This window comes from Prunus mume, linkage group LG4 (assembly GCF_029339155.1).
Source record: "Prunus mume cultivar Tortuosa linkage group LG4, ASM2933915v1, whole genome shotgun sequence".
Classification (NCBI taxonomy): Eukaryota; Viridiplantae; Streptophyta; class Magnoliopsida; order Rosales; family Rosaceae; genus Prunus; species Prunus mume.
The window spans coordinates 19,290,937-19,348,444 of record NC_142701.1 but is presented as its reverse complement, the minus strand read 5'-3'; the positions used below and the strand labels follow the sequence as shown (position 1 = coordinate 19,348,444).

The window sequence follows — 57,508 nt, the reverse complement described above, 5'->3', positions numbered from 1 at the left end:
GGTTAAATATCTTTTTAGTCCCTGAGTTTTAACGCAAAATTTCAAATGACAGAGCCCGAAAATAATACGTATGGTTGACAAATGCCAGGTTCATTCTTGGAAAGAAGATAAAGAATGGGTTTGAATTAGGGTTTCAACAAAGGGTCAACATATTGAAATGGATATGGAATGGTTCCAAGAATGCTGTAGAAGAAGTGTTTTAAGTTGACAAATGGAACACCAGTGCCACCATGTTTGGGCTTTGGCAACCAAAAGTTAGCTGTAGAAGAAGTGTTTTAAGTTGACAAATGGAACACCAGTGCCACCATGTTTGGGCTTTGGCAACCAAAAGTTAGTTAGAAGAAGTGTTTTAAGTTGACAAATGGAACCACCAATGTTTGGGCTAAAAGAGTATAAAAGAGTATTTTATACATTCTTCAAGCATAATATCAATAGTCCACAACATAGCAGTCAGAATGACCAAAACAAACCTAACTAAAAGATCATATACTTTACATTTTACATGAATACAGAATATGACTTCACAGACACAATCTTATCTTAAGTTTTGGCCGAAACTTTGTCCCACAATCTTATCTTAGGTATTAGCGGCACAAGCTTTCTTTCTTCCCACAAGCATTTCAAATTATTGACAGACAGGTAAATTTTTTAGTGTAAGAAGACAAATTGTTGGGCTTCAGACTCCAGCTTGAAGAAGGGGTGAGTTATGGTCATCAGTGCTTCTTGGATGGCGTATTGGCACCAGAGCTGGATCCTTATATGCAGTGCTTAATTTATCATAAAACACAGCTATTGTAGGATCATTTTGGTCTTCTCTATCTTTCTTTATCAAACACTGTATATAAAAACACAGTAATTAGACCCTTACATACATGCCAAATTGTCGGCTGAGGCATTGTTTAGCTTTTAGAAAAGACAAACAAGGGACGGGAAAGTGTCCGGAAAAGAAGCAATATTAGCCAATAAGATGCAACAAAAGATCATAACCGCTGGGTTTCACTATCAGATTGACATAACAATATACAGTGAATGCTATAGATCAAAGTTGGAATATTAACTAAATACAAAATCAAAACTAAATAGATGGTTTGGTGCCAACTTACCTCAACAGGATAGTCTTTGAATATTGGTAGAAATCGTTTACGGCAGTACTCATTAAAAAGAAGCGTGACAATTGGAAGAGGGACAGTCAAACTAGAAGCCAAGGAAAGCTTCTTAAGCCCAAATATCCCAATTGCAATAACGTGCATCAGTACCAAGGAAAAAATTGTTGAGTTGTGCACGGTTGGCCAAAATCTTCCGCCAGTGTCATACTTGGGTGCATATACATTTAGCAGCTGTTGCATATAGGTAAATACAATGAATAATACAAATAAAATTTCCACCAATGACCAAAAACATAACTTAGGTGGTACAAACTAGGAAGTACTATCAAAGTGTCAGCAAGTATTGGAGTAGTAAGTGATTCAACTCAACAAGGATCCTATATGAGCTTCTGATATAACTAGAACAAATTGCCACAAATCAAAAGACATTTCAATGAAGAGAAAATTTTACCATTCAGAAAGTTTCTTTGCCTGAGGTTTCAAGTTGCTCAGTTTGGGGTTGTATCAATTTTTCTTTGTGGTATCATGGAGCCACAGAGTGATTTTACCCTATAATTTTTCGTGATACAACCTATATTTCGGAGTTTCAGTCTGCTCCTTGAAACACTAATTGTTAGTCAGAAGGACCCAATATGTTGCATTGACAGTTTTTGAAAAATAAAGTTATATCATGTCCTAACTCCCAACTTCCCTCCCATGCGACCTTTTCTCTAAATTAAATTATGATCAGTCTATGCCTTAGAGGTCTACTATAGTTAAATGAAAAAGGCATACTATGAACCACGGAGTAAATAACAATCCAATTTGACAGGTAGCTACAATTCAAATCAGGACGATGCTTAGTCATGCGGATCAATCCATAATAAATATTGACATAATAGCATTAGATTTACAACGAGATTATGTAAATTTGTGCAATTAGTTCAGAAAATATGTGTGCCCAATGTCAAGGGTCGCACATGAGCGAGTGCTACCGTGACTCCTTTGGGACATCTATGCGCTTATGAGGTAGTCCAAGTGTGGAAGGGCGAGAGCTTAAGAGCTAGAATGGTTGGTGTTGGTCGGGTTGCACTTGTGAAGGGTATTTTGGGTATTTCTGAAGGTTACGGGAGGAACCTGAAGAAGCTAAGAATACTGGGACATTCGTGATGTTGAGACGCAGACAACGCAACTGACGGTTTGCCATTCGGAGTTCGTATGAAGGAGTTATGCCCAATTATGACTCCTCGTGCATAGGTAATGTTCCCTCCTAACAAAAGGCTAAATGCATAAAATACTATATAAAGGGTAACATGGTGTCATGCTCTCTACCACCCTTGGTGCTTACACCCTTGTGGCACTAAGCGAGCATCCTTATGACATTGGAGGTAGTCATAAGGGCGGGCATAAGATTGTTGAAGGATAATTTGTCTCCGAGGGAAAGGAATGCCCGAGGACAGTACGAACAAGCGAGGTCGTTCGTATTGCGCATCGTTGTAAAGAGTGAGGTCAACGTATGACATTCGCTATGCCATCAGCTAGCGAGGCATTTGACAATACTCGACAAACTTGGCTTGGGTTCGGCCTTGTCTAATATTGAAGGAAGATATTCAGATGTACGCATGGGTTACGACCCCATGCAATGCATAGAGGATTATGTGGGACATTCGGAATACATATGTCGCCAAGGCTTGGGCGACATGCAAGTATGATAGCTTGCGTGTATAGCTTGAGGATGTGGGTTATCGTGGACGCTAAAGGAATGACCGACATAAGTGTGAGTAAACCGATGATGTGTTGGATAGCTATGTCTTGACTTGGACATGAGCAAGCCACGAGTTAAGCATGCGACGTGGTCAATGCAGTTGGCGTGTCTTATGCAACGCTTGATGTATGGGAGTCGAGGGTTCTTTGCCGGATGCGGGGTGATAGTATTGTCACAAGGTAGTGTGACTCGTTATCTAGTGGGAGACGACACTTGATGGTGAACCTCTCGCGGAGTTGTGAGATTCATGAATATCATGAAGTGGGAGAAGGCTGACTAGGATCCGAAGGGATCCTGGGCCGCACGAGTGTGCTTTGAGTGGAGAAATGTGTGCTTTGCTTCCGCCGGGCCACGCCGCTTGCTCATCCCGTGACACCAAGCTGTCACTTGATTATACTAATTGTAATATTATACTATGCTATTCACCTTTAATGAGCATTAATGTTCGAAGTAGGTTGTCTCATGTTGAAAGGTAGAATTTTAATCATTTTTATGCAATAGTTTTGCATAAAAAGAAAGCATTCAACTAACCTGGTTACGGTAGATTATGTATCCCAGACAACAGTAAACCAAAAGGAAGGGGAGAATCAGCGGAGCCAGGAAGAAATATGTTATTCCAAGGAGTCCGAAAAACAAAACTTTAGGAATGTCACTGTGGTATGGAATTGAAGGAACCTCAAATTCATCATCATCTTTTCCTGAAAATGGTCTTTTTATAATACTGGAAATCAGGGGAAGCAGGCGGAAGAGTTCTGAGGATAGAAGACTAGTCCATCCAGATGTCACAACATATGCAATGAAGAATGATGCCTGCATCGAAGATAAAGAATCTATATAATATCCTTCATCATCAATTCCTGATGCAAATACATGGTTTCAAAAGTTCAACTTTTAACATTTAAGCCAAATCTCAAGTTCGGCAGACAAAGATACAATACAAGAACCACCAATTTTGTATTGATAACAAATTATCCTCACATTATCACCAAGATTACAACTTAATGATGATCAAGAAAAAGTATTTGAAAATTTTATAGGTCGGGAAAAAATTACCAGGAAGTAGTTAAGTAAAAATTTCACATCTCAACTTACTACGAACCCTTAAACAGTTCAAATAGCTTTTGTAATTAAGATTTAAGAAAAACGAGAAAGGGCAAGGCCATAGTAATGAATTTTCAAAAAGCTTCTTAAAACTTCGTATGATTATTCCAGAGAGGAATACATGCTAAAATTGCGTATGTATTTTCACCTGTGCTGGAACAGCATCAGCAAGGATTCTCGGAATCTGTTTGGGCTCAAGAAAGATATTGACCCGATAGAGAACTGACCCTGATAGTGTATTTGCCAAGAAAATGTTCCATATTGTAAACCACAACATCTTGGTGCATGCACTTTTTTCTATCTGACTGAAAGAGATACAACCTTCCATGGATGACAACATTATCATGATGGGTGGCACAAAAGAAAGGAACAACTGAAGAATAAGACTTGGAAGATAGCCTGTTATGACTTCACTGACAACTGTTCTGTAAGTCAAGAAATTGTACGATTCAGTGTCACGTCTTAAATAAAAGAGAGTTAATTAATGAAAATGCTATATTTTCCACTTACAGGTTCAGTATGCTTTTCAGAAAAGGAAACCACGTTTCCAACTGTTCAAGATTAGTAAGGCCTTGCACTATTACAACTGGAATGAGGAATAAAATTGTAAGAGCAGCGCATGCAACCACCACCACCAGCTTGGAGATCCATCTTTTTATAAAAGATGAAGAAAATAAGGTAAAAGATGAAGAAAAGAAGGGCCAGTGAACGTCTTGAGGCTCCGGAGCCCTCTCGGTGACCCATTCTGTGGGATTTGTTCCTTGTTGAATGTGTAAAGCTATTGCAGCACCAAGCCGGGACTTAAATGACACAAAGGCAGCTGGAACTTCCTATTATTAATATTTTTTGGGCATTGTGGAACAATCAACTACATCAAATTTCATGCTCATATAAATCAAACAATATTGGAATAATCTATTCCAATTATAATTTTTTTTCACTACATATTCTGATGCCTTTTAGAAGTCAAAAATATGTGCCTATTCGTGTTTGTTCATGCATTTCTTAAAGCCACCATATACAAATCAGCATAACAAAATAATAATAATAATAATGAAGAAGTGTGTTACTGATTTCTATTACTTTCATGGATACTTTTGTTTCACCTCTTACATTCAGATTAATGGTAAAGGAATTCTTAACTAGAGGAGATCTTCTTTTATACCATTTGAAACAATTATTATCAAACTCTATTGAAAAAAAAATTCCATCAATACCTTTCCTGCCACTGACAATTGCTCCATTCTCACATTATCTTCTAAATTTTCCAATTTCTTTCCATATTGATCTAAAACATCAACTTTGCGTCCAAAAAGCCCACAAAAGCCATCACGTCTGGATCTTTGCTGGGGCTTAGTTTCCGATTTCAGATGCACAAGCCTTCTGTATAGCTTTTCTGCATCATTCTACGAAAAGAAAAAATATATATGAATCATTGTCAATTTCTCATTTGATAAAGAAATGTTATAACTGTTACAATTTTAGTGTCTGAAAACAACCCTATTTTGAAATTATGCATTACAAATTTGTTCAGATGTTCTTAGGTATGATGTTTTCAGAAACCCAAAATATATAAATAAATATATATATACACACACACACACACACACACACACAGGTGTGAGCAACTAAATAAATATAGGCTACAACTGATGACCGGGAAGGGTAGGATGAAGCAAGCAGAAAGGGACTCTGAGGCATGATATGTAAGAACCTAAAAAAAATCCACATAGCAATTACAGAAGCACCAAGCAGGGCCTTAGAAAACAACCAAAAAAACCTAACTTGTCGAGGATTAGTCTGACACTCCTTGAAAATTAATGAATTAATTAAAGTTACAAGGTAATAACCTCGTAAAATTAAATGTATGGCATGGTGGTGAAATAGTCAAGTCAATGCAGATCACAGAGCTCAAAAACAAATTAATTCGTAAAAATGTTGTTCTTCAGTCAATAATTATGAGGTGCAGAGGCTACATAAACAGGATAAACTACTTTCTGCTTGATTACTTGCACACATTGTCGGGACTATCCAAAAAAAATGCATTCAAACATAGGCACATGACATGATTATAAAAGAAAAATAAATGAGGTCCCATACTTATTTTCCAAAATAAACTCCCACAATAAATATGACCCCTGTGGGCAGTGGGGAGTGGGGACAAAAGATTGAATCAATTATCCACACGGAATTCTTACAGTGAGACGTTGGAGTTCGTTGGTTCGGCGAACCACTGCATGTGAAAGATAAGTAGAAGGATAATACTCTGTAAAAAATCTCTCAACAGTTTCACTGCAGCTGCTCCCAGATGAGACAGGAATACCACGAACTAATATTGTAAATTGATGAGGCTGAGGTTTGGATGAATAGTAGTGCCCATATCTCTTTGATGAGATATAGCCATACTTCCTGCAGTTATAGTCATCAAGTTGAAATCAGTGTTGATTCTTTCTTCTAAATGAACCAGAAAACGATGGAATAAGCCATTAAAAAAACAAAATCTGACTTACATAATGAAGAAGATAGCAGACGACTCCACTGAAAATGTATACTGCACAAAAGTGAACCCATAACCTTGGGAGACCAAAACTAATAATCAGGTGATCTTCAGAATAATTTTACTATGCCTACTATAAATATAATAAATCCAAATGTACTTGAACATTATCTAGCAACATCAAAGAGAACTACTCCACATAGAGGTCGAAATTAGTTTGAATAATATGTGAGAAGGATATTCAACAGACCTAAGTCCATATCTTGGCATGAGCTTGAACAACTTCATTCTCACCTCCTAGTCTATGAACGTGCAAGCACAAAAAGTAAGAGAAAACTCCAACTCAGTTGCTGGTATCTAGGAGCAATATTTCCCATCTAAGTTAGCTTATTTAATCTGCCAGAGTCTGACAAAAACGAAATACAACAAAGCTGCCACACAGGAATTAGAAGATAACCAGAGACCTATACCAAATCTCAACCTAAGCTCATACGGCTTCACCTGCTGTCTAAGGCTATGAATTTGCGAGCACAAGGAGGGAATCCTAAGTCTTTAACGTTTCATTGATTGATGCACTAACTTATAAAGGGCATATAGTGCATAGAATTGAAAGCCACTGAAATGGATTACTGTATTGGGGAACAATGTGTGGAAATATGATGCAGGGCTATACAAGGCACTCAACACATTGTAGCAAATGCTACAATGAGTCAAAGAATAATAACGGCAGTGTTTAAGACTGCAATTTCATGTCAAGTTAATTCTTTTGTCAACAATATTTCCACAAGTTTCAATAAAGAGCAGCTACAGATGACACTCCGAACGAGACAATTACCACTTTGAGCCATCATTGACATTTGAAATACTGAAGGAGTCCAAAGACTTGTTGGGCAAATCAGAAAAATCAAAATCCACATCGAGCTGGTTCCCCAGATAATTTATTGGAAGAAGAATGAGAACCCCAACAATCCCAGCAAAGCCAAAGACTCTCAAACTGCATAAAAACAAACAAAACAAACTCAAATATGCACTCGAAAAAGCAAAATCAATCTCAACATACCCTGCAATTCTGGCTTATTAAGTAACCTGAAGATAAAAATGCGCATGAAGACCACAGCATCTAAGCTGGTGACTGAGAGGAGCTCATCTTCAGAGGGCTGCCATGCCCTTTTCACCCAACCTGCAGTTGGTAACAGCCTCTCGAAATTGAAACCATTTTTTTGCTCAGATCCTTCTTTAGCAGCAACCAAGCGCGGTGCATAGACTTCAAGATTACTGGGTTGCTTCCTCAATACAGAATATAGAGTGAAGAAGAGGAGACAGAGACCAAGATTGATTCCTACTGATGTTAAAAGTGCCCACACTATCATATCTTCAAACAAAGCAACTCAACCTCAACTGAGCAAACTGCAAATTATATATTTGTAGTGCAAAGATGGCACTACAATCTCAAGTCTCCAACTTTAACGAAAGAAAGCATCACCCAATTGGGAAAGTGAGAACCTGTAAGCAGCTGTGTGAGCGTGAGCGCGAGGGACAGGGCAGGGGCAGCAAGGGGAATTTACGTTTGAGGCTTGCTTAAGCAAAGGGAGGTACATAATATGTTGGGATTTTCTGAACGTAACCGACTTTATTTCAAGCAACTCACTGCTTACCGCCCCAAATGTCACTCTCAAGTAGGGGTCAACCCGACCGAACTGTCAATTCGATCATAATGGGTTCGGTTGGTTTAAAAATGAGTGGATCTTGAGTTCAAAAAAATCATTAATTATTATGTACAGGTTGAAATTAAAACTTAAAAATATGTTTAAGTTTGAGTTAATCCGACCGAACTGCCCAACTCGATCACAAGAAATCTGGGTTGAGTTGAGTTGGCCTAATAATGAGCAGGTCTTGGGTCCAAGAAAACATAAACCACTATAGGATTGGTACTAAAACCTACCCAACTCAACCCATGCCCACCCTTACTCAAGCTCAACCAATGGTAGATCTAGAATTTGAAAGTTGGTCGGGCAAAACATATGTACTAAACTCAATGGCACAAACATAAAAAGATACACCTAATCAGGGGACGAATTGAGCGTTACCCTCAAATGCATTTTTATGCATAAATAAAAGCTTAATAAAAACAAAAACCACAAATAAATGCAATGCAATACAAAACAACACTATTTAAATCCAAAAGTTTATCCTACGAGAAACTTAGAAGTCTTAAATTCTTCAATTATCATTGTGTTATTGATATTATTAACAAACTCTCTTTCATATATATTAAGTGCATATTAGCAAACTCTCTTTCACACATGTTTTAGGTATTGGAGACAATCACAACGAAAACCATATGTTTTTTTTTAAAGAGGAGATATTGACTTTAAAACAAAGAATTTTGAAGTAAAACTTTCATACATTGTGAAGTACAACCCATTAAAACACTTGATAAATAAAACCATTGACCCATTAACAAAACAAAAAACCTATACAATTGATAAATAACACATTTACAATCAAACCCTTAACACAAGAACTAAATAACCTAACTCATTAACACAACAAAGACATAATCCAACCCATTAATAGGCATCATTCTTTAATGATATAGAGAACATGAGAGACAGAAGATGAACCCAAAAAATAAAAAGGAACCAAACTAGACTCGCACCAAACATAAGAGTATCTCTAAGGGAAAAGGCAAAAGAGTAGATACATGTACTTATATTTATTTTGTTTTTCTATCTCATATCCATGTCATTGTTTCTAAGAAGTAGGTCGCTTACTATTGGGAATCTATTTATGTAGTTTTGCTTCTTTTTTTTTTTTACCATCTGATTGTATTCAAGCACCAAATCTTTTAACTAAGATTTTGTTTTTGTTCATGTTTGCCACTTTTGGGTTATGAATTGACTATTCAGATGAAAATGAGGGGAAGAGGGGGGCGGCTTACCACTATGGTAAACCACTCGGTCATGAATTGACTATTCTAGTTATTCATGGTACACATATTATGATATTTTAATAAAATATATTTTCCAAAAAAAAAAACCCATTTGGCCAAAAAAAAGCCCCACGACCCGGTTGTCAGCAGGAAGAGCCAAGTGTAATACCCGAGCATACCATGGTCGGTGATTTTATCGGACGCGCACATTGCCGTTTTGATATTTTTCAATAGCAAACCACCACCGCCAGGTAGAAACATTCAACACCCGCCCTGACCGCAGGCTCGTTTCCGGCGATCCATCTGAATCTCCGATCTTAACAGGCCTGTACCCTTTATTCAATTGATCTCAGATCGTTCAAATTATTATCATAGTTGCACAATTCAATCTCCTAATTTTGATCGATTTAGGGCTTTATTTTGATTCATTTTGAAATTGTATGATGGTTGAATGCAGAGAGAGATTTAGGGAAAGATGAGTGACGTATTTGAAGGGTACGAGCGCCAATACAGTGAGCTCTCTGCCAACCTCACCAAAAAGTGTACGGTAGCTGGTGCTCTTGATGGAGGTCCAATTCCCACGCTTTCTTATTTGGTTTCTATTTTTCGTACATGTGATTTTTATATGTGGCTACCCCGAATTTAGATGATTTAGTTTGTATTTAATTGTGCCGGTGGCATGGATTTTATGGAGAAAGTTTCAGTCTTTTTGTTGATTTAAGCATAGGTATCCCAAACCTGGTGGAGGATCTTAATGTACGTCTGGGATTTGCCTTATTTGTGCGACAACTGACTTCTCGGTTTTGGTTGGTGGGGGATATGTGTTTACCTGATCACTAGACTGTTAATTTGAGATGATGCTAAGTTGCTAACATAAATGATGCTTCTTTATTTGAGGTTGAAAACTTATTAGTAGCTCTAGGATTAGTGATCTCAAAAGATGGTGGAAATCATTAGGCTGATAGAGCTCCACTGGTTTGAAGAATCTTATGCTTAATGTGTTAAAATGGTTGTTTGAAAGTAGACTTTGCCTATGATTTATTGACCAAGAGGAAAAAACAAGAAAGAGAGTGGATGGGATCTGGTATTGCACATTAATTGTATGTCTAATCTAAGATTGGATACTCTTAAACTTTTCAACAATTGAATGCCATTGAAATGGATGGGAGACGAATCCATTCTGACTTTTTGGATGTTGAGTATTGTAGCAACACCAGCCATAGGTAGTGGATTGGAGTGTTGCAGGTACAAAAATACAGAGAAAAAGGTTTTTAAGTCATTTCATGCAATGATGAACTTAAGAATAATATTTCAAATTTTGCTCATCGGTGGTTTATACATGCTTATAATCAGGTTTTGCTTCTTCTTTAATCTGCAGAGCAAAAGAAGCAAAAGATTTCTGAAATAAAGGCTGGAATTGATGATGCAGAATCTTTGGTAATTAGTTAAACTATTCTCCTTGGGAGGATTAGTTTCTGTTATTTCCTTTTACTTTGTATTAAATGGAATGTTTCTCAAAAAATTTCAGATCCGGAAAATGGACCTCGAGGCAAGAAGTTTGCCACCAAATATTAAAGCTGTGCTTCTTGCTAAGTTGAGGGAATATAAATCAGATCTGAATAATCTGAAAAGCGAAGTTAAAAGACTTGTATCTGGTAACTCATATTCATCTGCCCGAGATGAGTTGTTGGAATCAGGCATGGCTGATACTCTGACGGTATGTTTAGATCCTAATAGCTAATTTTTATGTTTCTAATAGTTATTAAATATACGAGTGTGATTCACTACGTCGTAGTGAGTTTGTGAGGAAGAATACACTTTGGTGAGCAAATCAGTAAGTGAACATTCTCATCAGTTTCTGGTTTGAGTTGATGGCCACTTGCTTATTGGAAACAAAGATGCTCCATAGAAGCATCCTTTTGCGTGATTGTATCTCTACTTTTTATTACATATAAGAAGCGCAGAAAGAATGCCTGTGAGATTCTTTGAAAATTTGTTTCACTAAGCACTTCTGTCATAATTGTTAGTTTTTCCTCTATTGTGACGTATGACGAGACTAGTGTGTGCATTCCAGAGCTTTGTATTTGGTGCAGTAAACATCCATGACTGTTTCAACCCTTCTGCTCTGAAAGCTCATCCTTTCTTGAATTTTGGATAACTTGTTTACCATTACTAACTGATGCAAATGCAATAGGCATCAGCTGATCAAAGAGGAAGGCTAATGATGTCAACAGAGAGATTAAACAAGTCTAGTGATAGAGTTAAGGACAGTAGAAGAACCATGCTGGAAACAGAAGAGCTTGGTGTTTCAATCCTTCAAGATCTGCATTCACAGAGACAGTCTCTGTTACATGCAAATAACACGGTAATTATCTTTTCAGGCTTTATATTCGTTTTAGGGTCGATTTAGTATCTTTTTCATCTTTTTTCCCTTACGTTTAGTCAGTAGTATGCACACCTTCCCTTCCGAGTAATGTATGAGAATAATGAAATTACACCATTGTACTTCGTGCTTTTGGACATACCACCTCTTGGACATGATTTACTCTTCATCTTCTTTTCATAGTTTTTAGTTTTAGTTTTCAGCAGTGAGCTATGTCTGTATGTATCCATTTACTTTACTAAAAATAAGTTTCTCGAAGCACAAAAGTTGTTGGTATAACTGTTTGCTATTAATGCAAGAATATATATGGCACCCTTGGACATAATTATTTGACTGTTTTCTTTCTATTGCAGCTTCATGGGGTGGATGACAACATAGGGAAAAGCAAGAAAGTTTTGACTTCCATGGCACGGAGGATGAGCAGGAACAAGTGGATTATTGGCAGTGTTATTGCCGTTCTTGTCATTGCCATCGCCTTGATCTTGTACTTCAAACTTAAATAGCCAAGACATTTTCTCTTGTTTGAGCTTGTGGGTGTTTCGAACGAACAGATTTTCATTTTCTTGTTTCTCCTTATTTTTCGTGTGTGCAAAATTGAGTTGTCAAGATGGAGATGCTTGATTGTGTAGTAATGGCAAAATATTGATACGTTTCGATTCTTTGCTGGTTGTATTCACTACTAAAAAGACATATGCTTTGCTTTCACCATGAGTGGGTTCATTGCTCATTAAGTACAGTTAATAATATATCGGAAAAATTTTCCTTTCTTTTCTATCTGAATAACTCTCATCTTACTCGAATTTGGGTGCAAAGAGACAGGCCTCACCGTCCTGACCAACTTGCTTATCTCAAGCATCCCATCCTCCCATGTTAAAAAAAATAAATAGTTGTTATTGGCTTTATCTGTACTTAAGTAAACGACTGAACAATTCCTTTGGTTTTGTCTTTGTTACTCTTCTGTTTCTCCAAAGGTCCAGACTTAAGCTGCCTTTTTCAGCCTCTCTTATGAGATGGCCAACCAACGCTGCCTTGGCATCACTACCCAACCGCCACCTCCGTTCGCTTATTCGAGCATGCACGCGCCAATGCTCTATCGACATGGGCAAGAAGCTTCACGCCGCCATTATCACCGGCGGCGTTGCCGCCGTGCCAGACTCATTCCTTCACAATGCCCTCCTCCACTTCTACGCTGCCCATGGCAGTGCATGCTCTGCCCGCAAGCTGTTCGACGAAATTCCCAACTCGCACAAAGACGCTGTGGACTGGACCGTCCTGATGGGCTGCTTTTCCCGCCACGGCATGCCCCAAAGTGGGCTTCGTTTGTTTGTCGAAATGAGAAGAGAGAACGTGAGGGTGGACGACGTGGCCATGGCTTGCTTGTTCAATGCGTGTGCTCGGCTGGGCAACGTTGAGATTGGGGAGCAAGGGCATGGGTTTGTGATGAAGGTGGGTTTCGGTTCTAGTGTCAAGGCTTGCAATGGGGTCATGGATATGTATGTCAAGTGTGGCCTATTGGGTATGGCGAGACGGGTGTTTGAAGAGATGGGGGAGCGGAGCGTCGTGTCGTGGACTGTGATTTTGGATGGTGTGGTTAAATTGGAAGGTGTGGGAAGTGGGAGGATGGTGTTTGATAATATGCCTGAGAGGAATGAGGTTGCTTGGACGATTATGATTGTTGGTTATGTGAGTGTTGGGCTTATCCGTGAAGGCTTTTCTCTTCTTGAAGAAATGGTTTTTGGTTGTGGTTTGGGATTGAATTATGTCACCCTCTGTTCATTTTTATCGGCTTCTGCGCAATCGGGAGATATGATGACAGGCTGTTGGGTTCATGCCTATGCTGTTAAGGCAGTGGGTAATGAGATTGATATCATGGTTGGCACAGCAGTGGTTGACATGTATGCAAAATGTGGTAGAGTAGACACTGCGTTGAAAGTTTTCGAGCACATGCACCAAAGGAATGAAGTGACCTGGAATGCTTTGCTTAGTGGGTTGGCAATGCATGGAAGGGGTAAACTTGTTCTGAATATGTTTCCTCAAATGCTCAAAGAAGCCAAGCCAGACGATATAACCTTTACCGCTTTGTTGAGTGCTTGCAGCCACTCGGGCCTTCTTGAACAGGGTCGACATTACTTTGATAATCTTGAAGCATCATACGGTATAACACCTAAGATAGAACACTACGCTTGTATGGTGGATCTTCTAGGTAGGGTTGGTCATTTAGAAGAGGCTGAAGTCTTGATTAAGAAAATGCCAATGCCTCCAAATGAGGTTGTTTTAGGTTCCCTTCTTGGTTCTTGCAAAGTCCACGGAAAGCTAAAGCTGGGCGAACGCATTCTGCAAGAACTGGTTCGAATGCACCCCCACAACACAGATTATCATGTCCTGCTTTCAAACATGTACGCTTTAGGTGGAAAGCAGGACAAGGCTAACTCACTGAGGCAGGATCTTAAGAACAGGGGTATAAGAAAGGTACCTGGAATGAGTTCAGTTTATGTGGGTTGCCAAGTTCATCAGTTCAGTGCCGGAGATAAGTCACACCCGCAGACGATGGAGATTTACATGAAGTTGTATGAGATGATACAAAGGTTGAGATTGGCTGGTTATGTCCCAAATACTGGTTCTCAGGTTTTCTCTGGCGTTGACAGTAGAGATGATGATGCAGATAAGCTGGAGGAGATAGAGCAGGCGTTGTTCTGCCACAGTGAAAAGCTGGCAGTCTGTTTTGGACTTATAAGCACAAGAGCTGGCTCAACTCTTTATATTTTCAAGAATCTGCGGATATGTGTAGACTGTCATTCTGCTATGAAAATAGTTTCTCATGTTTATAATCGAGAAATTGTAATCAGGGATCGGAATCGATTTCATTGTTTCAAGCAAGGTTCTTGTTCTTGCTCTGATTATTGGTGATGTGTTGTACATAAATAATGCAAGTGGTGATTAATTAGATTTGTTTGACCTATTTGATGTCCTATTGAATGGAACTTTATGACGTTTATTCATTACGCTTCTCCTTATTTGTTCATTATGCTTGTGAAAATGCTAATTAAGGCGTTTTTTAAATACAAATTTATAAATAAACTCAATCCTAGCATGTATTTATAAAAAAACCCAAGCACTATTTAAAAAATCAAAAAGAACTTTTTGGGTGTGTTTACATACTGGAGAAACTGGCAGAACACAACTAGAGATGCATCGAACCCTGTACCTCCCGCATGCAAAGCGGGCGCTCTACCATTTGAGCTACATCCCCAATTTGCTAAATATATTAATCATATTCTTATTTCATGGTATAGATGAAACAAATGGCCGCGATCGCTTTGCATGCGAGAGGCACGGTTACTTGGAATATTAGGATGGTGGGTTTTCTTTTAATGTCCTTTTTATAGAGATATGTTTCGTCTTTTCAATAAGTTGGGGATGTAGCTCAAATGGTAGAGCGCCCGCTTTGCATGCGGGAGGTACAGGGTTCGATCCCCTGCATCTCCACTTGTTTTTCTTTTTCCTTTGGTTTGTTTTTATTTTCAATCACGTTGTGAAACGGGTAAATAGATACCCATTTTTCCTAGGCATATTTTGAAGAATCATTAGACTTTACTTTTCAGTCCCTATTTCTTTCTCATTACTAATTTCTTAGAACTTGCAACCCAATTGATACACAACAGAGTATGAAAACAGGGCAATCAAGATGGAAATGGGAAACAATTTGGCCATGGTTGGTTCACAATACAATGAATGAAGAACAACCACCTCTCAGTCTTGTGGTGCCTTCAATGTGTCCTACTACTCCTTACTTATTAGTTGCAGCAGTTCTTTCTTTTCGTTCTTCAAGACATTCGAAAATTCAACATATGTTTGTACTTGGATTTTTCAATGAGTACTACTCACATGATTAATTAGGCCACATTCTTGAGCTTCTCTGTTTTGAATTTGTCATAATCTGCTAGCAGCCTGGCATTTATTTTCACATCGTCCATCGTCGTCTTCACAAGCTGTTCGCAGAAAACATTAATTTGCCAGAAAGATACTTGCCCTTATTTTCTAACTGTGCTTGTATGGTATCTATAAGAGAAAATCAAATAGTCTAACACACTTGGGTTTTGAAGAACTAACCGTTTTTGTAATGTTTAGCATAACATCATCCGGGACCCAAGCAAGCAGAGGTGAAACAATGAAGCTTATGTTGATATTAAATATGTTTCTAAGCCAGCTTTGTGCTCCTTGTCTTTCAGAGTATATGGCTCCTTTGATAGTGAGGCTAAAATCACCTGGCTCATACTCTGAGGGGCCTAGGAGCTCCCATCTTGTCTAGAAAAATAAAAAAACAAACAAACAAAGAAATGTGACCTTGGAAATCTCCCCAAGTACATGAAATTAATTACCTATTGATTTTTTTTTTTCCCAATGGATTATGGTATGCTTACTTACAATGTCAATCTCAAGAACCCTGGAAATGTCTTGAGGAACATGAGAAGGGTAGTCTTTCCCCATCGATTTCATTCTTAACTTGACATATAGTATAAGGTAGATAGACAAGAACAAGACTTGCATGGCTGGCATTTTCATTCTCCACTCTTCCTGCATAATCACATGATACGTCCTTAAACCTAACCCCAGCAGATTAAGGGTGATAAGAATTGAGAAAAAGTTCAAATTTGTGTAGAAATGCAGGAAAATAACAAGAAAAGAGAGCACTAGGCACCTCACTGAGTTGAGTTTTTTCCTCGTCCTGAAAAATTGTTTTAAAAACCCTTTGCTCATCCTCCAAATATTGATAAAATGGAGCCTGCAAATTAAAGTAGCATTCAAGCAAATTATGAATTATGCAAGAGCTTCAGTCTGTAAGAGAGAGGGGGAGAGAGAGAGATGAATAGTACCCTAGGGGACTCATAGAGAGGGGCATCAATAGTATGTCTAAAGTAGAAGGTTAAAGGCTCCTTTTTCTTTGGCTGACTTGGATTAAACAAGGCCTTTACATGGCAAAGCCTGTCCTGCTTCTTCATCAGCTTACCCTTCAAATTTTCTGCTCCGGCACGCATGCCTCTATGAGGACAGAGCAAGGGTTGGCAATGCCATACAGAAAAAAGACCAGCAGCAGCAACCTCTCCCATCTTCTCTTTATCATATTGCAAACTAGTTTTCCTCTAGCTTAAGCTTTATATCAAACTTTTATGTAGCTAAGAAGAGAAAAAAGATATAAATAAAAAAAATGAACAATTTAGTTCCATGGTGATAGGTGGTGGCCCTAGTATTTGATAGAGCAACGGAAATAGAAATCAGAATTACAGCACCTCAAAGCACACTTCCTAACCATGTGCAACTGTTTGCTCAAAATCAGCGTTTTCAACTCCACACGCAAGTAATTAACGAAATGTAGTTGCATCTGCATGTGTGCTCGACATCAGCATTTTCGACTCAGCGTTTTCAACTCCACACGCAAGTAATTAACGAAATGTAGTTGCATCTGCATGTGTGGTCGACATCAGCATTCTCGACTCGAACGATATGAACACAGTTTTTAAGCTCAACCATGTGCGTGCTTGTTTCGTCTTGGAAACATGGGATTTTTAGAAGCCTATGCTTGCTACTGCAACAGTGTCTTTTCAGTGTTTGAAAACACTGCCTCATTAACCCTCAAATGCAAAATGTACAGCGATGAAATGGTTTTTTAAGGTAATTTTTGCATATGAAGCAGCATTAACTGAGGCCTTAGTCTCAACCGGGAGAAAAACTTGTATATCATGGGGATATTTTATTATCCCCAACTAATCATGTTCCGCCACACGTGATAACTATTCCACATGGCAGCACGTGATCGGTTGGAATAGCAAAATAGTGTTATCTCCATGACATGCAAATTCATCTCAAAACGGGGCATATGATGCATTTGATGGGGTTGATGGAAGGGTGGTTCACTTTCATCAAAACAAGAAAGAGCGGTTCAATTCAAAGACAAAAAGTGATCTTTCCAATAGCATGAGTGCTAAATTGCTACTTTATGCACGCGGCGGTGACTGATGAAGAGGACCAAGACAATTTTCATGTCCCATAACCAATCTGAAATGGGCCATTTTCTATCTCAAGGCTGAAAAGAAAACGGGTTTACAAATGTAATAATAGTAATAATATATAATATATATTATCTTGGACAATCAGCCATCACAACTGAAATTCTTTAACATACATTTACATGCACTTGCATCTGCTAGGAAGCTCATACATTAAAAGGTATCGGGCAATGCCTCTTCTTTGACAAAGCAAGATTTGAAATAGCCATGATGTGTATCTTATTCATTCACCTAATATCATTCAATATTACTCAAACTACCAGTTTTTGGGAGTCTTCCTCATGTCAGTTTCAATTTGAACTTCTATGCCGAATATGGTATTCTTAGCGCCATCCTCTGAGCAAGCCATGGCCTTTCTGGATCTGGGTCAATGAAACCATGCTGGAGGAACTGGACTGCTTCCTCATCTAACAGTTCTCTAGCCCATGTCACCCGTTTTGATGGGCAACTCCCAGGTCCAAAACACCTGCAATTTTGATTGGATAATACAAGCTTATCAAATTCTGCTTCTAGTCACTCAGTCCAAAAGAAATTTTAGCTTTCAAAATAATAATCAGTACTTCAAGAAGTTCTTCTTACATCCAAGATCAGGTAAACAAAGTGACAATCTTGAGAGAATATTATCTTCCAGAAAAGAAAAGCTTATACACTGAATCTAAAAAATGTTCCAAAAGAGCTTCATCAAACATATGTCGCTTCTCAGTTCTGTTTAACTTTGCTTTTAGGTACTCCCAGGTTAACCATCTAAATTACTCTAGTCCATACCAATAGGAGTCTAATGTGAAAAGTTCTTAAGTTACATGAATTTTCTATTGCATATTTGGCGGTATTCATACCCGTACCATACTCTGAAAAATAATAACACATTTTTTTTAAAGGGAGGCACTCTTGAGTTAAAGTACTAACAGATGAGTCAAACATGTATACCTGTATTCATAAAAGCATGCGCTTCTTTCATTCTCTGTTTTACCCCAATTATTCCAGCCAACATGTCTGATGCACCCATCCATAAATGTATACGCAAAGACCACTCTTCCAAAAGGTCCCCATGGCCGTCCCAGATATGCATAAGAAGTCCCTCCATTTCCAGTGATTACACATCTGCAACAATTCAACAAATTGTTCATCAATGACCAGGCACTTCTCTTATTTTTCTTTTCTTTTTTCCTTCGCTATTTTCGTTTACAAGATAGTGTGATACCTTAAGAATACATATCCTGTTGTCTCCTGGGAAGATTTCCTGCTTTGTGCAGTTATGAAGCCAGCTCCCTTGCAATGGATATGACAATTCTCCAGAAGAGCCGTGCTATTGCCGAAAATGAAGTCAACACTTCCCTCAACATAGCAATCTTTCAGATACTGCTTTCCATAATGCAAGTACAGGGTATCCTGTATCAAAATTAAAAGAACCCACTTATTACACTGATAACTCTCACTTATCAAATGGCTAGTTTTTACACAGTGAAAGAAAACAATAACATTTTGTGCCCACCAAGAAATTTAAAAATATGAATTAACTAAGATGAAGTATTCAGATATTCAGCATCAATTTGTTGTAAAAGATGTCTCGTGAAGTCTATGATCTACAAAGTAACTAAATGGGAACAGTGGGTATACCTGCCATCCAAGGAACCTGCAATTATAGAAGGCACATCGATCAGCTGTTACTCTAATCGCCACAGCTTGGCCTGAACCCTACCAAACAAAAAGAGAGAAGAAAAATTTAAACACAATGTTGATAGTAAACCAAGTTCCCAAGAGTGAAATGAAGGAGAGAAGGGGAAATAAAGTTTACGCATTTCCCACAGCCTAAGTTTAAGCATTCCCCAATTTCTATAATGACAAAGTATATTTGGATTGAGACAAATAGAGAAAAGAAGAGACAAAAAATTGAAAAGTTATAAAGTTTCTCTTGCTTAGATGACCCAGTATGGAGATAAGCAGAGAGACTTTTAGATCTTCTTTTCCGCACTTCCATATTCTCTCCAAAAGTTAATAAATTTTTATAGAGAATGCGATTTTTGTGTTGTATGATATGAATAATCCCGTTTTCCCCTAAATCCAAACAAGATGAAAAATGAAAAATCTTCTAACTTCCCATATTTTCCCTTCTTTCTATCGTATCATTTATATTTTCTTCAGTCCCAACTAGAACTTCCAAAACTCGCTTAATCCAAAGGAACTAGTAACTCCAACATTCATAACCCGCCATATAGCAGAACCAAACCAAAACAATCATAAGAAAAAACCAATTGGATAACTTTCGAGTTACCACTGCACTGGTTCACATTTTCAAAATACAGAAAACCAAAATGCCGAAGTACACTAACATCGAAAAAGCAATCAAAAGATGCAGTCTTGAACAATAACAAATGAAATGGAACTAAGAACTGAAACAAAGTTTTACCTCAGGAGAAGAGTTCTCAAAGGTGATGTTCTCGGCAATAAAGTCCTCTCCTTCCACAATAGTTGTCCCACACCCGAAAGTCCCAGTCCCAATCACACGAGAAGCCTACACAAAATCGACCCACAAAGTCAGCAAACATACTCATTGGACACGTGTCCACATACCCAAGTGAAAGGGTCACTACCTCACCTGGTGGTGCTCAATTTTGGTGGCGGTGTTGTTCCAGGTGAGCACAGTGAGCTCAGGAGCCAGACCAGCGAGAGTGATGAGATTCTTCGTCTTGGGTACGTACACGGGCTGCCTGTAGATGCCGGGAGAGACACGAATCAAAGTGCGACGCGTGTTGCAGAGAGGGACGGCATCTATGGCTTCCTGCACCGTCCGGTAGTCGCCGGAGCCGTCCTGTGCCACCCTTAGCAGAAAGGCCGCCATTTCTATTGATCTGGGTACTTTCTAAAAGTGGGAAATTTGAAGTGCTTAATAGCTAGCAGAGGAGACTGTCTTTACTTGCATGTAGGTGGCGATGGAATCGATAGCTGAGATAAAACGCAGAGACGGTCCAGACGGACCGACAGTGACAGAAAACTCACTCAACCAGATAATGTTAAACTTTTAGCCTTGGAATCTTGTGTAGTTTTTTTGTCAAACTGTAGCCCACTAACCCGTTTTCTAATGGGCTATTGTTTGAAGAAACCCAAATAAGGCCTTGTTGTTGCTGATCTTTTTTGCTGTTATTGGACATAATTTTTCTTTGGGTACGGTTTGCATATTTTTCATGTATTACCTAATTATTCGGGTCTTAATTCAGGTATCGGCCCAAATTATTCTTAGGTTTTTCTTTTGGGGTTCGTCCGTCTTGTAACAAAAAAATAATAAGAGTAGTGATTTCCTCACTCCAATTTTATCCATTTACACTCCATTTTATAACTAAAAAAGAAATGTAAGTGGATAAAATTATAGTGAGGAAATCATTACCCAAAAATAAAAAATTGATAAGGATAGGATCCTAAGCCCGAAAACTACTCATTTACCATAAAGTCTTTTTTACTAGACTCTTCCAACATTAAAAAGAAATTTAATAAGCCAACAAGGGTTTGTTGGGTTGGTAAGAAGCATTTTCTTCGCTAGCAAGACCTAGATTCAAGTTTCGTTGTCGACAATCCCTCTTAGTGGATAATTTGTAAAAACCAAAAAAAGGGCTAAGACCCTCTCTATAAGTCCTCAAATAGGCTTCGGTACGCCTGACCCTGAAATGGGGTAATCTCCTCTTCCCCTAAACTTTTATTCCAAAAAAATAAAAATAAAAATCTAATAGCAACATAGCTAGATGTACACCTTTTTATTTTAACCTAATTTTCATCCCAAATGTTGGTCAAAAGGCCTACCACGTGTGAGTACCCCCAAAGAAGTTATGGTCGGACGTTGTTTTCGCATGAGAAAATGTCAACCGCCACATATATAGTTAGAGAATTAAGGAATATTTAATGCTTAATATATTCATTCATCTCCTCCTAAGCACATTTGGATTTGATCAAAACCTCAAAATGACGCGCTACTACACGTACTACACAGGGAACGACGCCAGCGAAGGCAGTGCGACGTGTTCGAGGAGTATGATCCGGCGCCATACGCGGGTAGTGCGATATGGCACTTACCTACGGCCGCCTGTGGCCCCATCCGAGAAGGCGTGCTCAGTCACTCCTCGGAGAGGATCCAGGAGGACTATGATCAGCCGAGTTCTCATCGTACCAGGAGCCGTCCGCGTCGACGAGGAGGCCGTGAAAGAGGAGTATAGTAGCTACGCCCGGCCTTCGCAAGAGGGAGATCAATACAATATTCGGAGGCGGGCCGCGGCGAAGGGAGGAGAAGCGATTCTTATGATGATGAGGAGCCCACTCCTGCAGGAGAAGGGGGATATGGTCGCAAGAAATACGTAAGAAACATGCTCATCATAATTAATTACATTTCACTAAATTTAATTGGGTTATATTTACGTAAATGTCAAAATAGATATGCATATGCATATGCATGCGTGCATGTGTTTGTTGTTAGTCGGTTAACTTATATGACGATGAAGTTGTAGTGATTTTAATTTAGTTGTGTACCCCTGCCTGCCTCCACATGCAGGCTACCTCGCCTGGAGGCACTCGATCATCTTGGTGGCCCGGATGTTGCACTAGCGAACAAGCAATTCAGTGACCGACGTATATGATTCTCCGGAGCATTCTGTTCTTCTTTTATTTTTTATGACAAAATAATATTTTAAACTATTATAATGTGTGGGGAGTGAAATTGAATTTAAGTTCAAAGGTGAAGACACTATTTTGGTTAACTTCCTAACCCGCGTATGCCATAGCATCCTGTTCTTATTCGGTTATTGATTTTCATTCCAATTAATTATCATCTCTTGATTAACGCTTAATTTCCATAAATTATCAAGTTACCTAATCATTCCTTCCTGCATAATCCAGGTTACTAATGTATATATGGTTCACATTTGGCTTTGTTATATATATTTTTCTAGTGAAACAAACCCCTCTTCCTTTCTTAGAGACAATTACACAATTCAACTCCAAAATGTTATCCTACAGTGAATATTAAGAAAAAAGAAAAATTAATATAGCCCACTACTGCCGAAAGCATTTCAAGGCCCCCCCTGAAATGACGATATGGCCCATTACTTTAATTCGGATAATGATCCGATGCTTGGTAGGCCCAACTCTACCTTTGGGTTGCGCTTACTTCAATCTGTCCACCTGTCCAACAAAAACTGTCCACCTGTCACTCGGCAAGAGGCAACGACATGACGCGGTAATCCCACGATGACGAGAAAATGTTCACCGACTTATAAATACAGATCACCCGGGATCCAGGCTCCCTCCTCATTTTTGACAGTCACATTTCTCAGATCACAGAAACCTCAAAACGATGCCGTACTACACAGCTGCCGGCGATGACGAAGTTCACGACTTCGACGAGTACGATCCGACGCCGTTCGGTGGCGGATACGATTTGTTTCTGACCTACGGCCGTGCTCTCGAGCCGTCGGATGAGACCTGCTACCCTAATTCATCGCCGTCCGATGATTTCGATTATGAGCGGCCCCAATTTTCATCGTACTCTGAGCCCTCTGCATATGACGAAGAGGCTCTCGACAACGAGTACAGCAGCTACGCCCGGCCCACGCACCGACCGGGACCCGCCATTGGGTTCACTCCAGGTGGAGGCGATCCCGAGGGAGAGCACGGAGGGAGGCCCCAACCGGCTTATGGGTTCCAGCCTGGCGGAGAGGATAGACCCGAGTATGGATCCGAGAGGCCCGATTCGGGCCATGGGTCTGGGTATGGTCGGAAGCCGGGTATGAACAGCCCGGTTCGGAATACGGTTCTGGGTATCGACGGAGACCAGAGTCCGATGAGCCCAGTTCCGAGTATGGATCTGGGTATGGCCGAAAGCCAGAGTACGAGACGCCTGAACCCGAGTATGGATCCGGGTATGGTCGAAAGCCCGAGTACGAGACGCCTGAACCCGAGTATGGATCCGGGTACGGTCGAAAGCCCGAGTACGAGACGCCTGAACCCGAGTATGGATCTGGGTACGGGCGAAAGCCCGAGTACGAGGCTCCCGAATCTGAGCATGGATCTGGGTATGGGCGAAAGCCTGAGTTCGAAGCACCGGAAGCTGGATTCGGGTCTGGGTATGATCGGAAGCCGAGTTATGGCGAGGAGCCTGGTTATGGAGATGAGCCGCCGAGAAAGCCAAGCTATGGGAGGCCCAGTTATGAGACCTCAGAAAGTGAGGAGAGGCCCAAGTATGAGAGTTCGGGTTATGGGAGGACTGAGTTTGAGAGACCTGGTTATGGCGAAGAGCCGCGGAGGAGGCCTAGTTATGAGACCCCAGAAAGCGAGGAGAGGCCCAGCTATGGAAGGCCTGGCTACGGAGATGAGCCGCCCCCACCAAGACCCAGCTATGGGAGCCCTGGCTACGGAGATGAGCAGCCGCCGCCGAGGCCCAGCTATGGCACGCCTGGCTACGGCGATGAGCCGCCACCACCAAGGCCCAGCTACGGCACGCCTGGCTACGGCGATGAGCCGCCACCACCAAGGCCCAGCTATGGGAGGCCCAGTTATGAGGGGGAGGAAAGCGCGGAGTATGAGAAGCCCAGTTATGGGAGGAGCGAGGAGCAGGAGTACCGCAGGCCTGGTGGTTATGAGAGGCGCGGTGATGATGATGAAGCTGAGCGTCCTAAGTATGGTTCTCGTGAGGAGGGCTATAGTCGCAAGAAATATGTGAGAACCTCGAGCTTTAAAACTCCTTTTTCTAATTATGTGTTTACATTTAGGCGTCTCTATGATATAAGTTTGAGTCATGTGGATTGTTGTTTGTTTGCTTGTCCATCTTCATGCATGATGTTCATAATGTACGTATCCCCATTTCCAGTGTGCCGTTATATGCATACAAATCATGGTATTTTTAAATTATAATGATCCTCTTTAGCTAATTTATCAATTTGAATTACGCATCATGGAAATCATCTTTTGCGTATGCATTGAGTAACTGTTTATATTTTTGGTTGGAAAACATTTTTGGATTGATCTATTTGCATTGGCAGTCATTTAGTATAAGATGAGAGCAGAGCTTATGTGATTAGCTCTAAACAATTCATGTGGTCCATCTTCATTACAGTATCATAAGTTAGTGCATAAAATTTTTGGGGTTGTAGTTGCAATAATGAGTCAAAATATATCTTCCGGAGATACACATCCTGGTTTTGTTTTTCTGGTTTTTATCACCATTTGAATCCGAAAACATTTTTAATCCTTCTCAAGGCACAAACTTTTTTTTTCAAGCTCGAATCTCTGAAGGTGACTTTAGGTCTATGATGTTTCCATATCCTCCTCCTAATGCTTTGGCTTGTGGATCATTTGGATAAATTCTTGGTGAAAACTGTTTACTCTGTTGTAAGTTCAATGCTGTTGGTGAGGGAATCTAATAGATGCATGTAGTGTAGTAGCTGCGCCTCTGGTGAAGGTGGATTAAAAGTGTAGAACACGTATCTGTTTTTCGAACCCTGTTGGTTATTTTTGTTTATTTTATCTGATTCTCTCAAATGAATATGGCAGGGAAATGACAACTCGGATGAGGATGATGATGATGAGGAGAAAAAACGACGTCACCACAAGCACCACCACCGCAAGAGCTATGACGATGAATGATCATAATCCTTGTCCCTTAAGGGGATGCATGCCATCGCCATAGCCATACTTTGATGCTAAATAAAGGGTTTGGGCGTGTATTTCCTTTGAGTGGTATTCTCTGTTGCATGTTTGAGTATCCTAAGCTCTAAACTAAAATCTCAGGTTGAGTGTCTGTTTGTGTGTTGACTTGTGGCTTCTAAATAAATACCCAGACTTCTGGATTGGAGTGTCTTGTTACATGCGTTTATTTTAACAGATGATGAATATGCCTGGAAATGGTGTTTAATAAGAGTTATTATGGTGTGAAAAGCATTCTAGTGTATGTTAGTACAATGTGTTTGTACATTTTCAGTTTCTAGAGCCGTGTGTGCCAATGTCATTCATAACGAGGAACCTGAAAAATAAAGTCACTTTCAGAATTAGGAGTCAACGAGTGTATATATTAGAATCGGTTTCTAGCCCCCAACAGCTCAACTCTGCACTGAAATTATTTGGTATACGTTGGTTTGTATGATAATCAGTCATGACTTCGATTAAATTTGATTGTAAATGCAACTCATCTTAATTTAATCTAGTCCCACGCATATCCTTCATCTTCTTTCTTACCACATGTCATTGCTCCTTAGACTCCATAACCACCAAAAAACAAGAACTGGTAATATGTGCCCCTACTTATTGGAAGACTGATTGGATTCATCTCTGAGGAGAACATCAAAAACAGGATCTGTTAACTGCAGGACGATCAGGGCGGACAGAGCATTTGATGTTAAACCTTATGCTCCCACCCAACTGCATCCAGGAGTCTTACTAGCACCGTTAACCATCATGGTTTGCCTCATAGCATTTGCTTCCGCAGTCCTTCCAGCAGCAAGATAAATATCACGAAGGAGAATATAGTAGCCACCTTCATCTGGCTTCAACTCTAACAGCCTCTTCACAACCCTCTCGCCCATATCAGCATCACCGTAAGTTCTGCACGCTGTGAGGAGCGTTCCCCAAACGACATCATTTCCTGGAACTGGCATACTGCTAATCAAATTGTATGCTTCCTCCAACCGCCCTGCCTTGCCAAACATATCTACCACACACCCGTAATGCTCAATTTGTGCCTCGATTCTGTAGTCTTTTTGCATTCTATCAAATAGCCAGAGCCCTTCGTCTACCAATCCCTTGTGTGTATAAGCAACTAAAAGGGCTAGAAACGTGACCCCGTCTGGAGGAAAGCCGGCACTAATCATACTATCGAACAAACCGAATGCATCATCAGCATTGCCATGGTTTGCACAAGCTGAAATCATCGAATTCCAAGTGACCAAGCTCTTCTGGTTCATCTTATTGAATACTTGCCATGCTCGATCCATGCATCCACACTTTGCATACATGTCAATTAGAGCATTGCAAAGTGAAACCATCCATGCAAACCCATTCTCATCAATATATTGGTGGATGCATATCCCCGTTTGCACATCTTTCCAATCCGTGCAAGCTGAGATCACACTCACCATGGTGACCTCGTCGGGTCTCACTCCCGCGCGATTCATCTCCCAAAACAACTCAAGCGCTTCCCTCGAATACTTTGCTTGCGAATAGGCAGAAATCATAGCGGTCCAAGAAACCACATCCCTCTCAGGCATCTCATCAAACACCTGCCGTGCAAAGTCCAATTCCCCCGCTCTCACATGCGCACTAACCATACCCGACCAAGAAACGACATCTGGAGCCACCGCCTCATCGAAAACTCGCCTTGCCGCAAGCGGTATCCCTCTCGCCCCGTATATATGAATCAATGCGTTCTGTACAAACAAATGTGAGCAAAACCCAAACTTTAACACGACCCCATGAATCTCATCGGACGCCATTATCGAAGGCACATCAATTTTCATTCTTGACCGCGATTTCAGCAAAAATGTGAAGGTAAACTCATCTGGGCTGAGGCTGTTTAGCCTCATCTGGTTAAACAGAAGAACCGATTGCGAAGGCGACGAACTTTTAGCGTAACCCCGCATGAGGGTATTGTACAAGAAAGTGGTTGGTTGGGGCATTTGACAGAACAGGCGGTGAGCGTAGTTTAAGTCACCGGAGGGGGAGACAGCGGCGAAGCGGAACAGCTTGGCGAAGACGATGGCGTGGTGGTGTAGGTTTGTGACGATTGAGCGGGCGTGGATTTGCTTGAGGTGTCTCATGGAGAGGCAGTTCTGGGCCATGTAGCCCAGGCTGAAACTCAGGCTTACCTGCCATTGTTGTTGCTCTGGCTGTAGCATAGGTTTATGGTCACTGACTCAATTGGTCTCACTCTTTTTAACGGTATTTTAAACTCTCTGTACCTTTTTTTTTTCCCTTCTCTCTTCCCTTCTTGGCTCGCTCTTGTTATTTCCCCTCAATGAATTTACAAATTTTCAATACTAATATTTCATTTTCATTTATATCATATAGCTGATCTTTTCTTTAATAGTTTCCATAAAAAAATTCTTACAATCCATTTTATTGGTGGAAATTATCATCACCACCATTGCATGCTTATCAATTATGGTAAATGAAATCATTTTCTCCTCTCTCTCTCTCTCTCTCTCTCTCTATATATATATATATATATATATATAATTTGAATCAATATCATCTGTTGGTTAAAGAGCAAATGAAGTACTTCAACAAAAAGAGAGCAAATGAAGTCATCAACATTGAGTGTTACATGTAAGTCAGTATTCAAAGTGACTACAAATGATCTTGATAAGTTAGTTCCCTTGATCTGGAAAAGTACAGAACCAGTTTCAACAGAACACACCAAAACTTTGATAGGATTCTTTTCTAGCAGCTAACCTCTCGGTGGAACAAACCACTGCGCAACATATAATTCGGCCTCGTAATACCGGGAAAAGTAGTATGTATATAACTGCAGTACAAAAAGTTAAGGAAATAAGTACGAAGTGGAACTAGAGGAGCTTCTTCCTCTCAAAGAACATCTTGAGGTGCCATAGTTGCAAACCGGCCACTGACAGGCAAACCAGAAGGGAAAGGAAGCTAAAAGTCGCCATCTTGGAGTTAGTTGATCTGTTAAGTTGTTGCATTTCTTCCTCCCTGAAACACCACAACCGAAAGGGGGAGAATTGAAAAGAAAAATGGGGAGAAAATGAACTTCACATATAACAAAACATGCTGGCTATTTCCATCAAAGAAATCTCAGGACAAATGGGGTCCAATATTCCGACTCAAATGACTTAATGATGTACAAGCTTCTAAAATGTTGGATGACGCGTGGCTATACCTTTCACGAAGAAAAAACATCTCATCATGAATGGATGAGACAGTATCATATAATTTTGTCAGCTCAACTTCCATCGTCTAGCACAAGGAACAAAAGAAATATCAGAACAAGATATAAACCATATTTTTATCAGTATGTTAGATATTTCTACAACAAATAAAAAGACTAATTAATGTGAAACAGATTCACAAGGATATGTGATTTATTAGCATCTATCAGATGATTAGGCTGCTGAAAAAACAACTTTATATTTTTTTGCATACTGGATTTTGTAATTTTCATACTTCAAAACTGAATCCTATTGCTTTAAGAATTCTAACTCTACAAGGAACAGCCTTTGAAGCCCACAAGAGACGGACTAATCATATTACATAGCAAATGGAAAACAAAAAGAGATCTTTCTGGTTTATTCTTGTTTGCTTGATATATATTTGTGAATCTAACAAGTCTGTTCTTTGTAGAAATCCTCTGTTCTTCCTATTGATTATCAACGAGTACTTGTGTTCATATTTTTCAACTTCACTAGGATCACATTTCCTGATAAAAACATAAAGCATAGAAGAACCAAGTTTATGTTCGTATTGGAATTCACAATGAAGGAATGAACACCAAACAAAAATGGAAATGCATATATATATATATAGATATTTGTGCAAGCAGAAGAATGCTTACTTCAATCTGCCCTTTCTTGGCAACCTTGGACCATTCCTTAGCAGCCACTCCAGTTTTCCAGTCAAAATCAATGGTCACCGTGGTCGAGGGCTTACGATCAGACACCCAAAAGCAAGCTGAATAATCACCAGTCTCTGCCGCAGTAAACGCAAAATTACCCGATTCCACGTGATCCCCATAGTGATAATTACTTCCATAAGGTGAGGTCACCTGTTACAAACCCACAGCACCACCAGATCAAATCTCTAAACCGAGCACAAAAATCACACCTTTACAATAAATCAATGAACCCAATAAGAGAAATCTTTAAGAGGATGTATTGTTGCCAAAATCAATGCTTTGCCTAAACATTGGCTTCACTGTGAATAAAAAGAAAAAACAGAGTTTAAAACTTTTATCCCATTAATCCCAAAACAATTCCAAACAAGATTAAATAGAAAACCCAATTATAGAATTGGCAATAAAGGAAACCCAAATAATATTTTTAGATGAATTTAGAAATAGAAACAGACCCACATACAAAGATGGTTTGGGAATTACCCTGACAGTGACCTTATGAGAATCAGGTTTAGGAAAGCCCTCGTTGTGGTTAACGACGGAATACTTGCCCACCGTCATGGCATTGCTCTTTATGTCGTCTGAGATGCACTTGGTGGCGCCCGATTGAAGGTCGAAACGCATTGAATGCGCCATTGTTGACATTAACCCCAAAATCAAAATTACAGAAAAATTGATATGGGACATTGTGTAAAATAAAAAAAACCGAGCCCCGGTGGCTCCAGATGAAAAATTGCAGTTTTGGTCGGAGTCTGAGCTTCTCTCCAAACGGTGAAGATCTGTTTTTGTTTGTTAACCACTGGGTTTCTATGAGTAAAACGATCTTCTGGTATTAATTTCCCGGGAACCAATGGTGTTTCGCCATATCAGCTCGTGTGTGGGTCCCTTTAAATTTTTAGAATTAGTGCCCTCCCAAAACCAAATTTGGTTTGAAGGTTGCTAATGTCTTATTTTTGGCAAGGTAAAAAAAATTCACACACAATACCTTATGTTAGACCATCTCCAACCATATTGAGGCTAAACTCAAATTTTCACCTTTAAAATACAACTATTCATGTATTTTTAGGACTCAAATTGTTTTTTCCTCCAACCTTGTAGACTCATAATTTGAGTCTATTACTTTATCTAAATTGTTTAAAAATAGTTAGCCTTCAATTTTTTTTGCCATTAATTTTTCTTGATATTATTTTTATTTCAACATTCGTGATTTAATTTTCTAAACATGTTAACCTAAAAAAATCCAAAATTCAAAACAATTTTTTTTTTACTCCAAACAGAGCAACTTTAAGTTGCAAGTTTAATAAATAAAAAAATGAAAGAAACAATAACTACAAATGGTGAGCTGCCACTTGTCATGCAAAAGCAAAGGGAGAGCCGCAACTTTCTTCCGCGCAGGGCCCACTCCATTTTCCCTCTTCATATGGGCTGTGCAGCATGAGTTGGGGTCCACAAAAAATTTCCAGTCCAGGCAAAACCCAGACTGGAATTCCGCCCAAAATTCCACCCATCTCAAATTTCCACCCCTTAAAATACATGGGTTGGAGATGAATTTTGGACTCAAAACTCAAAATTTGAGTTTTCACCCATTGGGTTGGAGATGGTCTTAAGGTTTGAACTTAGTCAACGGTACCAGCGGCCTCAGGTTTCAAACTCGTACTTTAGTAGGCTGTGTAAAAAAATTTATTTTCTTTCAATTTAGATTATTGCTTGTATTAGTGAATTTATTGTTGTTATAATTTGTTTTGCCTACTAGAGAAATTGAAAATTAGCATATTAGTTTTGGAAGATTAATTATGAATTTATGAGCTGTTAATGGACGCAATGTTATGATTGCATTTGTAATTGGCAAATGTTCCCATCTATTCTTGAATCGCATTTGGTTGCAAATGTGTTACGTGTACATCTTACGTCTTACCAAATTACACTATTTAAATCCTAATGCAAATTGTTTATCATCGTGGCCTCAATCAAATGGAAAGTTCCACAAGCGACTACCTTATTTATTTGTCTAAACCAAGACAAAGACAGCTAAATCAACAATACCTAACCCAATTAATGCACTAATCTTTATATTAGGCATATTTAAAGGTACGCGTACGAAATGTTTGAGATGTGGACATGTGAGTAGTAATGTGGGGACTAATACTTTTGCCATTTCATTTGTCAAATAATGCAACCTAATATGGTAGTTAGGGCTAAAAAATTGCGTGATTTCAGGCAGACATACATACATGCGTGATTTTCTTTACCAACAACAACTCGGGATTTTCACTTTTTATATGCATTTAATATTTTTTGTTGAACCTCTTTTACTTTTTTGGTTGGAAAAAGTTCATTCATTGAAGACAAAAACCAGGAGACAGCAGGACCGCACAACCTCTAAACATGTGTAAAAACAGAGAAGCAAGCAAGACAGTGATGTATCAGACCAAAAAAAAACAGACAGTGATGTCAAAATAGAGGAGCTTTCCAATAATTAAGAATTTTAGATTGGGAAATTTGGTTAATGATTACCAGAACAAAGAAAAATTCTATATATGATATTGCAGACATAACATTTCCATATAGCACGTCTTTTTACGCGAATTTCCCATTTGACCAAATTAGCTGTACAAAAAGCAAAGCAAGAAGACGCTTGCTCCAAAAATCGTATCTTTATTATGCCATTGAGAGCTTCACTGTTGATCTGCAAATCCATTTTGCTCAGGGAGGAAGAAGATGAAGTTTGGAAAAGAGTTTGTGTCCCAAATGGTGCCAGAATGGCAAGAGGCTTACATGGACTACTACTCTCTCAAGCTTCTCTTGAAAGACATCTTGTGTTTTAGGCAGTGCAACAAAGTAACAACACCAATGGCATCAACTCCTGAAGGGTCATCGTTGAAGAGAAGGGTGTCTCTCTACAGAGCTTTTAGTGGGCTAACAAGCCGGCATCGAGGCTCTCCGAAGAAGAAAGAGGATGAAGAGATTCTTGTTAGTGAAGAAGGGCCAGAAGGGCAGTGGCAGACAATGTTTTTGATGTCCTCTGATGAAGGAGGAGACATTGAGGTTGTGTTTTTTAAGAGGCTTGATGAGGAGTTTAATAAAGTTAACAACTTTTACAAGAAGAAAGTTGGGGAAGTGGTGGATGAGGCAGAGGAGTTGAGCAGACAGATGGATGCTTTAATTGCTCTTAGGCTGAAGGTAGAGAATCCACTGGTGGAACTGGGAGGAACTGATGTGATACACAGGGGAAGCAATGGGGTTTCCTCGCAATCAACTGTTCATCCCACTAGTGGCAGAAGGCCAGGTATGAAGCAAAAAATATGAAACTTGTTGTATATTTTGTTTGTTTGTTTTCTCAGTGGAGTTCATGATTGGAACTCTTTTTTATTAATTTCATCTATTTATATTCTCATGGATATTTCAAATATTGGTTCTGAATGTGAAGGAGGGCCTCAGATGGATGTGATTCCAGAAGTTGAGATGAGCAATGAAGGAGAAATGGAAGATGAAGAGAGAGGAAGCAAAGAATCAAAAACCAGTGACCAGAAAGGCAATGGAAGCACGGTGGATATTAAGGGATTTGAACCAGCTTCACTAGAGATCCTGGATCATGTAAAGATCAATGTGACACCTGAATCTCCGGTATCAACAGTGAAAGGCATCCTCAAGAGTTCAAAACCAGACTTATCATTCAGCAAGAAAGAGTTGAGGAAAGCAGAAGGGCAAATGACAGAGGCTTTTAATGAGTTCTACCAAAAGCTTCGGCTTATAAAAAGTTACTGGTAACATGGCTGGCCTGACTACATTGCTAGAGCAAAAAGAAGTGTTTTCTTTCTTTACCTTTTTACAGTGTGAATGTATTGCTGATTATATTGCTAATGGATGTCACAGTTTCCTGAATCAATTGGCTTTTTCAAAGATCATGAAGAAATATGACAAGGTCCAATCACTTTGTTTCCAACTCATCAATTTGAACTTCTAGGTATTTGCTTTAAGTCATACTAACTGTGTTAGTGCAGATCTCTTCAAGGAATGCATCAAAGGCTTACTTGAATATGGTGGATAATTCTTATCTCGGAAGCTGTGATGAAGTAAGTTATATAGTTCATGAACTTATAGCCTACCATGAATCCAAATTCCAATCGATTCCTTGCCAAAAATTTTGCCTTATGATCCATCTTTTGCCTTCACAGGTTACTAGGATCATGGAAAGGGTGGAGGCTACCTTCATAAAGCACTTTACAAATGGAAATCGCAGAGAAGGAATGAAGACATTAAGACCAAAAGCCAGAAGGGAAAAGCATAGAAGTACATTTTTTTTGGGTAAGACTTGTGCTATCAGAAGCAAATATTATTTGTACTATTGAGATAATTAGTAAGTGGCATACATTGAAAAAAAAACTTTCGAAGTTTCCATATTATGGAAGACCTTAAACGAGATATCAATGAATCATTTAACTGTTCCGTACCTTCAGGGTTGTTCTCTGGGGTCTCAATTGCACTTGTAGTAGCCATCATTGTGCTTATACATGCAAGAAATATCCTTAGGAGTGAAGGGCGTGGTCAGTACATGGAAAACATATTTCCTCTATACAGGTGAGAGAGTGCTTAATAATTATCTCATATCTATTTTTGTGGAGAAATTTAAACCTGAGTTGCAATTCGTTTCATGATGTTCATTCATTTGCCCACTTAGTAAATGTGTTCAGCTCATTCAGATTAACTTTAATCTATTGTTATGGCGATGCAGTAGCATAATGGAGTTTATTTCATACATAAAATTTTGATTCACCTTTTTGCAGCTTGTTTGGATTCATGGTCCTACATATGCTCATGTTCTCAGCAAACATATACTATTGGAGGCGATACCGAGTAAATTATCCATTTATTTTTGGCTTCCAGCAAGGGGCAGAGCTGGGTTACAGACAGTTTTTCCTTCTCAGTTCAGGTCTTGCAATTCTCGCCTTAGCTGGTGTCCTCTCAAATTTGGATATGGAGATGGACCCAAGTACAAAAAGCTTCAGAGCTTTGACTGAATTAGTCCCTTTGGGCCTAGTCACTGTAAGAATTTAGACAATAATCAAACATGATGTATGAACCATTATAGTTTTTAAGTGAATTAGATTTTTGAACAAGATTGATATTACATTTGCAGGTTGTGCTTCTTATAATGTTTTGTCCTTTCAACATAATATATCGTTCCAGTCGATTTTTCCTCCTCCAATGTATATTCCATTGCCTTTGTGCTCCACTTTATAAGGTATCTAAAGTAAAATTTTCTTCCCATTGACATGCTATTCGACAATTCTGAAGTGCAAGACATTGAAAATTTGGTCTGTTTTTGTGGTAGGTTTCCCTCCCAGATTTTTTCTTGGCAGATCAGCTTACTAGCCAGGTACCAACACTTTGTTTAACATATTGTTACTTGTCTTGCTTATGATCGAGTAATGTTGTACAGTTTCATATAGTATGAAACTTCCTAATTAATATTGATATATTGATATTCTGGGATAGATACTCTGCTCATAAAAATCTTTGCATTCAGGTTCAAGCCTTCAGGAGTTTGGAATTCTATGTTTGCTATTATGGTTGGGGGGACTTCAAAAAAAGATCACACGACTGCCTTGACAGCCGTGTTTATAGATCTTTCTACTTCATTGTAGCAATTATTCCTTATTGGATCCGTTCCCTTCAGGTATTCCGCAGTTGAAACATTCTTTATGCAGCAATAACACAATCACAACCTATTTAGGCTTCTTAGTCCTTGAGCCATTGACATATATCAGGCACATGGAAGTATAGTTTTACCTGCTCTCTATTCTTGTAGTGCCTTCGACGCTTGATAGAAGAGAAAGATGGAATGCAAGGGTTAAATGGGCTGAAATACTTTTCAACAATTCTTGCAGTAGCCATGAGAACAAGTTTTGATCTGAAAAAGGGGATGACGTGGAAGATCCTTGCCATAACTAGTTCAGCTGTGGCAACAATTGTTAGTACATATTGGGATATAGTCATAGATTGGGGTCTTTTGCGCCGGAATTCTAGAAACCCTTGGCTTAGAGATAAACTCCTCATATCAAACAAAAGTGTTTATTTTATAGCCATGGTAAGATCATAAGATGAATTCTTCTCCCATCACTGCCTTCCCTTTTTTCCTTCTCATTTGACAGTACTTTTGAATAATGTGAACTGCAGGTGTTGAATGTTATACTGAGACTCGCTTGGATGCAGTCAGTATTAGGAATTAAAGAAGTGCCTTTCGTCCACAGAACAGCCTTAGTTGCAATAGTTGCCTGTTTAGAAATTATTCGTCGTGGCATTTGGAATTTCTTTCGGTATGTTAAACTTCTCTTCAATGTTCTAGCTGCCTAATAGCTGCACATCTATGTCATATGTGTTTCAACATTGTGTCCGAGGTGCTTGTGTGACTATGAAGAACAGAGTGATGTAAATTGTTAGATTGAATGTAGGTGACCTAACTTAGTTGACAGTTCAGAAATTATCTTAAAAAGCCAAGTTGGTAGGACAGTACTGGAGTGCCTATCTTCCCTCTAACTTAACAAGTAAGAAGTGAGAATAATTGGCACAAAAATCTGCCAAATTGAGAACAGGGAAGAAGAGAAATAACTAGGAACAGGTTAAGATAACAATGTTATATTATATTAATGCAATCATGATTTCAAATTATTGTTTTCAACTGATAAGGATTTGATGTTTTACTGAGCAGGTTGGAGAATGAGCACTTGAACAATGTGGGAAAGTTTCGGGCATTCAAGTCTGTACCCCTACCTTTCAACTATGACTGTGATGAGAGCAAGAGCAGATAAACCTGTATTCCATGGACAAAAGATGGCAGGAAAAGTGAAAGTTATAGCTTCTTTTCTTTTTTTTTGCAAAGTAAAAATTCAACAATAGGTAGAGGAATGAGCAGGGTTACGAATGTCATGAGAATCAGAGCAAACTTGTTGCTATTCATGACATATTAGTGTTCATGTGCTAGTTGTTCTCTTGATTTTTGTTTGAAAGAGAGAACAAAAGGAAAAAAATCGAAGAGTCATACTCAAGAATCTTGATGCCAAAGTGTTGAATACGACTAGAAGTAGAATCTACAACTGGAAGTTATTGAAATGGAAGTGAAATTACCCTATGTTGCTGGTTGATGTTTGTTCTATCAAGTGTTAAAAGTATTTTCTACTTTAACGAAAATGTGTGAAGCAGAGGGTTCAAATCAGCACAAATTTTCCTCTTATTCTTTTTCTCGTAGACAAGTCGTTTTGGGCCATAAAATGTGTGGATATAACGTAGAGGTTGCTATCCTGGGACCCTGTGAATGGAGTGAGCTCCTAGTGATTACTAGAATGGAGACCACCAAGTGGTCCAATGCCTTTCTTTTGTCTTCCGAGAAGAGGTGCATCGATAAATCAAACTGTCCTCTTTTGAGAGCAACTCATCCCGATGGCTGAAAATTCTAAAAAAGATTCTGAAATTAATTGAAAAGGACCCAAGTAGCAGTGACATACATATATTGTTACATCCCCATTCTCCAATCAAATGGCTTCATTGTCTTTGATTTCTGAGACAATTTGTCTCATTGGAGATTTCAAAAAATTATTGTCATTTCTACTCTGCTATGCTCCAATGGAGGCAATAATAAGTGGACCAAAAAGAAGACCATATTTAGCATGAACTTGCAGAACAGATCAACTTGTTCATCCACCTTCTCAAGTTTCAACTGATTTATGTAATAAGCAGAAGGAGGAAGGGTTCTATTGAAAGAATTAGTTAATTTGAAATGCATAGGAGGAAATTGATTTGCAAATTCCTCATAAAGGAAAAGTTGCGAAGGAAATTTTAAAACCCTTCAACATGAGCAACACAGTAACATGTTTTCTATAAACTATCGAGCAAGATAGATATTATATTGAGACTTTACAAGATCAACACACCCAACAATGAAATCCTCTAATAGGAAACGTTTCAAGCTAAAACTATGATAAGTTTCTCCTATGGCTATAAGATGTACTGAGTTTACAATTCAGAGCCTGTTTTCCAATTATTACGAGTGAAAAGATTAATGTACGATAGAAACCAATAAGATGAACACTACTATGTAGACGGGTCATCCTCTTGATCAGCCTCCTCTTCGCTGTGCAAGCTTGCTGCAGAATTTGAAGTAGAGTTCTCAGCTGTAACAGCACCAGTGCTCTCATCATCCTGGCTTCTATAGTGATTTGAAAGCGACCATGGATTGGAAGTGGAGCTTGCCCTCCGAAGGCCTCGAATAGCCCTCATTGCAGCAAGGGTTCCACGGTAAATATCCATGTTTGCCTCCTGGTTTGAAGGTGTCTCAGATGCAATATTTGCCGAATTATTGAATTCTGGGTTTGAACGACCTCTGTCTGGGGAAGTTTCATCTGGTGTGGGTGGGGTAGTTTCATCTGGTGGGGGTGGGGTAGCTTCAATGACTTCTGCTTCCAATGGGAAGAGGAGCTCCAGATTTGCCTCGCATTCACGGACTAGTCTTGTGAGAGGTTCAGTTATAAAGAAAGGCTGGCGAAGGGCAAGTTGCGTGAAAGGTAGACGCAACAATCCTCCAGTTCGTTTATCATACTTCTTTAGAATTTTGACGATCCCTATTGAAGCCACAAGACGGAACTGATTTTAGAATTATTCAACGAAGAAATAGAATGAAGAAATTCAGTGATGTTAACAGTTCCTGTACAATACAGGAGCTATAAGTTTTTAGAAGAACCATCTCCCCACGAATGGTGAGACAGCCCTTACCAGCACAAGTTAAACACAGAAAGGAAAAAAAGTAGCTGCTGTACCTACAAAATTCAACGAGCTATAATTTGTGAGAAGCACCATCTCCCCATGAATGGTGACAAAGTCCTTACGAATGTCCATCACTTCTTCACTGAATGAACTCTCTGATGTAAAAGCTCCACCCCTGCTGCTCTTTTCCTTAACTTGCTCGATTCTTCCTTTCAGCTCCTGTCATTATTGCAGTTTGTAGACGAAAACACACAAATGATAGTTGGTACTTGGTCCCTCGGTGTTCAAAATATGAAATTGCAACATGAAAACCATGCACATCACTCTACATTGACCCGTAAATGGCTCTCATCTTGAAGATTTTCCCACCAGACACTTAAGAAGAATACATCAATAGGATTCAACCTAATACATGCAGAAAACCATGAAAAACAAAATCAAAGGAAAATGCATAACTTCTCAAAATATTCTACAACTCTTTCCTGCTCTGTTACCATGAATCTATCTCAATAAATCGTTCCTGCCACAATCCTTTCAGGGGCAGATTGTTTCCTGCTGATCAGTTATCCTAAAAAAGTTCTAATTTGGATCGCCATGCTCCTAATAGTACAGCTTCTATCTATAATTCACTTAACAAAAAGAAAAGATCAAAACTTTTTGTTGTTGTTGGTAAATCCATCAACTACCTATGAAAATTAAACTCCATGTACGTCTATGCACATGCAATTTCAAGAAAACAAGGAAAAAGAGTAAACCATAAGAACCTGGAAACGAATGACGAAATCTTCCTCCGTATCAACATAGAAATCGTTCAACTTCTCAATCTCCTCATTGAGAATCCCAACGAACCAATCCTGTAGCCCAGCAAAAGGACGGAAGCCGCGGCCACCATCACCAGCGGCCGCAGCGTCGGCATCTGACGGCTGTTGCCGAAAGTTGAGATGGGAAGGGAGAGAATCGACGGCAGCGATGGCGGTGGCGGCGGGTAAGCGCTTGAGGAGCTTCTTCAGAAGCTTGTAACAGAGGAACTTGTCTCTCCACTCTGGGAGGGTCTCCTCCAAGTGGGTCCTGAACTCTTTCCCAAACTTCATGGCTACAAGGAAGAGTAGTGCTTAGAGCTTCTGAATCTGTTTGATTGATTAGCTTAGCTCTCAGTCATCTGCATAATGATGTTTTATTTTCGATTGATATAAATAGAGAATCCAATAAGGAAGGGTTGGAATATTTGTGAAGTGGGAAAGGTCAATTGTCCTCTCATGCGCGTTCTTGTTGGTGTGGATTTTGGCTTTTTCTCTTTTCTTGATAACAATGGGCTTGGCATTTTCCTCCTCTCACCAAAATTGACAGGTAGAATATACCCGAGTTTTAGATTTTTCTTCTTGATTTTTATGTCGCTCATGTCGTTTCTAACTGTAATATTTCTTTCTTTGGTATAAAATCCAGTAACACTTGGTTGGTTTTCCAATGACATATTCGGAAAATCCTTGCGCATATTCACAGCATTCAGGCATATTCTTAGCATTCAGAATCTTAAGATGCGACTTGCATAGAAAAGGTTTCTGTATTCAATTGATAAATCCGTCCATGACGAATTTGAACCAAATGCAAAAGTGGATATGTTCGCATTTAGAATAGTTTAGATTATCGTTAGTATTAAAAATAAACAAACAAAAAGGAATTCAGGACCGTCCGAAAATAACATGGCTTTGTGATTTTATTACTATCCAAAGACCTGATGATCAATCAACCATGGTTCATATTATATTCGTTGCCCCAAACAGTTCTGCCATTCTAATACTCATTCAACTCAAATCATTCCAACACTAAAAACACAGCATCGTCAATATTGGAATGATGAGGAATTGGGAAGAGCAGTGGGAAAATAAAATTTTACAGAGTTTTGGCCCAAAATAGGATACTTAAACTAATGCTTCATTTTATAGCAACTGAAAACCAAGTATTCGCACTCCTTCAAATGATTTGGTTGGCTATGAGCTGGCCACAAATATATTTTGTTGCAGAACTTAAAAGACTCTCCACTTTCAAGGGAAAAACTTAGTTGTAACGGGATAACACTATTTTGCTATTCTCGGTCAATAATGCTATTCTACGTTGAAGCGTTATCACGCATGTTATACCTTTATTAGTCGGAAAATAGCAAAATAGTGATATCCCTATTTTATAGAAGTCTTTCTCCACTTTCAGAGGTGTCCCATTGACATGAACATCTCATTGCTTCAATTCTTGTCCGAGTTTTAGCTAAATTGCATGTTTACAGATGACATCCCAGTCCACCTTATCAGCTATCCTTAAAGACTCGTTCTGACTTGGATCGCCATGGTGCTAATAGAACAGCATCTTCCTACTATAAATCTCTTGACAAAAATAAAGATTGAAATTTTCTTGGTAACATCATAACATGCAAGCCAAATCCATCAACTGGAAAATAAAGAAAATAGAAAATGAGAGTATCCAATGAGAATGAACTGCTCAAAATTGTATTATCATCAAGCTTGGTTCACCCAAATGGATTGTTAACTTGTTACAGCATATGTGAATGTAAAGAGAAGGCTAGGTGCCCACATGAAATCGCGCACGAGCTTGACAAACTAATGGACTAATGCATAGTGTTAGGCTGGCTTTGGAAAATCCTAAGGCATCTTCACAGCATCCAACTGATAAATCCGTTAACAGGTCAACGTTGAACCAAGGTGACAAAATGGAATACGCTCAAATCTGACTCGCGAAAATTTGGGAATTTTATAACTCATATCCATTTGGTTCAAATTATATTCATTGCAAAACATTCCGTCGTTCTAAATTCTCATTAAACTGAAGCATTCTAAAACACTAAAAAACAAGGCCACCTTCGTCTATATTGGAATGATGAGGAAATTGAAAGAGCAGTCGAAAAATAAAATTAGACAAAGTTTTGGGTCCGCCCATCCCAGAAACTGGACCAGAAAATAGCAAATTGTGATCAAAACCAATTGAAGCACCAACACAACAATTGAGAAAGATAAACTAAACAGTAAACCGCATATTAGGTGGGCTTGCTCTATATGGTCTCCAGGGCCTGCAGTATGTCAGCCTTCAAATCTTCAAAGTCTTCGACTCCGAAGCTGAACCGGACCAAGTTATCCTTGATCCCGTACGTAATCCTCTCTGACTGGCTGAGATCCCTGTTTCAAAAGCATGAAAACACAGCATTCAGAAGAAATAAAGATAAAAATCATTCGGCTTTTTGCCATTGCTACATCTACTGCCACAACTTGAACTAATCATTATCAATATCGATGTATAAGATGGCCATGGGGTTGCATCAACAAATAAACCCTTAAGAGGAATTACTGTAAACATTAGCTTAAAGGATTTCCGTGTACTTTGGGTATGGGTATGAAATTAACTTTCCAGTAAAACCCTGAACTTGGCATCTTCACAAATCATCTAGAGTGAGGTTGGTATGATGATATAACAAGATCACAAATCTACCCAGTTTCTCAGACTCCATGGACAGACATTAATATTGTTACTTGGACAACTCAACCACATAGCATAAGAAATTTAACTTTTTACGCCACCATATGATATAGAATCAAAGGGGATACCAGTAAGACATTATGGCTGGCTGATCCACAATGCTCTCACAACCACCAAAGGATGGGGCAATATATGGGATTCTCAGTGCATCCACGAATTTAATGGTTGTCATCAAGTCTCCATCAATCTGCATAATTGAAAAATATATAGTATTAACCCAATGACCATAATGAAAGCACACCAGAAATGGATTGCACCAACAATGTTCACCTCAAAACTGACAACACCACCAAAACCGGTCATCTGCCTCTTGGCAAGCTGATGTTCAGGATGACTCGGCAAACCAGGATAATAGACATGCGCCACCTGCCAATGACATTTTTAATTACATCAGTTTTCAAATACAAAGCAGTTAATCCCAACAGAAACTTTTCGTACTATAACTTTTCCAACAACAATCACTCACTGATATTAGAAACGTTGGTTCTATTGAGTTTACCTCTCATTATTTAAAAATATTTCTAACACATATTACCTATTTACTGTTATGAAAAACTTACGAAATTTATACCTTAGGATGTGCCTCTAAAATTTTGGCCATCCTCGATGCTGTTGAATTCTGTTGCTGTACACGAAGATGCAATGTCTTCATGCCTCGAATGATCAGGTACGCAGCATTCTGTTAAGAGCACACAAAAAAATCTATTATTGTCACATATGCTCTCAATTCATGTCACGGCCTTCAATCATCTAAGGGATAAGTGAGCAATCTTCAATCATCTAAGCAATAAGTGGGCAAGAAATCATTTGTCCAAATACCCTAACCAGTGTCTACAAAAATAGGTTGCAACCACAAACTACTAATCTAATCAACAGGCCCTGCATTTTTTATGGAGAATACGAGTCACGAAAAACATATAAAACCCACAAGACTGCTTATTGAGCATGACTCACCGGGTTGAGAGCACCACCCAAAATATGATGCAAAGTACGAATTTCTGTAACCAGTTTCAAGGAACCACTGATGCAACCGGCAAGGACCTGAAATAGGATATGTATACTTGCTTAATGCTTCAATTTATAGTAAGCAACAAACTAAGAATTCACACTCCTTCAAAAGATTTGGTTGGATATGAGCTGACTTACATCATTGTGGCCACCAATATATTTTGTTGCAGAATGCACAACAAGATCAGCCCCAAGGGCAAGGACTTTCTGATTGAGAGGTGTGGCAAAAGTGCCATCTATACAGACCAAAGCCCCTTTTTTATGACAAAGTTCGGAAACCAACTTAATGTCAACACACCTGAGGAATGGATTAGTAGGAGACTCTGTGAAGAAAAGAGAAACCTACACCAAGTAAGTTCCACAAACAGTCAGGATCACCAATGATTTGCTAAGTTATAGTGAACTTCAAAAAAGCAAGGTAAACACTTTTTCTACTGACTTTGTGGTCATTCAATGCAGACTCCAGGGCTTTCACATCAGCAGGGTCAATGATCGTGGCCTGCTTAGAGGATGATAGGTATTAAGTATAAGCACTAACAAAAGCAATACCAGGAATTTGAAAACACCAATATCATATTACTCTAAATTGATGATAACAGTATGCTTTACCGTGATCCCCATTTTGGGAAGAATGGTCTCTATAAATATCCTAGTCTTCCTATAGCAATCTGTGGTGGTCACGATATGCCCACCAGCTGGAACCAATGCCATCAACATGACTGTGCTAGCACACATTCCAGATGCCAATATCATTGTCGACTCCGCTCCCTCAAGCGCACTGTATTATCACAACAACATTCAACATATAGATGCCAACCACAAACAAGTTTTGGATACAAACGAGGATGAAAGACATGCAAACCTGATCTTCTCCTCAACAACCACTGTCGTTGGATTTCCATAGCGCCCATATTCAAAACTTGTTGCACGTTTCTCCTGCAACAAGGTAAATGATAATAAGCTAAAGCCACACAAAACATCAATCACCGACAACCCAATATATAAATATATATATATATATATAAAGTTGATTTTACTGTCTTATCTCTTTAAGTTTCGAAATTTGCAGGTTCGAGTGTGGTGCTGTCTGGTTTGGTGTAAAATTATGAAATAGTTCCACCCACTTATGCAGAAAATCGTAAGAAAATTTAATATATAATATGCGCAAAGCATGATTTGCATACCTTGAAATCAATGAGGTCAGCCGTTTTCTTAAAGAAGTAGGCAGAAGTATTAACCACTGGGGTTGTAATTGCATCAGTAACTATGCCGCGACCCAATCTTTCACCTTCACCAAAAAAAAAACCAAAAACCCCAACTGTAACTCACACGCTAATCTCCACATAATCAGCAACAAATGAGTTTCTTGAATGTAATATCAAGGCAAGCAGCCAAAAATATGTTTAAAAACCGAAAAAAATACATTAAAACTATAATAATGAAAACAAATTCTCGAAAATGCAAATAGACTAATATACCAGCATGAATCGCGAGGCTCCCATCGGAGCTCAAGAACGAGGCCTCCTTCAAATCAGGCAAGGCCTCCAACTGTACATCATTTTCAAACACCACCTCGTCACCACCGGCCGAAAGTTTGGCCGGATCGACTGGAATGGCGGCGGTAGCGGCGGCATCGACGGCAGTAGCCGACGGCGCCGCCGGAATGCCTGAGTTGGAGTTGTTGTTCGACCACGAAGCGGCGACGATCTGTGCGACACCGATGTTGCTGCAGTTCCTCCGGGCCTTGGTGCTGAGCTGGCGGACGAAGTTGGGAGGAAACCTAAGAATGAGAGAGGAGAGGCCGTGAAACGGCGCCGTGGCGTCGACCCGACCCGCGAGTCGTGGGCGGGGGCCGGGTTGGGAGGAGGTGAAAACCCTAGGAGGACAAGTGCAGACGGCCATGAGTGACAGTGGATCGGGTGGATCGGGTGGATCTCGGGTTTGGGAATCTCCTGGTCTCGAACGTCTCTCTTTCAATTGATGAGGTTAGCTTCTTCTGTTTGTCTCTGGGAGAAATGGAGGGTCAATTATTGACCCGTTTAAATACGCGCCTTTTCTTTCGTAATTTTTATGATTTTGAAGCCGAAAATTAACCAGCCTGGGTCCAGTTGGCTTAGTGGCCGACGTGGCAATCTGACCGGCAACATATTTTTGGTCAGAAAATACCAAATTTTCAGATCATATTTTACGCGGCATGCCATGCTATCATGAGACTCACTTTAGAACAACCCTTCGAATTTTTAAATCATGAATTTGATTACAATAAGATAGTGTTTCAGAAATTTAAATTTTCATAAAATTAACGAAGTATTATTATATCATTAGCAACATAGTTTCTAGTAATGAAGGCCATTGAATTGAGACGAAAAAAAGGAGAATTCGAACTTGAATATCCTCCATAAAAAAATAAAACGTATGTAAATGTTGGTCTAATTGCCTAGCTTCGTGGTGGCCAAGATATTTAATGATGATAGGTGATGACCGTGACACTTCGCTTCAATTAAATTATTGAAAGCATGTATGGTATGCGAAATGCAATTTAGATAATGTAGTAAATTGGTAAATGTGGCCCGCATGGTACAACTTAGTCGTTGGAACTTATGACAACGTTTGACAGGGGGTTAGTCTTCGGCAACCTAACTGACCGATTCGGCCTAACAAAGTCACACAAGTGGTAGCCCCATGGGCGACGCTCACGGTCTCGCATCAAAACAACAACCCAATGTGCTTCATCTTTTTTGTTTATAAATATGGCTCTTGCCCCAATGACCAGGGTAATAGTAATTTGGCATTATAATCCTTACTTTGTTTGATTACTTATTTCATTTTTAAACTAACTTAAGTTTTGGAGAATCTCATACCACACCGATGCCTAAGGTCTTGTTTTTGTTCTACTCCTCCTTTTAAATTTCTTCGTATGGCCCATGCGACCAAAGGCAGATCACTTCTAAGTTGGTTTCATTTTTGGACATCAACAAATAGTTACTCTTTTATATGTATATAATCCGACTAAAGAATATGGGTAACAAATGGGACTAGAATCCGAACAAGAAAAAACCAAGGAAAAGGTAGTGGAGAGTAACAATAATAGCCACACATACACAACCATGCCAAATTGTCAAATTGCGTGGGGGCTCAAGCTTGTAGTATAATAAATTGCGTGTTAAATGTTGCTTAGCCATCTAGGGTCCCTCTAGTTGATTTAGATTGAAGTATAAGCAAATGAATTAAATATCCATCACAAAACGACACCCGAAGAAGATATATTAGTAAACAAAACCTTGGAAGATTGTTCATGTGCCAAATAATTGAAAACATCTTGTAGCTAGCTACACTTCTATTCTACCAACCACCAGAAAAGAAAAAAAGAAAAAAGAGAACGGCATTGGCATGGGTGGGTGGGTAGACAATGGAATCTTATCTCGTACCCATTGGTCGGGTTGTCTTTTTATATTTTGTTTGAAGGTCTCGTCTCATGCATATGAAACAATAAATTATTAAGATGGTAGAAATTATTAGACAAGAAAATGATGGTTCTTTATAAACCCAAAGGCCCCCCTAGTTATATATATATATAATTGTATATATTCTGTGCATGCTGCATGCATTGTCGTCTACATGCTCATTCAAGATTTGAAAGTAATGAGAGCTAATGAAGTATTATAATGGTGCACTATGAAATTTGATCATGATATAATGACGAAAAATTAAACAACCATGACGGGAACGAAGAAGAGAAAGCTCACCAAACGCCGGTGTTGTAGCTAGAGAGAGAGAGGTCTACTCGATGTGGCAGCGGCACTCTTCTCTTGTGAGGCTTCATTACAATTTGCAATGCACGATGATCAAGGGCAAGGGCACTTTTTATATAGAGAATAAGTCATTAGATGTCTCTAATGCATCTTCAAACTTACAAAGTTGGTACACCCAAAAAATAAGAAGGTAAACCCGAATTACACAAATCGGCCTCACAACTCGTGCAATGAATAAATAAAAACTCGCCAAGTGAAAAAGGATTTAATTCATTAAAATTTTAATTTATAGTTAATGTCATAATCGTTCTACCAACCATTTTACACTTTCAAACTTTCCCCTACTGATAAAGTACACTTTCAATATCTAGTTGAGAATCGAAGTTGGGCAGCACTTTCAAGTTGACAACCCAACGAACCCGTTGGCCATTCATGTTGGCCACCATTATGTCCAAATGGATTGTGCATTACCTTTATGTATAGCAGTGCACCTACTGATAAAGTACAGGCCTCCAACAATCAGATTTGTTTTTTAGGTCGAGTCAAGTTACTACAGTGATTGTGGCCCTCTTTTTTCCTCATGCTTAATACTCAGGATCGAAATCGTTTATTTCCTTCCATGTAACAAAAACAATAATTTGTTTTTTTTCCTATTATCGACCAATGACACCATATATGTCAAATGGGGGTCCACTTATTTACAACAATTATTTATCCCACAAATTTTGTGGCTTGAACTAAGGCTAACGAATTATTGTTACGATTTTAAATCTTCTATATTTTGTGATAAGGCCTTCTGCAACTCGTCGTGCTAAACCCAAAAAAATCTCAAAATTTGGCCCCATTTCATCTCTAACGCATGCATAGGGAGGGGGGGAATTTTAGGCAGACTGAAATCTTGGGCGCTATTTGGCCCAGCTTTCCAGTCCAGGCAGGAACTGCTGTGGGGCCCAACTCGCATCAAACCAAGCAGCCACGTGAAGACCCCAGCTACATGGACCACTTGTTGCCAACTTACCCATGCTGCTTGCGCCACTTGTCAAGCCCTGAACAATTATATGTTTCAATCCAATGGCTGCATTAAGTTGCTGTGTCAATTTTGTTTCTGTTTTTTTTTTCATTCTACATATACATCAATACAAATTTATAAATAAACCTAATCCTAGACATGTATTTATAAAAAAACTCAAGCACTATTTAAACATAGAAACACACCCAAAATCAACAATTGTATTTTTTGTTGTTGTTTATAAATGAGTTTTGAGTGTGTGTAATGATGAGTTTTAGGTGTGTTTATAAAGTGTTTTGGGTGTTGATTTTTTTATAATTTCAACCCCCATTTTTGAGTGTTTTAGTGAAACTCCCAATGGCCAGCATATTTTTAAGCAATCTCAATGGGAAAAATTCACATCCAATGGCTGAAATTTAAATCTAACGACAAAAGTAATTTTTATAATTATTCTAAATCAAATTCAACCCAAAATAATTTTGTGATTATCATTTATCTTAATTGTAATTATGATTTATCTTAATATGTTTTGATTTTTAAGTGAAATTATATTATGTTTTGGATTTTGAATTTTTTTAGGTTAAAATGTTCATAAAATTAAATCATGAATGTTGAAATAAAAATAATGTGAAGAAAAATTAACCCCAAAAAAAAAAATAAAGGTTAATCATTTTTAAACAATTTAATTAAGTTATGGACTCAAATTATGAATAGGCATGGTTGGAGGAAAAAACAATTTGAGTCCGGGCAATACATGAATAGTTGTATTTGTAATGGGAGAAATTTGGATTTAGCCCAATTTGGGTTGGAGATGGCCTAAGATAAACTTATTTATTCTCAGATTGGAAAATCTTTGTTTTGGACAATAGCTCATATACGTGCAAACGATTGTAATATATTGATGTATGCAAATCCTAACCGTCAAATTCGCTCACATCAACGGTTGAATATATCAGCACACACGTAAACGATTGTTGGGTTTTTCTGTAATGAAGGGTAATAGTGAGGGGGTTCAATCCAACAAACCAATAATTACTCTGGACTTGATCGGTTAGCTATTAACAACTCCCTATTAGCATACTGGAAGCCCAATTTGTGGCCCATAATTATTCGAGTTACCCACCCACTTAGTGAAAGGCCCAAATCTGTAATTAATTAGCATCTCTAGTTGACCCACGATATTTCCGCTACAACGAAAATTCATTCCTAACCATCCGATTCCGCCGCTTCTCTCGCCGACCGTTGGATAACGCGGTTTCTTTCCCAAAAGCAAAAAGAAAAGAAAAAAAAGATTAGAAAGGGTTTTGTTTCTCATGCAATGCCCTAATTTCAGAAACCTGTATAAATAAACCAACGGTCTTCTTCCATCCTATGCTCTGTTGGCGGCTGAAATTAGGGTTGTCAACTGCTCAAAAATTCTAACTTCAAAGGTATTCTATCATCATCCTGTTACTTACAATATTTATTGAATTTACAGAGTAATTGTTTGATTCTGATTTGATTGTGGCCCCAAAATTTTCATCTGAAGTGAAAAAATTTGTACCCCTATTCAATTAGTGACATTGAACACTTCTCTAGATTTAAAGAATAGTTTCAATTTATGGATCAGAAAATTGATTTCAGTTTTGTCTGGATGAAGAGGCCCTATTCAAAGGGATGACCTAATGTGGTTGCCCCTCTTCTGTGAACTAGTATTAGGTTTGATTGTTGCACTTTTACCCAGGCTCCATGACCATAGCATTATTGGTTGCCTTATGTATGAATGTGCAAAAATAGATGTTGGGAACCGCTTTGCAGCCTAAATTTCTAGTGTTTTGCTGCCAGTTTTACCCACACATGATTCAGTATTTCTGGTCTGTAGATATCCATTGATGTCAGTAGAAGAGAAAACTTACCCGCTTGAGTTTTTCGTCATAGAGGCCTGATTCCGGAGCAATGGCTTAGATGTAGTTGTCATTAGCAATCTAAGTCAGTAGCTAGTAGTTTCTTGATTTTGTGATCTAGCATTAGGTTTGATAATGCTCTAGACCAAGGCCCCATGACCATCAAATTATTGGGTGCCTATAGTCTCAAAGTGCAAAAATAGATATTGGGATTCACTTTGCAGCTTAAGCTTCTAGTGCTTCTGTTGCCATAAACCCCCACACATGGGTAATCCTTATTTATGTATTCCATTAATTTCACTGGAACCGAAAAATGATCCACTTGAGATTTTCAACATGAAGAAGCTCAATTCCAAAGGGGTAGCCTTGATGTAGTTGATGCTCGCAATCTAACTCGGTACTCAGTAGCTAGTACTTTGCAGTAGTTCCTCAATCAATCATGCCAACTAGCATTAAGTTTGATTGTTGCTCTATTACCTAGGCTCCATGACCATAAATTATTGGTTGCCTAATTTGAATGAGCAAAGATAGAAGTTGGGATCCGCTTTGCAGCTTAAACTTATAATGTTTCTGCTGCCAGTAATGCCCTCACATGCTTCAGTAATGTTTGTGTTTAGTAGGCTCTGCAATCATTTGAAGTGAGGAAATATTAGATAGATTCAAGAATAGTTCAAATGAAGCTGAAGAGAAAATCCCAGTGTCATCTTTGATTGCTTTGTTGTTTAAAAATGTGGAGCTTATATTGGAATGAAACTAATGAATCCTTTTGCCGTGAGAGTAGTACAATTTAATTAATAAAGCTGATCTTTTAGAAAGTTGTGAGATTACTTCTGTCATTCCAAGAAACACTTGGTTCCTAAAAATTGTTGACGATCAAGTCTTACCTTTATATGTATATTTTTTCTGTATAAGTTTGCAGGGTTCTGCAGTGCATGCATCTGAACTTGTCCTCTGGTATTAATATCGGGTTGTCAAAGCAGGGTTCTTACAAATGCCGTGAGGAGCTGTCGCATTCAGGAAGCCGAGCACCTCATTCTCATTGTGAAGAAATCAAATCAAAGAGAGCACTGGTTTTGTTCACAACTTTGGGATTTTAGGGGTCATTCACAGGAAATTGGTTGCGTATAATTTTTTATTATATTGTAATTTTGCTCGTACTCAGCTGAGTTGTTTTGACTCTATTAGTGATGGATATGAAATGGAAGTGTTTTATTCTAAACTTGTCAATATTTTCTCTTTTTCCCAACGTTAGCAACTTAGCAGCTTCAAAAGTTTTATGTGGAGTTAGAAACATGGCAATACCACTCTGAATTTTGTTTACCACTTGTTGCTCTCTTCTTTCTTAGCTTTCAAGGAACGCAATACTGGATGGAAAATTTGTTTCAACCTTGGTAACCCTTTTGGGCTAGTAGTATTATGAAAGTTGGGCTTTTTGGACAAAAGAACAGTATTTGGAATCCCCTGCTATTAATTAGTTGGTTGAATAAGTCCTTTTGGACATATGTCAGAACGCCATTGCTGCTGCCTTGCTGATAGGAGAACTCTATTGAAAAGTACAGGGGTCATGATGGACCCAGCTTCATTTACCAAACTTCAAAACCAGAACGTGATGATAGCCACAAATATACTTGAGCTCAATGCTTTTATGAGTAGAACAATTATTGGGTTCACTCTATTCTTGTACATTTACTCGTATCTGTAAACATAAGAGCACTGTGGACCATTATCATTTGTCAAAGTTCTCACTGAAGTTTCAGGGATCTTTGAGTTGTTTGTTGGTATGCAATGAAAATTAGAAGGTGATTTCATTTCATTTTCATATTTTAAAAATTAAGCGATAGTATATTTTTGATAGGCAAACAAAGTACAAAGTAATAACAATGTGCTGAATATGAGTAAACCTCTCCAGTGATCAAATATGACAACATATTGAATTGTTCCAGAAGAGAATCACTCAGAAAATTTCAATTTAACTTTTTGATTTGATTTTCAACCGATTGGGGGCAGGCATTTATGGCATTGAATTGGTGTGAAGTTTGAAAGCAGTACAAACAAAGAGATGGGACTTTTTTGCAGTAAAGAAGTCGTATAATTGTGTGAGAAAGGAAGTATTTTTCAGTTTACAGTTGATGCAAACCACATGCTCAAAATACAGACAGGGGCTGCTCCGCTCTCATTTAAGACGCACGGTTGGTTGCAGTCGAGGCGATTAAAGACCCATGTGAATTGCCAAGTGCACTACACACAGAAATAAATGTTCATGTGCAAAAATCTATAGCAAAATTAGAAATAGAAATTTCACAGAAACAGAATGAAGGATATGTCTCTGCTTGCTGATATCTAAAAGTGTGGCCCAAAATTCACCATTGCTTGCTCCTCTCCTTCCACACTGATCCACAGCTTTGAAGTTTCAACACAGCCTGGCTCTTCCTCATCCTTTGAATTAATGGGAAAGTAACAGTTGATTTCTAATTTTCTTCATGTACCCTAAACGACATTACTATGGCATGCGGCTATGTGGACTTTTGAGCCACATATAATAATAATATTGTGCTTTACTTCATTCACCATCAAATTATTGATCACATATCTTTTATTTATTTACATTAAAAACCTATTTTTATGAGCCGATCAATAATTAATGTGATCAATAAATATGATATGCAGTAATCATTTAGAGAAGTAGTTTGACAGGGGAGTGGGGAAATGGCAATAGGTCTTATTGAAGCTGTGAAATTCCACCGACAAAACAGAGCAGGATAGCTTCTTTTTTTTAATGGAGTTAATTGGGTTTGTAAAGGAAAAAGGATTTGTATTGGTGATGTTAAATGCCAAGTGTTTAAATGCATGGCTTGAGAGATCTCCTATGTAGGTGAAACTGAGTGGAAAAACAGAGTGGCATTTAAATGAAGCTACCCTTTTCTGCTCCACAGTCTGTCAAATCAAGTCTTTACTCTCAACTATCACTGGGTCAATTTGGAAGTAATTTAGCATTGTTGCTTGTTGACCTTTCAATTCAATCTTACTTTATAAAGTTCAATTAAAGTGGTGTTATTTTCTAATCTTATCTTAAAACCCAACTTAACCCTCATAAATATGTATGATTGTTTTCTCATGTGTGTCTCATAAATACTAGTCATCATAGAAGAATATATGTTAATTAATATTTATTTTCTTTGATTTATTTGATCAAATATAAAGTGGTGTAGTGAATTCCATCATGTCATCATCTTTTTCATGATTTGTCTCACCAACTACACTAGTAGAGTATGATATTTTCTGCTTTCAAAACTGGACACGTTGAAGATGTATCAACCATTCATTTGATTAGCCAATGCCCCAACAGAGTTTTGAGTTTTAAAGCTCCATCAAATTGAACTTACCGCCATTTATTTTCTAAAGCTTAATTATGATGTCATCGATCTTTGATGTTTCAAGATATTAAGCATATACCAATTAGCTCTCAGAAAAGGACAATAAAAAGGAAATGATTATGCAGAAAGAAAGCAACCAGTTGAAGTGCATGTTTTAAAATAAGCATCAGCAAGGCTTGTAGAATTAATGAAATTAGCAGACCTTAAATGCCTACAAGTGACATTACACCAACGAACCAAACACATGCAATCAACCATCGGGACACTGAGAAATCCCCCTCTCCTGTAGTTTAGACTATCGCTTGTACTCATAAGTAAACAAAAAAAACAAAAACATTGGGACAGGGAGAGTGATCCATTCAGAAACTTCAGAGAAAGAAAAATGAAAAACAAGCATCACCAATCTTGCTGGAACTGTAATGCAGCAACATTTTCTTTTTATTTTTTATTTTTTACAATGAAGATACTTGAGGGATTCCAATAAGTAGGTATGAGGTTCAAGTCTTCTACCAAAATCCAGTTAGTTTTTCCTTTTTCAATTTGAACACTGATTTGTTATCCATCACAGCAGCAATAAATTTTTTTTAATGCCACCGCCAGGTTAGATGGAAGAGGAAGAGTAGGCCTGGGAAATTGACAAGAATGTAGGCTTTCTAGGTCAATATCTTTTATCTCTACAACTTACCCATTTTTGTAAATTAGTATCAAAACTGAGGTCCTCAAAATCTGGTTTTGATTTTGATTCTGTTTTCAGTTTCCATTTTCATTTTGGTGCATTGATGTTGTGATTGTAGAGAGTACATGCTAGTTGCCCTACTTGCCTTTAGCTTTCTTTTGCCATTATGAACTGTGTTTCCTGTTAGTCTGCAATGCATGCAAGTTACAACTAAGAAAAAGGAGATAGGAAAGGGGGAAAAACTATTTCTGAAAAGGAGAATTTGACATCAAACCAACAGCAATAAAGCCTATCATAAAAGATTCTTTTATTGGACATGCACATATATATAAATGTCCTGTGTAGTTCTTAAGTAGAAAAAAATATAAAGAAAATACAGAGAAGTTCTTCAGGTAAAAGTAAAAGCAAAAGCACTTAATCTCTCATTCACTTTACAACAATCAAAAGCCATCAGAATTCAGAATGAAACAAGTTGAAAGGGTGAAGTATTAACATTTGATGTGAGAGCTACAGCCAAAACTGTAATTATTTTCTTTCACAAGAATACAAAGCATGCATGCATGTCAAGCACATTTTATTACAATTTTTTTTGGGGGGGTACGACCTAGCCTATGAACATTGCAGACGCAACCAAAAACTGCTTTGCCAATAGCATTCATCCTCCAATATGTCACATCATCACGAATTTCGGACTTGTAATTCATTGACATGATTGGCAATTTGATCCTCAATCAGTTCTTCAAATCATCACTAACTCAAACTCTTTTGGTGCACTGCTGTGATTAGAACATTGGAGAGTCAGATGGAGAAGAATTCACCAAATTGAGAATACTATTCCAGTAATTCTTATTATCCTCATAGTAGTCACTACCGCTTCCACTTGCACTGCCACCGCCATTATCAGAGTCTCCGCGGCTGCCGCGCTCGCCATCTGACAAACTCTGTACTTCATCAGAGTTGTTAAGCAAAAGATCAGTGAACCCTTCTTGATCTGCCATGTCCACATTACTACTAACTCCTCCTCCTCCTCCATGATGATGATCATGAACCTCACCAGTCCATGCCCCTGCTTCCAGGGACATTGTGATGTGATCATGAAGCCCTGAAGTGAAAGACAAATGGGATTTCCAATCTTGATCATGATCACCTTCTTCTTTGGTCTCAGATGAACCTGAGGACCCCACAAGCTCAATCATAGGCTGCATAATTGGAGGCACCACAACTGCAGATGCTGATGCATTCACATTAATCTGCTCAGAAGAATTATAAGTGAGTGTAGAAGTTGGAGACTCAAGATCAACATTAGATGATTTTGACGCTGGCCATCCACCACCAACATTCCAACCTTTAAACACATCCAAAGACCTTGCAGTAGCAGAAGGCATAGGCACCATTGATGATGAAGACTCCATCTTGTTGCTTGGGCTGCTTGTGAGCTGATGGATTAATGAACTGTGGGAACGCAGCTTGGATTCCCTGACAAGCCGGGCTTCGGCTTCGAGGCGAGCGCTCTCCCATTGCGCCATGTGGCTGAGGTTGGAGGCGTTCTTGGACTGACCGTCGACGGTGGAGAGTAGGGCATCGTTCTTTGGCTTGTGCGTGACGGGGTCGATGCCCATTTTGGCTAGCCTTTTCTTAAGATGCGTGTTCCAGTAGTTCTTTATCTCGTTGTCTGTTCTCTTTGGCAAGTGAGTTGCTATGGCCGACCACCTGATCACCAAAGCCCAACACAACACGACAGAGCTGAGCATCAAAACTATGAAAACCCCAAGAGAAAAATCATAAACTACATCGATCCATCCATTTTACTAGCACCTTTTCATTTCATTAATATATATATTTGAAGAGAATTTCAAGAGGAGAGGACCCTTTTCATTTTAAATAATAGACTTGGATGTCAGAAGCAGTAAATGATACATGAAAAATGGTCGCAGAGGTCAAAACTTTTAATATATGATTAGGTTAGAGAGTGAGTGGTTGGTTGAAGTTGAAGGTACTTGCTTGCGAGGGCACCGCATTAATTCAAAGCATCTCATAATTCAACCAAATACTCAGGCAAAATATGGTTTTGCAGATCAAAAGCATCACAATTATTCAAAAGAAAGAAAGAAAGAAAGAAAGAGCTAGTTGAATTTTCTACTTAATTACAAAGAGTGAGAAGACAGCTTAATTAAGACTACTAATTAGTTGTACTTAGAAACAATGTGCATGATAACTTTTTAGATTAACACTAATTTTTACTTAAAACAACAAAATTAAGATAAATATACCTGTTCCCCAATAGGGCATGGAGTTGGATAATGGTTTGTTCTTCTTGCAAACTGAACTTTCCCCTCTTGATATCAGGTCTGAGATAGTTCGTCCATCTAAGCCTACAGCTCTTTCCACATCTCTGAAGCCCTACATACATAAACAATGAAATTAACATAAAAAACTTAAACTGCTTAATTATATAATAATATTATGTTTTACATGCAAAATATTATAACAATATACAGACGACTAATTAGGAGTTGTTAATGAGCAAATGGAAATGGAAATCACCAGCTTTTGTTGGGAGGGCACGCCAACTGCCATGGCCATGTTCTTCAATGTAAGCCAAGAGTTTCTGGTCTTCTTCTGGTGTCCATGGTCCTTTCTTCAAACCCACCTTGTCGCAGCAAGGTGACCTACCCATTTGAATTCTCAAGCAGCAAAGCAAAGCTTGTAGTTTCTGCTTCTTCTTTATATAGCTATAGCGGCCTAGCTTCGGCTAAGCACAAGAGAGAAAAGAAATCATATGGATGGAGAAAATTTAAGAGAGAGCGAGAAGGGGAGAAGGTGTCTTCAGTCTTTCCCTGAACTAATTTGTAAAACGAAGAAATGGGCAGGGAAGAAAGGTCAGCGACATAAATGGGATAAAGAAATAAATTTTGATCAGAGAGTATAATGCGGTACAACTCTCATGACAAAACTACCCTTAACCTTCTCTCTCTTCTCTCTCTCTCTCCTCTCCCCAATGGCATCTGTATTATGCCACGTTCTTTAATTTGCTTTATATTAATGGCGTTTAAGAATTATTGCTCTATATGATAATCTAATGGCCTAAACCCTGCAGTTTGCAGTAGACCCATATTCAGGAAGGTTTCAAATAAAATAGACAAGCTACCTAGACTAGACTGGCGTATTTTTTATATTTTTTGTTATGAACGAAGTTAAGGTTTCATCCTAAAACTAATTAGCAATGTGGAGAGTAACTCAACTTCTTGCTAGGTTTCTCAACTCTCTAATGTGGGACTCTTTACATTCACATTCTCACACTAAGGGAGTCGAAGCTCAAAAATAGAACTACATAAACAAACTTTTGAGTCTAGCAACCCCACTAAGTATTATCAATATATACATCCTCCGATGATTTTCCATTAAAAACATATTTACGCTAGATTTTAATGCTGATTCACTATGTCTACATGCATGCAGACTGCAGTGCAGTCGATTATTAATTGAAGCCATATATTTATTCAGAGATGAGATGAGAAACTTGGCTATAACTCCAACAACAAGATTACTGGCCGCCTCTAGCATGTAATTATTCTTGTACCCAAATACAACTATTGCTTCAGAATAATCTCCTTTCATCAAATCTGCTATGGGTTTCAACACGAAATTAGGTAAAATATTTAATAACTGGTCCACAGCACCTAGCTATCAATGGTCAGTTGGTATAGTTAGCAAAGAAATACTTTTCTACTCTCTCTCTCCTCTAAAAAAAAACTCCGTCAAAAAATCAAATTGCAGAGCCTTTTTTTTTTCTCTGCTGCTGAGAGAAGAACTAATCGAGCGAGCCTATATGTCATGAAAGTTTGTAAATTTGGGTAAGCTTAAGAGATTATAGCTCAAATTTGTCATTGTGTCACACTGAACTCAATATGCATATGTTGGTGTTGCCCTAGCTAGTTAGTGGTTAACCAGTTCAGTTAACCTACTTCATTTTTTTCATCTCAAACGGGGGTAAAATTGTCTTTTAATATGCTTCGGTAATGTGTCACTTCCAAATTCAATCCATATGTCCCACTCCCAAGTTCCAATATAAAAAGTGAACAAAA

At 38.7% G+C, this 57,508-nt stretch overlaps 12 protein-coding genes, 1 long non-coding RNA gene, 1 other non-coding gene and 1 pseudogene across 18 annotated transcripts; 7 read left to right on the top strand and 8 right to left on the bottom strand.

The window, feature by feature from the left end:
* Positions 1-393: 393 nt before the first annotated feature.
* Positions 394-8,043, bottom strand: LOC103330047 (hyperosmolality-gated Ca2+ permeable channel 2.3). 3 transcript variants are annotated; one of them, XM_089051050.1, is made up of 10 exons: positions 7,535-8,042; positions 7,284-7,442; positions 6,461-6,525; positions 6,150-6,358; positions 5,169-5,357; positions 4,462-4,781; positions 4,100-4,376; positions 3,382-3,660; positions 1,104-1,337; positions 394-835 (listed from the first exon to the last, which is right to left on the bottom strand). In XM_089051050.1, exons 1-10 carry the CDS (start codon positions 7,816-7,818, stop codon positions 677-679), a joined length of 2,175 nt encoding a protein of 724 aa, XP_088907176.1. In that variant the 5' UTR covers positions 7,819-8,042; the 3' UTR covers positions 394-676. The 3 variants fall into 3 exon arrangements, with proteins under 3 accessions (XP_088907176.1, XP_088907177.1, XP_088907178.1); XM_089051051.1 differs by lacking the exon at positions 3,382-3,660 and having other exon boundaries at positions 7,535-8,043; XM_089051052.1 differs by lacking the exon at positions 7,535-8,042 and having other exon boundaries at positions 6,461-6,502; positions 7,284-7,424.
* A 1,480-nt stretch (positions 8,044-9,523) lies between these two features.
* Positions 9,524-12,537, top strand: VTI13 (vesicle transport V-snare 13). The gene is made up of 6 exons (XM_089050655.1): positions 9,524-9,704; positions 9,838-9,949; positions 10,759-10,817; positions 10,909-11,097; positions 11,575-11,745; positions 12,117-12,537. Exons 2-6 carry the CDS (start codon positions 9,856-9,858, stop codon positions 12,264-12,266), a joined length of 663 nt encoding a protein of 220 aa, XP_088906781.1. The 5' UTR covers positions 9,524-9,704; positions 9,838-9,855; the 3' UTR covers positions 12,267-12,537.
* Positions 12,538-12,630: 93 nt separating this feature from the next.
* Positions 12,631-14,765, top strand: LOC103330045 (Pentatricopeptide repeat (PPR) superfamily protein). Its single transcript, XM_089050654.1, has one exon. It carries the CDS (start codon positions 12,631-12,633, stop codon positions 14,668-14,670), a length of 2,040 nt encoding a protein of 679 aa, XP_088906780.1. The 3' UTR covers positions 14,671-14,765.
* Positions 14,766-15,176: 411 nt separating this feature from the next.
* On the top strand, positions 15,177-15,249 carry TRNAA-UGC (transfer RNA alanine (anticodon UGC)). Its single transcript has one exon. It is a non-coding gene; the product is annotated as a tRNA-Ala (tRNA).
* Positions 15,250-15,427: 178 nt separating this feature from the next.
* LOC103330044 (uncharacterized) lies at positions 15,428-16,938 on the bottom strand. The gene is made up of 5 exons (XM_008232584.2): positions 16,638-16,938; positions 16,463-16,546; positions 16,189-16,338; positions 15,874-16,068; positions 15,428-15,752 (listed from the first exon to the last, which is right to left on the bottom strand). Exons 1-5 carry the CDS (start codon positions 16,869-16,871, stop codon positions 15,657-15,659), a joined length of 759 nt encoding a protein of 252 aa, XP_008230806.2. The 5' UTR covers positions 16,872-16,938; the 3' UTR covers positions 15,428-15,656.
* A 923-nt stretch (positions 16,939-17,861) lies between these two features.
* On the bottom strand, positions 17,862-20,804 carry PME31 (pectin methylesterase 31). The gene is made up of 6 exons (XM_008232583.2): positions 20,425-20,804; positions 20,236-20,340; positions 19,446-19,523; positions 19,030-19,217; positions 18,756-18,929; positions 17,862-18,294 (listed from the first exon to the last, which is right to left on the bottom strand). Exons 1-6 carry the CDS (start codon positions 20,665-20,667, stop codon positions 18,132-18,134), a joined length of 951 nt encoding a protein of 316 aa, XP_008230805.1. The 5' UTR covers positions 20,668-20,804; the 3' UTR covers positions 17,862-18,131.
* A 970-nt stretch (positions 20,805-21,774) lies between these two features.
* Positions 21,775-22,567, top strand: LOC103330042 (uncharacterized protein At5g39570). The gene is given in 6 exon segments (XM_008232581.3): positions 21,775-21,830; positions 21,833-21,872; positions 21,875-21,997; positions 22,000-22,071; positions 22,074-22,168; positions 22,363-22,567. Coding segments are annotated over 6 exon segments (453 nt in total). The 5' UTR covers positions 21,775-21,779; the 3' UTR covers positions 22,435-22,567.
* Positions 22,568-23,100: 533 nt separating this feature from the next.
* On the top strand, positions 23,101-25,742 carry LOC103330041 (uncharacterized). Its single transcript, XM_008232580.3, is given in 3 exon segments — positions 23,101-23,592; positions 23,595-24,524; positions 25,359-25,742. Coding segments are annotated over 3 exon segments (1,452 nt in total). The 5' UTR covers positions 23,101-23,163; the 3' UTR covers positions 25,452-25,742.
* On the bottom strand, positions 25,382-27,916 carry LOC103330040 (pentatricopeptide repeat-containing protein At2g20540 pseudogene; annotated as a pseudogene). Its single transcript, XR_016126019.1, has one exon. The product of XR_016126019.1 is annotated as a pentatricopeptide repeat-containing protein At2g20540 pseudogene (transcript).
* A 161-nt stretch (positions 27,917-28,077) lies between these two features.
* LOC103330038 (transmembrane emp24 domain-containing protein p24delta9) lies at positions 28,078-30,249 on the bottom strand. Its single transcript, XM_008232578.3, has 4 exons — positions 29,908-30,249; positions 29,368-29,577; positions 28,696-28,772; positions 28,078-28,508 (listed from the first exon to the last, which is right to left on the bottom strand). The coding sequence occupies exons 1-4, from the start codon at positions 30,109-30,111 to the stop codon at positions 28,364-28,366; spliced, it is 636 nt and encodes a 211-aa protein (XP_008230800.1). The 5' UTR covers positions 30,112-30,249; the 3' UTR covers positions 28,078-28,363.
* Positions 30,250-31,907: 1,658 nt separating this feature from the next.
* Positions 31,908-36,575, top strand: LOC103330037 (EXS (ERD1/XPR1/SYG1) family protein). Of its 2 annotated transcripts, XM_008232576.2 has the most exons (13): positions 31,908-32,710; positions 32,852-33,188; positions 33,298-33,346; positions 33,426-33,497; positions 33,600-33,729; positions 33,882-34,002; positions 34,209-34,467; positions 34,562-34,666; positions 34,757-34,801; positions 34,952-35,101; positions 35,234-35,512; positions 35,602-35,741; positions 36,134-36,575. In XM_008232576.2, exons 1-13 carry the CDS (start codon positions 32,143-32,145, stop codon positions 36,231-36,233), a joined length of 2,355 nt encoding a protein of 784 aa, XP_008230798.2. In that variant the 5' UTR covers positions 31,908-32,142; the 3' UTR covers positions 36,234-36,575. The 2 variants fall into 2 exon arrangements, with proteins under 2 accessions (XP_008230798.2, XP_008230797.2); XM_008232575.2 differs by having other exon boundaries at positions 33,426-33,729.
* A 698-nt stretch (positions 36,576-37,273) lies between these two features.
* Positions 37,274-39,462, bottom strand: SPX4 (SPX domain-containing protein 4). Its single transcript, XM_008232767.2, has 3 exons — positions 38,946-39,462; positions 38,235-38,400; positions 37,274-38,039 (listed from the first exon to the last, which is right to left on the bottom strand). Exons 1-3 carry the CDS (start codon positions 39,270-39,272, stop codon positions 37,513-37,515), a joined length of 1,020 nt encoding a protein of 339 aa, XP_008230989.2. The 5' UTR covers positions 39,273-39,462; the 3' UTR covers positions 37,274-37,512.
* Positions 39,463-41,032: 1,570 nt separating this feature from the next.
* MTO1 (Pyridoxal phosphate (PLP)-dependent transferases superfamily protein) lies at positions 41,033-45,163 on the bottom strand. Its single transcript, XM_008232574.3, has 11 exons — positions 44,208-45,163; positions 43,914-44,017; positions 43,592-43,665; positions 43,339-43,507; positions 43,169-43,228; positions 42,868-43,071; positions 42,676-42,762; positions 42,293-42,400; positions 41,992-42,087; positions 41,790-41,908; positions 41,033-41,363 (listed from the first exon to the last, which is right to left on the bottom strand). The coding sequence occupies exons 1-11, from the start codon at positions 44,629-44,631 to the stop codon at positions 41,240-41,242; spliced, it is 1,569 nt and encodes a 522-aa protein (XP_008230796.3). The 5' UTR covers positions 44,632-45,163; the 3' UTR covers positions 41,033-41,239.
* A 3,482-nt stretch (positions 45,164-48,645) lies between these two features.
* LOC148918082 (uncharacterized) lies at positions 48,646-50,600 on the top strand. The gene is made up of 2 exons (XR_016126028.1): positions 48,646-48,920; positions 50,286-50,600. It is a non-coding gene; the product is annotated as an uncharacterized LOC148918082 (long non-coding RNA).
* A 3,216-nt stretch (positions 50,601-53,816) lies between these two features.
* MYB16 (myb domain protein 16) lies at positions 53,817-56,317 on the bottom strand. The gene is made up of 3 exons (XM_008232573.3): positions 55,968-56,317; positions 55,694-55,823; positions 53,817-55,133 (listed from the first exon to the last, which is right to left on the bottom strand). The coding sequence occupies exons 1-3, from the start codon at positions 56,098-56,100 to the stop codon at positions 54,206-54,208; spliced, it is 1,191 nt and encodes a 396-aa protein (XP_008230795.1). The 5' UTR covers positions 56,101-56,317; the 3' UTR covers positions 53,817-54,205.
* Between the last annotated feature and the right edge of the window lie 1,191 nt (positions 56,318-57,508).

Coding starts and splice junctions, on each gene's coding strand:
- PME31 (XM_008232583.2), bottom strand. CDS start 20,667: ATGGCGGCCTTTCTGCTAAGGGTGGCACAGGACGGCTCCGGCGACTAC. Junction 19,218..19,445: donor GCAGGTTCCTTGGATGGCAG/GTATACCCACTG, acceptor ATTTTGATACAG/GATACCCTGTACTTGCATTA. Junction 18,930..19,029: donor ACAGGATATGTATTCTTAAG/GTATCACACTAT, acceptor GAATTGTTGCAG/ATGTGTAATCACTGGAAATG.
- VTI13 (XM_089050655.1), top strand. CDS start 9,856: ATGAGTGACGTATTTGAAGGGTACGAGCGCCAATACAGTGAGCTCTCT. Junction 9,950..10,758: donor AGCTGGTGCTCTTGATGGAG/GTCCAATTCCCA, acceptor TTTAATCTGCAG/AGCAAAAGAAGCAAAAGATT. Junction 10,818..10,908: donor TTGATGATGCAGAATCTTTG/GTAATTAGTTAA, acceptor AAAAAATTTCAG/ATCCGGAAAATGGACCTCGA.
- LOC103330037 (XM_008232575.2), top strand. CDS start 32,143: ATGAAGTTTGGAAAAGAGTTTGTGTCCCAAATGGTGCCAGAATGGCAA. Junction 32,711..32,851: donor CACTAGTGGCAGAAGGCCAG/GTATGAAGCAAA, acceptor CTGAATGTGAAG/GAGGGCCTCAGATGGATGTG. Junction 34,802..34,951: donor CAGATCAGCTTACTAGCCAG/GTACCAACACTT, acceptor CTTTGCATTCAG/GTTCAAGCCTTCAGGAGTTT.
- SPX4 (XM_008232767.2), bottom strand. CDS start 39,272: ATGAAGTTTGGGAAAGAGTTCAGGACCCACTTGGAGGAGACCCTCCCA. Junction 38,401..38,945: donor ATTTCGTCATTCGTTTCCAG/GTTCTTATGGTT, acceptor CAATAATGACAG/GAGCTGAAAGGAAGAATCGA. Junction 38,040..38,234: donor TAGCTCGTTGAATTTTGTAG/GTACAGCAGCTA, acceptor TGGCTTCAATAG/GGATCGTCAAAATTCTAAAG.
- LOC103330044 (XM_008232584.2), bottom strand. CDS start 16,871: ATGGGAGAGGTTGCTGCTGCTGGTCTTTTTTCTGTATGGCATTGCCAA. Junction 16,339..16,462: donor AAAAAACTCAACTCAGTGAG/GTGCCTAGTGCT, acceptor GTGATTATGCAG/GAAGAGTGGAGAATGAAAAT. Junction 15,753..15,873: donor TGCTAAACATTACAAAAACG/GTTAGTTCTTCA, acceptor TTCTGCGAACAG/CTTGTGAAGACGACGATGGA.
- MYB16 (XM_008232573.3), bottom strand. CDS start 56,100: ATGGGTAGGTCACCTTGCTGCGACAAGGTGGGTTTGAAGAAAGGACCA. Junction 55,824..55,967: donor TGCCCTCCCAACAAAAGCTG/GTGATTTCCATT, acceptor TTATGTATGTAG/GGCTTCAGAGATGTGGAAAG. Junction 55,134..55,693: donor CATGCCCTATTGGGGAACAG/GTATATTTATCT, acceptor TTTGGTGATCAG/GTGGTCGGCCATAGCAACTC.
- MTO1 (XM_008232574.3), bottom strand. CDS start 44,631: ATGGCCGTCTGCACTTGTCCTCCTAGGGTTTTCACCTCCTCCCAACCC. Junction 43,666..43,913: donor CTGACCTCATTGATTTCAAG/GTATGCAAATCA, acceptor ACCTTGTTGCAG/GAGAAACGTGCAACAAGTTT. Junction 43,072..43,168: donor CTGCATTGAATGACCACAAA/GTCAGTAGAAAA, acceptor TACTTGGTGTAG/GTTTCTCTTTTCTTCACAGA.
- LOC103330045 (XM_089050654.1), top strand. CDS start 12,631: ATGTTAAAAAAAATAAATAGTTGTTATTGGCTTTATCTGTACTTAAGT.
- LOC103330047 (XM_089051050.1), bottom strand. CDS start 7,818: ATGATAGTGTGGGCACTTTTAACATCAGTAGGAATCAATCTTGGTCTC. Junction 3,661..4,099: donor CTGATGCTGTTCCAGCACAG/GTGAAAATACAT, acceptor TCTTCGATGCAG/GCATCATTCTTCATTGCATA. Junction 1,338..3,381: donor ACATAATCTACCGTAACCAG/GTTAGTTGAATG, acceptor TATATGCAACAG/CTGCTAAATGTATATGCACC.
- LOC103330038 (XM_008232578.3), bottom strand. CDS start 30,111: ATGTCCCATATCAATTTTTCTGTAATTTTGATTTTGGGGTTAATGTCA. Junction 29,578..29,907: donor CTCATAAGGTCACTGTCAGG/GTAATTCCCAAA, acceptor GGTTTGTAACAG/GTGACCTCACCTTATGGAAG. Junction 28,773..29,367: donor CCAAGAAAGGGCAGATTGAA/GTAAGCATTCTT, acceptor TCCTTGTGCTAG/ACGATGGAAGTTGAGCTGAC.